Genomic DNA, 72,089 nt, shown 5'->3' with positions numbered 1-72,089 from the left:
TTCCTATCACTCAGAGAGAGAATTATCGGAGGTAGTTCGAGCACCTTCAACAGGGTTCTATAACTGTCACTCAGTACGAGACTAGATTTGTTGACTTGGCCCGTCATGATCTTCTTATACTTCCTACCGAGAGAGAGAGGGTGGGGAGCTTTATTGAGGGACTTGCTTAGCCTATTAGATTGCAGATGGCTAAGGAGACAGGGAGTGAGATTTCTTTCCATGATGCAGCCAATGTGGCCAGACGAGTTGAGATGGTTCTAGCTTAGGGGAGTGGTCAGGAGTTTGACAAGAGGTCGTGTCACTCCGATGGATTTAGTGGGGCCTCATTTGGAGGTCGAGGTACTTTTGGTAGGGGCCATCCTCCCAGGCCATTTAATTCAGCACTTCAGACATCCCATGGAGCTTCAGGGAGTCGAGATCCTTATGTACTTCCTTCAGGGCAGCCAGTTTATAGTGCACCACCAGCTCCTATCAGAGCACCTCCTCTCCATAGTTATTATCGCGGTCAGTCGGCCCGTCAGGGTTAGTCTCAGTTTCCACAACTGCAGTATCAGGATGGGTGTTTCAAGTGTAGTGAGTATGGGCATATCCGGAGGACCTGTCCGAGATTAGTGGGTGTTCAATCATAGCAGCAGGGTTCTCGTGCCATGATTCCAGCACAGCCCGCTCAGCCAGCTAGAGGTAGGGGTCAGGGAGCCATAGGTAGAGGCTAGGCCGCTAGAGGTAGAGGCCAGGCCGCTAGAGATGGAGGCCAGCCAGCAAGAGGTCGTCCCAGGGATATGGTTCAGAGTGGTGGAGCCTAGCCCCCATGTTATGCTTTCCCAGCCAGGCCTGAGGCTTAGTCATCTGATGTTGTTATCACAAGTACAGTTTCAGTTTGTAGTAGAGATGCTTCAGTTCTATTTGATCCAGGGTCTACATACTCCTATGTGTCATCTTATTTTGCTTCATATTTGGTTGTGCCTCGTAATTCTTTGACTGCTCCCATATATATGTCCACACCGGTGGGGGATTCTATTATTGTAGATTGTGTCTATTGTTCATGTGTGGTTATTATTGGGGGTCTTAAGACTAGCGTAGATCTCCTACTTCTCGATATGGTTGATTTCGATGTTATTTTGGGGATGGATTGGTTGTCACCTTATCATGCTATATTGGACTGTCACGCCAAAATAGTGACCTTAGCCTTGCCGGGGTTGCCTTGATTAGAGTGGAGAGGGACTCCTGGTCATTCTACCAGCAGGGTTATCTCTTATATGAAGGCTCGGCGTATGGTCGAGAAGGGGTGTTTGGCTTATTTGGCTTATGTTCGTGATTCTAGTGCGGAGGTTCCTTCCATGGATTCTGTACCTGTTGTTCGGGAGTTTCCAAAGGTGTTTCCTATAGACCTGTCGGGGATACCACCCGACAAGGATATTGACTTCTGTATTGATTTGGTTCCGGGCACTCAGCCTATTTTTATTCCACTATACCGTATGGCCCCGCCAGAGTTGAAAGAATTGAAGGAGCAGTTTCAAGATTTGCTTGATAAGGGTTTTATTAGACCAAGTATCTCGCCTTGGGGTGCGCCAGTGTTGTTTGCAAAGAAGAAGGATGGATCGATAAGGCTGTGCATAGACTATCAGCACTTGAACAAAGTCACCATCAAGAACAAGTATCCATTGCCGAGGATTGATTACTTATTTGATCAGCTTCAGGGTGCCCAGGTATTTTCAAAGATCGATTTGGGGTCTGGCTACCATAATTTGAGGATTAGGGCATCCGATGTCTCTAAGACAATTTTCGGACTTAGTATGGGCATTATAAGTTTCTAGTGATGTCATTCGGGTTGACAAATGCCCCAGCAACATTTATGAATTTGATGAACCAGGTGTTCAAGCCTTACCTGAATTCCTTTGTGATTGTGTTTATTGATGATATCTTGATCTACTCCCGCAGTCAAGAGGAGCATGAACATCATCTTCGGATCGTTCTTCAGACTCTGAGAGACAGCCAGTTATATGCTAAGTTTTCGAAATGCGAGTTTTGTTTGAGTTCAGTTTCTTTCTTGGGTCATGTTGTATCAGCAGAGGGTATTCAAGTGGATCCTAAGAAGATTGAGGCTGTTTAGAATTGGCCTAAACCTACTTCAGCCACAGAGATCCGTAGTTTCTTGGGTTTGGCGGGTTGTTACCATCGGTTTATGGAGGAGTTTTCATCTATAGTAGCCCCGTTACCCAAGTTGCTCAGAAGAGTGCCCCGTTCAGATAGTCAGACGAGTGTGAGGCAAGTTTTCAGAAGCTCAAGACAGCTTTGACTACGGCACCAGTGTTGGTGTTTCCCACAGGTTCACGACCCTATACAATATATTGTGACACATCTCGTATTGCACTTGGTACGGTATTGATGCAAGATGGCAAGGTTATTGCATATGCTTCACGGTAGCTAAAGATTCACGAGAAGATTTATCCAGTTCACGACTTGGAGCTAGTAGCCATTGTTCACGCGTTGAAGATTTGGAGGCACTATCTGTATGGTGTATCGTGTGAGGTATTCACGGATCATAAGAGATTACAGTTTTTGTTCAAACAGAAGGAGCTCAATTTGAGACAGAGGAGGTGGTTGGATATATTGAAAGACTATGATATCACCATCTTGTATCATCCCGAGAAGGACAATATGGTGTCCGATGCTTTGAGTAGGAAGTCAGCTAGTATGGGCAGTCTTGCATAAATTCCGGTCAGTGAGAGACCGCTTGCGTTAGATGTTCAGACCTTAGCCAATTAGTTCGTGAGGTTGGATGTTTCTGAGCCCAGTCGTGTTTTAGTTTGCACAGTCACTCGGTCTTCCTTGTTTGAGCGCATCAGGGAGTGGCAATATGATGACCCTCATTTTCTTGTCCTTAGGGACATAGTGCAGCACGGTGATGCCAAGTAGGTTATGGTTGGTGATGATGGAGTTTTGAGGATGCAGGGTCGTGTTTGTGTGCCTAATGTGGATAGACTTAGTGAGTTGATTCTAGAGGAGGCCCACAGTTCCTGGTATTCTATTTATCCGGGCGCCGCTAAGATGTATTAGGACTTGCGGTAGCATTATTGATGAAGGAGGATGAAGAAGGATATTGTTGGATATGTAGCTCGATGTCTAAATTGTCATCAAGTAAAGTACGAGCATTAGAGACCTGGTGGTTTACTTCAGAAGATAGAGATTCCTAAGTGGAAATGGGAGCGTATCACTATGGATTTCATTGTTGGACTCCCACGGACTCAGAGGAAGTTCGATGAAGTTTGGGTTATTGTGGATAGACTGACCAAGTCAGTGCATTTCATCCCTGTGGCAGCTTCCTATTCTTCGGAGCGGTTGGCAGAGATTTATATCCGTGAGATCGTTTGTCTTTATGGTATGTTGTGTCTATCATTTCTGATCAAGGTACGCAGTTTACCTCGCACTTCTGGAGGGCAGTACAACGTGAGTTGGGTATGCGAGTCGAGTTGAGCACAACATTTCATCCTCACACGGACGGGGCAGTCCGAGCGTACTATTCAAATCTTGGAGGATATGCTTTACGCATGTGTTATTGACTTTGGAGCTTCTTGGGATCAGTTCTTGCAGTTAGCGGAGTCTGCCTACAACAACAGTTATCAGTCAAACATCCAGATGGCTCCCTATGAGGCATTATATGGTAGACAATATCGATCAATAGTTGGGTGGTTTGAGCCGGGAGAGGCTCGGTTATTGGGTACAAATTTAGTACAGGATGCCTTGGATAAGGTTAAGATCATTCAGGATAGACTTCGTACAGCTCAGTCTAGGAAGAAGAGTTATGCCGACCGTACGGTTCGTGATATAGCATTCATGGTTGGAGAGAGAGTGTTGCTTAAGGTATCGCCCATGAAGGGCATAATGAGGTTTAGAAAGAAGGGCAAGTTAAGCCTTAGGTATATCGGGCCTTTCAAGATCCTTGAGCGAGTGGGAGAGATGGCCTATAGACTTGCATTGCTACCAGGTTTATCAGCGGTACATTAAGTGTTTCCTGTGTCCATGCTTCGGAAGTATCACGTCGATCCATCCCACGTGTTAGATTTTAGCACTGTCTAGTTGGACAAGGATTTGACTTACAAGGAAGAGCCGGTAATCATTTTAGACTGGTAGGTTCGTCAGTTGAGATCGAAGAGTTATCCTTCGGTTTGAGTGTAGTGGAGAGGTCAGCCTGTTAAGGCAGCTACCTGAGATTCCGAGTCCGATATGCGGAGTAGATATCCCCACCTTTTCACCAGCTCAGGTACTTTTCTTTGTTCGTTCGAGGATGCATGATTGTTTTAGAGTGGAGTATGTGATGACCCAAAAGGTCATCTTATGTTTTAGAACTCGATTTCGTGTTCTGAGGCCTTAAAATCTCATTATATCTCTTCTCGATTTGCGTGCACAGTTCGGCTGTGTTTTCGATAAGCTTTTATGTGGAAATTGATGAAATAATAATTTTTGGCCTAAAAATTGATTTTGATTGACTTCGGTCAATGTTTTTAGAAGACCGGACCCTTGTTTTGACGGTCTCGGTGAGTCCGTAGTAAAATATGAGACCTGGCCATATGCCCGGACTCGAATTCCGATGTCCCTAGCCCGAGAAATGAATTTTTGATGAAAATTGAAAGACTAAAATTATAATGGTTTAAAGAATTTTGGAAATGTTTGATATATTGTGGTTCCGGAGCCCGGTACAGGTCCATTATGATATTTATATCTTATCTGTGAAAGTTGGTGAGAAACGGGACTGATTTGACGTGATTCAGATCTTTGGTTGAGAAAATAGAAGTTTTAAAACTTTTTTGAAAATTTCAGGCAGTTTAGTGCTAAATTCGTAGTTCTATGTGTTATTTTGGCGATTTAATCGCGCGAGTAAGTCCGTATAATATTTTTAGACTTGTGTGCATGTTTGGTTTGGAGCCCCGAGGGCTCGGGTGAGTTTCGGATAGGCTTCGGGGTGTTTTAGACTTAAGAAATGCTGGTTTTCTGCAGCTTCAGCAGTTGCTGGTTTCCTTTTTCAAGTTCGCGAAACTTCTCATGTGAACGCGAAGTGTAATCTGGGCTGGGGATGGGTTTGTTCGTCGCGAACGCAGAGCACTGGGGGGCTGCTCTTCACAAACGCGACAGGCATCACGCGAACGCGTACAGTAAAATGGAGATGGGTTGGGAATCATTAAGTTGTTCTACGCAAACGCGATCCTAAGCTCGCGAACGCGAAGGTCAGGGGGGACAAACCATCGCAAACACGTGCAACTTTTCATGAATGCGAAAACCTTTCTGGCCGTTGTGCACCGCGATCGCGACAGGTCTCTCGCGAACGCAATGAGATCTGTCCAGTATTTTAAAACAGACTTCAAAAACGGGACTTCTTCCCAAACTTAATATTTCATCACTAGAACTCAACCTTGGGCGATTTTTGAAGAGGGAATTCAACTCCAAATCATGTTTGCACTCTTTGACTCATTTCCTTCAATTTCCATCAACACCCATTAGATTTCTAGTCCTAAATCTTGTTCTTAAGGGTAGAAAATTAGGAATTTTTGGAGAATTGGGGATTTTGCAAATTTGGAAATTTAGACCTCGATTTGGGGTCGGATTCCGAAACTAATAACATATTTGGGCTCGGGGGTGAATGGGTGGATGAGTTTTGGTTCGAACCTCGAGTTTTGACCAAGCGAGCCCCGGGTCGGTTTTTGACTTTTTGGGGGAAATGTTGAGAAACTTTTAATTATGTATTGGAATTGATTTCTGTAGCGATAATTGATGTTATTAAGTTAATTATTAATAGATATGAGTGGTTCGGAGGTGGAAGCTAGAGGAAAAGCGGTAATTGAGCAGTGAGTGGCCTGTGGATCGAGGTAAGTGTTTGGTCTAACTTCAACTCGAGGGATTAGGGATCCCCGACTTAATTGCTATGTGAAAATCCTTGTGTGTGGCGTACAAGTGATGTGACGAGTACCTATGCGCCGCCAATTTATCTGCTTTGACTGTTCCCTTCCTGTTCTTAATATATTGTTCCCTGCCTTAACTGCCACCTGTTTAATTGATATTTTCATGTTTAGTTGCTACTTGACGGACATTGTTTTCATTGTTAAAAGTATTGGATATTACATGGTTTCATCAATTCATATTAGTGGTTTGGGCTGGCTATCAGTGTTTAGTGGTATATTTCTTATTGATTTCGCTGAGTAGTGTAATTCGAGTGAAGTTTCATAATTTTACCACGTTTTGTTTGTTTTATTTGAAGTTAAATACCATGAGGAGTTTTGAGCCCAATTGTAAAATTTATGTTCTTATTGTGTGATCGGTACTGATATGGTGGGATCGGGTTGCGCGCCACAACAAGAGGAATAAGAGTGATATATTGAGGAGTAATAAAGGTGGATTGTTATGATACGGTGGGACCGGGTTGCATGCCACAACAAGAGAAATAAGGGTGGATTGATACGGAGTAATAAGGGTGAATGTTCATATTGTTACTAATTATACGGTGGGATCAGGATGCGCGCTACATCAATTTATTGTTTATGTATCCTTCTTCTGTTGTGAAGTTATTTGTAGTTTTGTATCTCACTTAAGGATTGGTTATAGCTGAGTACTGATAAGATATTTGAGTTCCGTATTCATTTCATGGCAAGTTACTGTTTCATTCTATTCCGTACTTCTTTTTCACTTTATTATATACTGTATGCATGTTATATTGTAATTGCTCCACCGTAGCCTTGTCACTACTTCGTCAAGGTTAGGCTCGGCACTTACTAGTATATGGGGTCGGTTGTACTGATACTGCACTCAACACTTTCTGTGCAGATTTCAGAGCAGGCATTTGCTGATTGAGAGATTGGTTGTAGGTTTACAGTTGGAGATCCAAGGTAGTCCTGTTGGCGTTCGCAGGCCCTGGCGTCCCCTTCTACATTTCTACATTTTTGTTTTTCTTTCCTTTCAAACAGATGTAATTTCTTTCAGACCGATATTTGCAGTAATTCATAGTATGTTCGTGGATTGTGACACCAGATTCTAGATAGTAACAGTTATGGTATTTTTAATAGTATATAGACAAAAGGTTATCTATGTATTTTCGCATTTACTTCTACTTGATTTAGCTTATTAATTTTTAATCTATGAAATGGGAAGGAAAATAGTTAATAAAATTCTAATATTGGCTTGCCTAGCGAGTGTGGTATTAGGCAATTACGATCCCGTTGGTGGGAATTCTGGGTCGTGACACAAGTAATATATATCAAGGACCAAAATAGTGGAACATCTGTACATTAAAGAGTATTCTCATCATTTTCCCTAGTGTTGACTTCAAATTTCATTTTTTTTTTGGTTTCCTACCCGGTGTTCGGTACCCGCATTGGAGCCCGACTATATCCGGATTCGCGCCGCGTAGGGCCTCATTCAGGAGGAACGCTCCCTACCAAGAATTTTTCCATATTCAGGGCTCGAACTCGAGACCTCTGGTTAAGGGAGGAGCAGTCTCATCCACTGCACCACAGAAACAAAGGTAAGATTATAAATTTCCCTTTTTAAAAGTATTTTTCTAAACAAAGGAAAAAGTACAAAAAGAGGGCCATCTAATTAAGAAGAAATTACTCTACATTGGCAGATTATCAGCTAATTAAACATGTTTGACAGAGAAAAATAGATAGAAAATTAGAGATAAACTGGTGGTGAAGAGACATAATACAAACTTAATAAAGAATTGACAGTGTAATTTAAGAAAGAATCAACATAATACAAACTCAAAAACGGATTATATAGTATATACTATCTAGTTTATTTTTTGTGCACCGATAATGTGCAAAATATATGATTTATTTAATTATTTTTGTTATTACTACAATTTTAAACCTTCCAAACATAATTTTAATTTTCAATTTTAACTCAAAATACTCGTTTTTCAACTTCGGCTAAATAATCTCCAAATTAGCTATGTAAATAATTTGAAGTACACATTCTTTTCTGTTCTATATCGCTTTTTTTGCCAGATTCTTAAATCACATAAAGATATATGTGAGTCCTATCAAATACTCCTTTTAAGGTTGTGTACGGGTAAAATGGGGGGGGGGGGGGTTAAACTTACTCCCAATTTTTCGATGAAGAAATAAGAGACAACGTGGTTCGACCATAGCTCGAGTAAGGCCAAGGGTGCCCATAGATCAGAGTCCGGGAGGACGTATCAAGAATCGGGCATGGCCAAACATGGGAGGAATCGAGCCCAAGCAAAGCAAATAATCGGGATTAAAGGAAGATGGTTAGAGACGACGAACGAGGAGCCGAAATATCCGCCATCAATCGAATATTACGGCGCAGATCACGCCCCATATCAACTGCAGATCATTTTTTACTAGAAGAAAGAGATTTTTACCTTATTTAGACTTGTACTAGGATTGAAACTACCCTACTATATAGGGGTGTCAATGGATATTCGAAAACCGACTAAACCGACCGTACCGCACCGAACCGATTTTTAGGTTTCTTTTTAAGAAACCGTAAGTTTTTATATAAATCTATAACCGCACCAATAATTAGGGTAGGTTTTTATTTTATAAAAATGAACCAAAAAAATACCGAACTGTACCGAATAAATTTTACATGTAGAAAATATATTTATTTAGTAAGTTTAAAAATAATAATGCATTAAATTTTCTTTGAGCCTTGGAATTATGAAAACTATTACAAGCCAATAAGTAATTAAACTCAAAATACTAATTCCTAAAACCTATTATACTACTTCTACTTAAACTAAGTTATTTCAAGTATCTTTATTAGCAAGACACAAAGTATTCTAGCGATTATGAGTAGCAAACTACAATATATTGAATATGTTTCCTTTCATATAATTTAGATTTATCTTTTTGAATATTTAATCTTCTATAGACTTTATTCTTGAGTCCCAGCTTAGTATATCTTTCAACTCATGTGATTAATATTTTTTTCCTTTGTTTGATTTCTTTTACGCTGTTGTAGAATAGTTGATAGATCTATACTCTAGCCATCTTTTTTTTTAATTCATCACCCTTTAAACAGTAAAAATCTCTAGAGAGTTTTGCTAAGTCCTATAAAAGAACGTATGTTATTGCAATTCTACTTCTACTGGTGAATTTTACATGATATTAAAAAAATACCGAAAATTAACCGAACCGTACCGATACCGAAGAGAAACTGACATGATTGGGACTGTTTCGAAAAGTCTAATTTTGGTTATACATAATAGAATAACCAAAAAAAATTAATATGGTACAAATTTTATAAAATAACCGGCCGAACCGAACCATTGATACCCCTACTACTATATAAATGGGAGAACTTTTTCATTTTTAAGACCATTGTTAGCATGCACATCAAAGCAATAAGTTTATTTTTGTCTTCTAATTATTGTTGGAAGTGTTCTTCAACTGCTCATTTCCTTAGTTGCAATCGAGTTCATCTCGAGGGCTCGATCGAAACCGGTTTCAGCGTTCAAACTTAAAGTCGGGCTTAATTGTTTCATCATATTTGATTTGATTGCCTTGTTTTCCCTTAATTTAATTATTTATTGTTCTTAAATTATTCGTGTCAAATTAAATCATGTATTCTTTAAACCGCGTACAAATTTAATTGTAACTCATTTTAAGGGTAAACAAAAACCTTTATTAAGGTTTGAGTTTAGCCACCAATAACATCAAATCGCGTCTATACATTAACCTGGAAAATAAAGTGATAATCTGTTATAACTAGTTAATTTGTATTGATAGTGTAATTCTGTTTTTAATATTGTCAATATATATAACTTACACTATATTATACTAATAAAATACTTTTACTTCGGGTGATAATTTAAACTAAAGAAATTGCAACCATAATTATCTACGAGGGGAAAGGCATGCAACTAACTTTTATTAAAAGAAGAAAAATAAAGACCGAAAGGTTTAGGTAGAGTAGTCTTTGTCATGAGATGTTAATACGTCCTCATTTAACTGAAAAAGATGTCCCTGGTAATTAAAAAAGCAAACACGTTGATTAAGTAACTTTTTTCTTTAAAATTCTTATATTTTTCTACTATACTAATTAATTGCTTGAATGTATTAATGGCTCCCTGCTCGACTGCATATATAGTTAATGTATTTGGTTTTAGATTCTTCTAATTGATGTGTGATCTCCAACTAATTCATTTAAAATTATATTAATTGTCTTTTGAATTTAATTTCAAATCTTTACAATTATATACTATTCAGTCGGCCACGAGAAGTTGAAAATTTGAAATCATGATTCGTGCTACGTTTCTTCTTTCCTGTTCATAGGTAAATATTATCTCTATTTTATAAAATTTCTCGATATCCGACTTGTTTGACCAAAAAAGTGTAAAACCGAGAAGTTTTATTTTGTGTCTCATACAACTGACACTAGTTGTATGAGGCTCATTTTTGTCTCACAAATTTGTGGACCCCAATCTTACACTTCTGGGTCCACAGAAATCTGGATCCACAAAACTGTGAGACAAAAAAGTTGTCTCATACAACTAGTGTAAGTTGTTTGAGACACAAAATAAAATTTTCCGGTTGATATGCATCATAATCATGGGAGCAAGGAAGGGTAAGAGAGGTCGCTGTTGAAGATGAAGAGATCCCTCTTGTTTTCTCTATTGTCCCCCTCTATCTCCCAGAATCTGCCCCCTCTACTTTCTGGGCTTTCCCCGAAGATGAAGAGATCCCTCTTGTTTTCTCTATTGTCCCCCTCTATCTCCCAGAATCTGCCCCCTCTACTTTCTGGGCTTTCCCCCCATATATATATATATATATATATATATATATATATATATATATATATATATATATATATATATATATATTTCCTTTCCCCTTTATCCAATGGTCTTTGACCGGCGTACTTTCTTATGACTGTACCTTTCGTCGTTCATCGAACACAACGTTTGTCCTGTGATGTACGTTTTCCGATGACTTGACCCCGGCAACGGCCGAGGTGCTTTTTGCTATCCCGCCCCGTGGGCATGATTACAGCTTGATCGGCCCCTTATCGTTCCTCTTAAGGACGACCATTCTAGTCAGATTTTGACCTATACACTGCTTCGTACTACTTTCATGTTTGAGCTTAATTCTCACGAGTTGTTTTCTGGTTAAAATTGGTATTTATACGATAAAATGACATATATATATATATATATATATATATATATATATATATATATATATATATCTTTATTTGTTGCAAAAAATATCTGTCTTGCCCCTCACTACTGAAAAACAACAAATTTGCGACCGAATAATTCTGACCGATTTAATTCAGTCGCAATTTTCGACTGATTCGGTCGGAAACTTTATTAAAAATATATGTTAATTTTTTTTTAATATTTGGCTTCAAATTGCGACTAATTCAGTCGCTCAATTACGCAGAAAATACCGCGAAAATATTTTTTATGGTTTCTGACTCAATCAGTCGCAAAAATTAGAATTTAAAAAAAAAATGTTTCGACCGATTTGGTCGGAATCTGCAATAAAAATGAGGTATGACTGGTCAACGGGATTTGTGACAGAATCAGTCACAATTTGAAAACTCAAATTTTAAATTTGCGACCGATTCAGTCGCAAATTTATTTTTAATACAACCCTAACCCGTTTTTTTTCTTCTTTCTTCTATAGTTTTTTTCCCTCTCCTCCCCTCTCCTTTTCTGCCCCCACCCGCTATGTTTCTTGATTTTCTCCTCTAATCGAACTATAAAAGGTATGATTTTCCTCTCTCTCACTCTCACTCTCCTTCTCCTGCCCCCTTTCCCCCGTCCAGCCCCTCCCCCCCCCCCCCCCAATATTGACCTACCCAAAGATTTCTATATGGCAAAAAAATTGGTTTTCAAGTTGGGTCCTTCATTAGAGAGGATTCATTACTGTGAGAATGGTTGCATGTTATTCTATAAGGATGATGCATCTGTAGAGAATTGCAAATTTTGTAACAAACCCCGTTACAAGGATGCCACAAATGATAAAAAGAAGAAGATCCCACGCCTCATTTCCCAGCTTCTTCCCCGCGTGATCCTGCTATTCAGTTTGGTGGTTCACCACTTATTGCATCCCCGAGCCATCATAGTAGTCAGAATGGTGGTTCATCTTTTGTGCCTCATACATCGACCACTCAATTATCATTTCCATCATCATCCATTCCAAGTATATCTAACTTGGATATTGGAGGCTCTCACGCAGTTGCATCCCCATCTACCAGTACTTCTACAGTTGTTGGTACTGTGAGACGGTGTACTGGAGGGACTGTATAGTACGATCATCTTCATCGGCTGATTATCCTTTCCCATGGCGACGAGTGAGTTTTCCTTCAATTTCCTTTTAAAATATTTCAATAAAAGATTGCATATAATGAATTTAATGACATTTTTATACGTTAAATTAAATGCATGTTTTTGTCATCCTTTCAGGCCGCACATATGGTGATGGAATCTATGAAACCATTTTTTCATGAGCTGTAGAATTCCTGGAGACATATACCATACCGGATCAGAATGAATATGTGGCAATAATTTAAGATAAGAATAAATTAATTTTTATTAATACTTATCCTCATTCGTCTAATATTATTTATTCAATTTTGCAGGTTAGGTGCGTATGGCAGCCTGCACTTGAAAATATGGTGAATGAGAACTTCGAGAAGAAAGCATAGAGGCATATAACAGATACACATCATGTTGCCACGAGAGGTGGCACCAGGCCTGAATGGATACATGTAGATGTCTGGAATCAGCTCTTGGAGAAGTGGAACACCCTTGAGTGGAAGAAGAAGAGTGAACAAATAAAGTTAAACAGAGCTTCGACTAAAGGTGGAGCGTTGCATACTAGAGGTTCTATTAGTTTTGCAGCCCATCGTTTGAGAATGGTAATTTCATTACAAAATATTCTTAGTTTTATAAGTATAAAAATTGAACACACACACACACACATACACACATACACACACACACACACACACACACACACAAAAACACACACATACACACATACATATATGTGTTACTTCTTAATTTTCAGGAAAAGGAACGTGGGGTAGATGTGACTTATACTGAGGTCTTTGCGGAGACTCACAAGAAGAAGAAGAAGAAGAAGAAGAAGAAGAAGAAGAAGAAGAAGAAGAAGAAGAAGAAGAAGAACGACGACACAAGAGAAAGATGGGTCGAACCGTGTGCTTCAGAGATATTTGTATGATACCAATTCCAACACTATATTATTTTTTCCTCTTGGTTTATTTTATTTATATAACGTGCATTAATTTTATTTTACGACAAGTATCATATTGATCTTGATGCATTGCGACAAACTCAACCTGAAGGAACTCAGCTGGTCCCTGAGGATATGACTGCAATTTGGACACAGGCGGCTGGTGGCATGAATAAAGGTATAAATATTATATAATTATCTATTTTGGTATTAATTTGAAAATTGCGTATTTATTTTGGCATTATTCACTGGGGCATCAGTTTCCCAAGAAGACATGGAAGCTATGTGTCAAAAAGTGGATCAAATATCGCATGAATTTCAAGCAACTCAGGCTTTGATCCAAAAATTATTAAAAAAAAAAACAAGAAAGGCAGCCAAGCTGCAATGGAATCTGAGGAGGAGACTGAGTCTGACTAGGCTATTTGAATGTTTTGGAGTTGAAGTTAGAGACATGTTTAATTTATGTTGTTTGATAGTTGGTAGTTTGATTAGTTGGTTAAATTGTTATAAATATTACTGTTCGTTTTGTAGTAAATATTGGATTTGGATTGTTATACTAGGTGTTTGGTTGGTTGTTAGGTGTTTGGTTGGATGTTTTATTTGGCAGGTGGTGTAATTAAAAATATAGCAGAATTCTACTAAAAATTGCCCATATTTGCCACTGAATCAGTCGCAAATTTCACCAGAAATTACTTAGATTTGCGACTAATTCAGTCGCAAATTGAGAATTCCTAAAAAAATTTAATTAATTAATACTCAATATGTACGACTATTTCAGGCAGAATAATTAATTAAAAATTAATTTTATTATTTAATTTCCCGAATGAATCAGTCGAAACTGATGATAGGCTATAATTGCATATTTTAGTCACTTATTACGCTCTAATTTACTGCACTTCAATTGAGTTTGAGCTTTAATTGCTAGTGTTTTGTACTAAATATGTATTTTATGCTTTGTAGGAGTGATTCCGATCTATGTAGGCATTATGGAATGAATTCAAGTGATTTGGAGCTTTGAAGTCTGAGTAAAAACCCAAGACATTAAGCCGGGATCGTGTTCGGAGGTCGTATACCAAGTCCGGATGTTAAAAGAGGACGAAATAAGTTCACTTTGAGAAAATTACACTGCCGCGCGCATGGGCCACCGCAAGGCGCGGCGCAGTAGTGTAAAATGCTGCCTAATGCGAAAAGTTGAGGCTGCTGATAATTTTCATTAGCGCAGCGCATGGTGCGGCGCGACTGTACAAAATTTATAGAGCCAGAATCCTATTTCGCGCAGGAGAAGGTGTTTTCGTCTGGGCCCGACCCTACTTGGTATATATACATGGAAAAACGTTATTTTGGAGGGGGAACAGACTTTTGACACATCTTAGACCTAGGGGACACACTTTAGACGTGGAGGAAGACAAACCACGCTTGGAGGAGGCTTCTAACTAGTTTTTCTTCTCTTCTCTTCCTTTAATTTCATAGTTTATTAGTTCTAGAGTTTTGAGTGCTACATGAACGTTGTAGTTTCAAGCTTAGATTGTTCTTATTATTTTATCATATTGGTTTATTTATTCAATCTTGCGCTTAATTATTTAATTGATTGATCACCAATTGAATACTATCTACGAATCTAGGATTGAACTCGGGAGAGGGAATTCTAGATTGTATATAAGATTGAGTAGAGCAAGATCTTAACTCTTAGGGAGGGCGAATTTGCAGTTAGAATAGGAATATACCTAATCGCCTTGCTTGGTTACTATATAGGAATTATTAATGTGTTCTTGTTAATTCTAATTCCATAGGAATATAGGCGTTAGATTAGCTTGAATATGCGAGTTGTACTTCGGGAGAAGGCTACGAGCAATATTAACCCTGTCAACCAATAAACCAGATAAATTAATTAGACGATTTAAGTGGAAAACTCAACAGGATTGTTAGCTAACCCATAGCTCTAGAATATTCACCCACATTGAATTCGTCGTTAAGCTTGTCGTTGTTTTCTTTGATCTCTTAATTTGTTACTTTAGATTAATTTTAGTTAAACATTCATACTTTAGAATTCGCTTGAATAGATTAATTGTTTGAGTTTAATTTAGTTGATAGTTAATAACAAGTCCCTGTGGGTACGATATCTGGACTTACAATCCTATATTACTTGTCGACCACGTATACTTGCGTGTGCGTTTGGGAGCAACAGAAACTTTTAATTTGTCTTTATTTTTTTAACGGAAAAGACCTAAAAATGCCACTCAACTTTCAGAAATGGTCTATCCATGCCATCCGTTAAAAAAAAGAATTTTTATCTCCTATAGTAAAGGTTAACACCTTATTTATTTTAAATAAATATCATTTTAAAAAATTATATTCTATAGATACCTTTTAAGGTTTATAGCAAAATATTTAATTTAGGTTACCTCCTAGCCCTAAGCCACTAAATACGCTAATCAGTTACACTATTTTCTTTCTCTCTCTACTTTGATACATCTCATTCTCTTCCCCCACCCCATTAAAATTTCAAATCTCTTCCTCCGATCAACTTTCACCAATGATCGCAAAGAAAAGTCCCCGATCTTGAGTCTGTAATAATTACAAGCATCTTGAACTTTCACCAATGGCCACAAAGCATCTGATTCTCACCAACAATTTTTATGCCAATAAAATTGATTTTCTCCTCCCTCCCTTTCTTTGTCCCTTGTTTCCTTGATTTGTAGATATATTAATTATCAGTCAACACTGATTCTTGTTCAGAGCCCCCATCTCATTATAATAGATGCACTGATTCTTGAAGATTGCTATGTTCAAGATTCTCACCAACAACAACAGCCGCGACATTAAACTGATTCTTGAACAGCAGCCGCCGACATATAATCCGGTTGGTTTATTCTTGAACAAAGACGATGGAGTTTGGGGCTGAGCAACATGATTTTCTGTTAATATATTTCAATGTATTTTCATGTATTTCATTGTATTCATTTTCTTTTTTTATTGTAATTCAATGTATCTCGTTGTATTCCATGTAGTTCATTGTATTCACTATTTTTTTTCTCATTGTATTTTAATGTATCCCGCTGTATTCTATGTATTTCATTGCATTCACTGTCTCGCTATATGCCATGAATGTATTCATAAGTTTTTTTTATTAATATAATTTATGTATTTAGATGTATTATATAATTTCTCTGATGATTGCTATGTTTTTGGGGTATTTTTCGGTTGAGAATCTTTTTTATAACTGAAAATACAAAATTTGTGTGTTATAATTGAGTTTGTTGAGTTATATTAGGAGTCTATTATGTTAATTGATTCACTTTCCGTTTTAAAAATAGTGTAATCCCCTATTTCACGCCGTGAATACAGTCGAATACAATAATCTGTCCAGCTGTAATCCCATGTTTCACTCCATGAATATAATCGAATACACTCGAATACAACAATTGATTAGCTGGATTTCTCTGATTCACGCCTATTTTTGATAATGTATTCATGAATACAATAGCTTAAATACATCAAATACATCTTATAACCACATAAAAGGTATCTATAATCCGTAATATAGCAAATGACATCTATAGATGTCTAATTACTAATAAAAGATAGTGCTTTATGAAAAATTTCCTTAAAAAAATGCTCATTTCATGCCATTGTCGTTACACATTTGGCCCATCCATGCCATTATTGACTAAAGGCTCAATTTTTTTTAATATTTATAACACCCACTTTTCCACGTGTCCTGTTGTTATTGGTCCGAATTGACACATGCCCCACTTAATTTTAACCTTGGTTAGGTCCACCTACCCAAACCCGACCCGGTTAAAACATACCCAAATCAATAACCCAATCCAAACTCTTCATACCAAATCCCCTTCTCTCTGGTCGTCTTCCCCACTTAGTTAAAGGTGCTGGCAAAGAAGTAATTCGGAGAAGAAAGAAAAGAAGTTTCTGCCGCCATTATCGTCCTTAAACCAAGATGGAAAGCCAAATTTCTTCATGCGTGCGGTGAGAAAAGATGGAAGGTTAGAGTTGACAGAGGTGAACATTGGTCGGCCTGAAACTCTCCTTGCTTTTGGCCAAGATGGACGGCTGAGATTACATCTCATTCATGATGAAGAAGAAGAAACAGAAGAGGAAAACGAAGATTTCCCCCTGGACGATAAAGAAGAGGTGATTGAAACAATTCAAGAAAATGATGAAGAAATACTTGAACAAGAAGAAGAAGACGACAAGGTTGCAGAGTGGAAGTTTCTGGTGACAAGCGGTGGCAGTGGAGATGGTGTTCGAAGATGTTACGGTGGTCATCACCATCATCGTCATAACAACCACCACCAAGATTTACATCTTGGGGAAGACGATTGGAGAGAAGGGGATTTTGTATGAAGGGTTTGGGTTGGGTTAATGATTCTGGTAAGTTTTAATCGGGTATATTTGGGTAGATGGACCTAAAGGTTAAAATTAAGTGGGGCATGGGTTAACTCGGACCAATAACAACATGACACATGGAAATGTGGGTGTTATAAATATTAAAAAAATAAAAATTGAGTCGTTAGTCAATAATGGCATGGATGGGCCAAATGTGTAACGGCAGTGGCATGCAATGAGCATTTTTTTAACAGATGGCATGGATAAACCATTTCTGAAAGTTGAGTGGCATTTTTAGGCCTTTTCCGTTTTTTTAATTCTGGTCATTGACTGAAGCAGTCGCAAATTTAGCGACCAATTCGGTAAATGTCCCTATATTTTTCAGTTTGCGACTGTATCCGTTGCAAATTTTCGACTGATTCTGTCGCAAATATATTACGAGCACGTGTATTCCGGCTGACACTTTTCAATCGGAAATTCGTCGAAAAATACGATTTCCGACTAATTTCCGATTGATTTGACGATTGCAAATTTGCTATTTTTAGTAGTGAATTTGGCCCCTATTATTATCAAACCCGTGGTGCTATTTGATATTGCCTTGTGAGAAGTACATGAGTTGTTTAAACTAAGAAAATCAACGAGATGAAATTCATTTTCTCCAATCCAATATGTATCTTAAGAAAAACTTACTTAAGCCAATTGAATATATAATTCGCTTTCTATGACCTCAGTTATATAAAATAGAGAATGAATCAACCCTTATATCTTCCTGTAACTCTTGATAGCACCCTTTGTTATTGAAATCTTACCGTTAATATTTTTCTAAAGTACAAGTTGGAGGAAATAAGTCGGTAGCAACTTGTGCCGAAACTTTTTTTAGTTTGAACGGATCACATGTTTCTCACGAATCCATTCTACCATCCCATGCTACAATAAAATGGAGACATAAAGTGCTCTAATTTGGTAAATATAGAGGGACCAAAACTCATCAGATTCATATTTAAAGGACTATTTTAGACTAACAACAAACACAAGGGACTAGTTTAATTTCGCCATCTTCTCGATCTCATAAACTTCAAAAATTGGCTAAAAACATAAGGAACTCCACAAACAAAACCTCTTATTGGAAGATGTCCAGCCACTTCAACAAGGGCCACCAATGGATTCATTGTGAAGTAACATATAAACCTAAATAGTCGTCCACCTAACAATTTAAACTAAATATAATTGGTGGATGCATAATATGTATATAATTCATAAATAATTTGTGTATAATCAATATATAATTTATGTATACCAGCTAAAAAAATAAGCACTGAATCCGATCGGCTATTTATATAAAGATCCCAACTAACAATGTCAATATGACAGGCTCATTAATGGAATTCTCTTTATCCTTGTCTAAACATTTAGTCTTTCTTGGCCCAATCATTTAACTAAACATTAATTCACAATGGACCCAAGTAGACTGGATTGACAAAGCTTAGTATATAGAAATTTTTACATCCTATAGCAAAGGTTAAACACCTTATTTATTTTAAATAAATACCATTTTTAAAAAAATTATATTCTATAGATACCTTTTAAGGTTTATAGCAAAATATTTAATTTTGATTACCTCTTAGCCCTAAGCCACTAAATACGCTATTCAGTCACACTATTTTCTTTTTCTCTCTACTTTGATACATCCCATTCTCTTCCCCATCCCATTAAAATTTCCGCTCTCCTCTTCCTTCTAACGGCATCTTCTCAACTGAAAAAATCCAACAACTTAAGTGCAACGGTGTGTGGAATCCATCCACTAAAATGTTCCGGAAATTTCCGGTTTGTCACGTTAACCCTCCACAGAATCATGGACTAAGAGAGGTTGCAGGGTTGAGCCAAATTTGTGGTGGTTTTGGGTATGATACTTCTGCTAATGATTATAAGGTCGTTAAAATAGCCCAATTTTATCACTTCTCTGGTAGTTCCTTAGTTACTGTTACAATGGTTTATAGTTTGAAGTTGGGTTTGTGGAAGAAGAAGGTTCAGGATTGTCCATACTGGTTGGTTAAGGAAGACAACGACACGTTTGCAAGTTGAGAGGTTGTTCATTATCGATTTCAGAAAGCAGTTTCCAAAGATCTTTGAGCAAATTCCGATATGTCTACTGAAGAAGAAGTCGTCCGACGCCGTACGACACTCGCCGACTATCGGAAGAAGCTCTATTTGGCTACAAGGTGGAAATTAGGGTTTGTTCTTGAGCAAAGACGACGGAGTTTGGGGCTGAGCAACTTGATTATATGTTAATATATTTCAATGTATTTTGAACGTATCACGTTGTTTTCATGTATTTCATTGTATTCATTGTCTTCTTTTTTTTCATTATAATTCAATGTATCTTGTTGTATTCCGTGTATTTTATTGTATTCACTGTCTTTTTTTTCATTGTTTTCCAATGTATCCCGTTGTATTCTATGTATTTTATTGTATTCATTGTCTCGCTATATCCCATGAATGTATTCATATATGTTTTAATTAATATAATTTATGTATTCAGATGTATTATATAATTTCTCTGAAGATTGCTATGTTTTGGGGGTATTTTTCAGTTGAAAATCTTTTTTATAACCGGAAATACAAATTTTGTGTGTTATAATTGAGTTTGTTGAGTTATATTAGGAGTCTATTATGTTAATTGATACACTTTCCGTTTAAAAACAGTGTAATCCCCTGTTTCACGCCGTGAATACAGTCGAATAAAGTAATCTATCCAGCTATAATCCCATATTTCACGCGATGAATACAGTCGAATACACTCGAATACAACAACTGATTAGCTGGACTTCCCTTATCCACGCCTATTTTTGCTAATGTATTCATGAATACAATAGCTTAAATACATCAAATACATCTTATAACCATAAAAAGGTATCTATAATTCGTAATATAGCAAATGGTATCTATAGATGACTAATTACTACTAAAAGATAGTGCTTTATGAAAATTTCCCTCGTATATAGTCCAAATCCACAGGAGCAAAAACCATGGCACAGAATTTGCATTGGGGAAAAACCTCATATAAAGATCATTTTTATAATTATATTGTTACGTAGGTAAACTTAGTGAAATTCAATGACTATATATGAATAGCATAAGTGAACTTGGTCTTCAAAGCATGGCTAGAAACTCATTGTTGCAAAATGAGCCACATGCTTTTAAATAAAGACACTCCAATCTGTTTTATAAAATTTCTGTCTATCTCTCTTGATAACTTATCCAAGATGCTTCTGAGAAGTTCTAGGTAAGTTAGAGGTGCAAAATTCCCCTTCTACACTTGAAATTTAGAAAAGTAAAATGAATGACTTAAAATAAAACACGTTTAAGCTCTTTCAGACTCCTCCACAATTTCCTTAGTGTTTATTTATTGACTATTGACAAGAAGGACATTCTTGTGTAGCGGATGCAGGCAATGGCGGATCCAGAATTTTCATAAAGGGGTGTCATAATATAAATAATTAGATATATCAAAAAATGAAGGGAAATCAACGTATAGTAAATATACATAAAATAAAATAAAAATATCTAGCAAAATAGTGTAATTTTCCGGCAAAGGGGTGTCGCTTGACACCTCTTGCTTCAATGTGGCTCCGCCACTGGATGCAAGATTCAAGAAAAGGACGTATAATCAAACCTTTCAATGATATTTTTATGACTGTTATAGAAATACAGTGTTACACAAGACATATAATGTGACACAAAATAAAAATTGGTTCCGAGAAAAAATTTGGTTTTCGTCATGATCTAAAATCCGTTAAAGGTCGTGATGGCGTCGAACATCACTATCACGCAAGCCAACACTAAATAATTAATTAAATTCTCATTTTAATATTTTTAAAATCATAAATTTCCTTCAATTTAACTAGTAAAAGATAAACTTTACAGAATAAATAATAACATTTTCCATTTCAATACTGAATATCCCATAATCATCCCAGAACCAGGTGTCACAAGTGCATGAGCATTTACTAGAAAATAAAATAAAATTCAGCAACTGTCCGGAATACAAATTTGGACATGAAAGAAATTGTAAATACTCAAAAGGAGACTATGCTGGCTGCAGGTCGTAATATAGAATGCAGCCCACCTAAGTCCCCATGTCGACCATGCCGTTGTGCCCACTAGGCCACTAGCTTGTACAACAAAATGTACAACAAGTGTAGTATGAGAATGAAAACAATGCGTACCCAGTAAGTATCCAGTCTAATCTCGAAGAAGTAGTGATGAGAGGTCGACTCCGATACTTACTATGGCCAACAATAATATACCGATAATATGATTAATCGCGGATTTTATAAGACGACTGTAAACTCAATAACATGAAGCAGGTAAACAATTCTTTTGTTAATAGGAGATTTCCAAATTTATTTTCATCTTTTAACAATTTGTATCTCCGTCCAATGAGGTCACATCAATTATGAATAATTCTAAAACAATCAATTAAGTCATGCGCAAATCATGCCGAGATCGTATGGTTCAATCCAACATAATATTTAAATTGTGCACTACCGAGGGTCGAACGGCACGGACCATAGATGCATCTATTTGATTTGCTAAGGCATTCGGCTTGTTCCACAAAAGGAAAACATAATCAAACAGTCAATCAAGAATTCATCAAGGAGCAATTATCAGAGGAAATGGAAATCCTCTTTTAACGGTCAAGAAAATGAAGTTTAACCTTGATAGTAGCCTATATTATGCGATGTAGATGCTATTTATGCTCTAAATTAACCATACTTTATTGATGTTTTAAGTGTTAAATGATAACAAAATGCTCTAATTGAGGTTTTTATGCTCTGCAGGTGCTACTCCGAGTTAGAGAAGGATATAGAATATTTTGGGGTCAAATATGTAGATACAAGACCAATCGAGAAAAGCCCAGATGAAAACGAGCACGAAAAGGCGAAGAAAACCGGGCAACAGTCCACCGCGATCGCGACCGCGAACGTGGTAGGGCCGCAGTTGGAAGAAGGTGAAAGAAAGCGAAAAACAGAAAGTCTAAGATGACCGCGGTTGGCCCACGACCGCGGTCGACCTGGAGAAGGCCAAGAAAGTTTAAGGCTAAAGTGTAAAGCATGGAAAACTTATCCTAACCCTATATAAACTCAACAAACTAGCCCAAGTGAAGGTTAAGCTTGTTTCTAGATTCAATTGGAGGCAAGAACAAGTGTGACAAGATCAAGACACCATTAGAGTTTTTCATTCTTCTACGTGTTATCATTATTTTGTGAATTATGAATGATTTTATGGTTTTATCTTGTTTTATCATGAGTAGCTAAACATTTAATCTAGGATTGATGGAACCAATTGTTGGATGAAAACTTGATTAGGATTTGATATAATTAAGCCGTTTCTTATTCTATAATTGTTCAACTATGTGTTTTCCTGTGATTAATTTAAAGGGCCCTTGATTAATCGTGTCTAGTTACCTTATGTTACTTGAGAAAGAACACTAGGTTAGATTGTTGTTGAACAACACCACTTTCGTGTAACTTAAGAAATTAATTACTTGAATTTAATAGCGGGGTTAGAGATAATCAAGCTTTGATAGGATAATTCTGAGTTGCATAAATTGTCAACTAGAGCAGTTCGAGAGAATGCTTCTAGTAAATTATCATAATTGATCGAGAGATAATTGCGGTAACCCAGAACTCATATTCTTATAGAGTATTACGACGAGATTATTGCGAACGTATCAGGAATTAATCCGACAATTGGGGAAATCAATAACCCTAGACCATTTTACCTTTGAATTCAACTCTATTCTTGATTATTGCTAGTTTTATTATTGTTTCTCATTAGTTAACTCAATTCTACTCATTATCTATTAAAAATCTTGCATCCGGGGATTGTTTGGGCTATTCATTAGCAGTGGTAAAAGTTGTAGTAAATAGGTTAGTTCTCTGTGGGATTCGACTCTGGACTGAACCTGATTATATATTTGCAGTGACCTCTTAGTCCTTTTTATAAGGCGTAGTTAGGCATGATCAAATTTTGGCGCCGTTACCGGGGAACTAACGGTGTTATTTATTGCAACTTTGAAGAATTGCTAGGATCATTAGTTTAGATCAATTTTCTGTGGTGTTAAAAATATTTCCATTGAATTTCTCACGGTTGAACTCTTCTGTAACTCAGGTGCATGCCTAGAAGCTTTTCGAGAACTGGTGAACTCTTTGAAGGACTCTCAGATCCCGAGAAGGCATTTCGGACATTGAACCGGGCTAACAGGAAGAGTAAACAAAACGAACAAATTTAAATTGAAATGGGTGATGTAAACAACGTCAACGGGAACAACAGGAATGTTCAAGATGACCCAAACGTCAGAGTGGTAGCACCTCTTATGGCAGAAGCTTCTCTTTATGATTGGGCGCAACCAACTGCTGATAACTTGGCCACAACAATTGCAGTTCCTCCCATATAAGCGGAGACATTTCAGATTACAACAACATATTGCACCTGTTGTATAATAAAGGGTTGTTCTCTGGGTCATACATCGAAGACCCACAACAACATCTGAAGAACTTCTTATCAATATGTGTCACTCAGAGACAACCGAATGTGACTCCCGAGGTAATCAAATTATTATTGTTCCCATTACTAGGGAGGCTCAAACTTGGCTGAATTCGCTCCCTATAAACTCAATTGCTACTTGGGAGGAATTGGTCAAGCAGTTCTTAAACAAGTTGTATCAACCCAACAAAACTGCGAGGCAGAATGATGAGATATTGCAATTCAAGCAGAAACCAACTGAGACTTTGCAAGAGACCTAGGAGAGGTTTAAGGGCATGTTGGTAAAGTTCCCTCACCATGGCATTCCGGATCAGATGCTGGGATAGAGATTCTATATGGGTTTGGCTGACAGTCTGAATGCCAATGTAGATGCTTCTGCCGGGGGTGCATTCTTGAGCAAAACTTTCACAGAGTGCAAGATTCTTCTTAACAAGATGTCTCAAAATTCAGGCTGGATGACGAGAGACACAACACTCACTTCAAATAGTGCATTATGTTGCTCTTGACCTAAACAATACACATGCAGAAAATATAGCCATTCTTATGACCTAGATGAGCTTGCTAACAAAGAAAATAGATGAGATGGGTACGAAACAGGTGCACATTGTGTATACCAAAAATGGAGGCTTGTGCACTCCTTGCATTAACCAGCCATATGTGTGCTCCTGGAGTGGAAAGAATGACAACCAAAGATTCTAACATTACAGCTACTGAGAATAGAAAAAGGAATTGTAAAAAATTGAATAAGAAGGAAAAATGAAATAAGCTTTGTCATTTCTCTGATAGTTACACTAACGAGGCAAGGATAAATACTATGATAGCTACAGTTGTGACTAAATTCCCATCCAATGAGAAACCAACAGCTATTGTACCACCCCCTAACTACACTAAAATAAAGGACAAACACGTGTCACCTCCAGGCTATGACCTTACTTAAAGATTCTATTACAAATACTAAACTTAAAGGACTTAAAAGCAATTACACAACTTTCCTTAAATGAAAATTCCACCACATAGTCATCATTCTTGATTATCCCTCTCTTTGAATGACTTGGATGACCTCGTTACGCAACATCCCATTCCCCTTCGAGAACCTTGATACTCAAGGTTGAAATCCAAGGAATTGGGAAACAAGAAAGGTGTAATCCTCCCATGTTGCATCTTCTGGAGCCAAATTAGCCCATTGCACTAAAACTTGGGTTACAACACGATTTCCTTTCTTGAACATTCTCCAATCTAAGATAGCCACTGGTTCTACAATAATCTAGCCTTCAGGAGTGCTAAAAAGAGGTTCTTTAGCAGAAATTTCCTTCGTACCCAACTTCTTCTTCAGTTGCGACACATGAAACGTCGGGTGAATACGCGATTCAGCTGGCAATTGGAGCTTGTAGGCCACTGGGATGATCTTTTTAATTACTGGGTAGGGACCAAAATACTTGGAGGTCAACTTCAGATTCTTCCTCAAAGTTACTGAAGTTTAACGATATGGCTGCACCTTGATAAATACTGACTTCCCCACTTCAAAAGTCCGTTTGCTTCTCTTGCTATCCGCATACTGTTTTATTCGAGTCTGAGCATTGACTAAGTTGTCCTTCAATTGTCTGTTTACCACCTACTTTCTTTCAGCAATTGATCCACAGATTCAACCTTGGATTGTGTAATCAGTTCGAAGCTGGGCAATGGTGGATCATACCCGTAAAGAGCCTTAAAAGGGGTCATATTGATGGCTGTATGAAAATTGGTATTATACCTAAACTCAGCCAGTGCTAATCATTTTCCCCATTCCCCTGATCTTTGCCTAGTTATACATCTAAGATAAGACTCTAGATACCGATTCAATCTTTCCGTTTGTCCGTCTGTTTGGGGATGGTAGGTCGATCTTAATTTCAACTAGACTTGCATGTTCTTAAAAAGTTCTTGCCAAAACAAACTGAAAAAAATTGGATCTCGATCAAAGACAATTGAACAAGGAGCCCCATGTAGTTTAAAAACCTGATCAAGGAATATCTGGGAAATTTGGACAGCAGTGTAATGATGACTTAATGCAATAAAGTGAGCGTATTTGGTAAACCTGTCAACTACCACCAAGATGACCTCTTTTCCTTGTGATTTGAGTAATTCTTCTATGAAATCCGTGGAAATATGCTCCCAAGCTTTTTCGGGAATTGGTAATGGTTGTAGTAACCCAGGATAAGCCATGCTTTCATCTTTATTTCTTTGGCAAATTTTACATTCTTGTACGAAAGATGTTACATCCTTGATCTTCCTTGGCCAATAGAATAGAGCTTTAAGCCTTTGGTATGTTGCATGAATCCCCGAATGTCCATCCAAGTAGAATAATGCATATCCTGGATTAGTTTTAGCCTAAGGCCCAACTGATTTCCAATCCACAATTTCCCTTGAAACCTTAGCAAACCAGATTACAATGATACATTAGTCACTGCTTCTGAGTCAATACTCAATTGTGGGATTATGTTTTGGGCTTCTTTATCCCCTGTATAGCTGTTTATTACCTCTTGCACCTATTTGGGTTGGATCACAGTGAGACCCAAACATGAAACTTCTTTTTCTTGATTAACTCTTGAAATTTCCTCTTCCCTTCGAGACAATGCATCAGCTACAATGTTCTCTTTTCCCCGCCGATAACGTATTTCATAACTGAGGTTCATCAGTTTTGTTACTCCTTTATGTTGTAAATAGGTGGTGATACGTTGATCTCTGAGGAATTTAAGACTAAAGTGGTCTGTTCGAATGATGAAGTGATTGGTTAGAGGTAATGCCTCCATTTTTCAACAGCCAGTAGAAGGGCAATCAATTCCTTCTCATAGGTGGATAACCCAAAATGCTTTTGACTTAAAGCTTGACTCATATATGCAATGGGACTGTTATTTTTGGGAAAGCATAGCCCCAACTCCCCACCCACTAGCATCGACTTCAACCACAAAGGGTAACTTGAAATCTGGTAAGGCCAAGACAGGTGCTCGACTCATGGTTTCTTTCAGAGCATCAAAGACTATTGTTGCTTCTATACTCCATATAAAACCTCCCTTTTTGAGTAATGATGTTAAGGGCTTACAAATAATTGCATAGCTTTGGATAAATCGACGGTAATATCCAGTAAGCCCAAGGAATCCACGCAGACTCTTAATAGAACTTGGCTTGGGCCAATTTACCATGGCCTCAACTTTATCCCTATTAGTGCTTACCCCATCACCGATGATCACATGGCCCAAGTACTCCACTTGTTCTTGAGCAAAGCTACATTTAGAACGCTTGGCATATAACCGATGCTCAGTCAGTAATTTGAAAACCAATTTCAAATGCTCTAAGTGTTCCAATAATGAAGCACTATAAACCAATATATCATAAAAAACTAATACAAACTTCCTTAAATGGGGGCCAAAAATCTGATGCATTAGGGCTTGAAATGTTGTCGGAGCATTTGTTAATCCGAACGGCATCACCGTAAATTCCCACAATCCATGTTGAGTTTTGAAAGCCATTTTATGTTCATGGCTGTCACACCTCCTTTTTCCGCACCCGATGGGGCGCAAGGGGAGTTTTTTCCAATTAAAGGACAATCGAAACGGGATTCATTTATTTATTTCAGAGTCGCCACTTGGGAGATTTAGGGTGTCCCAAGTCACCAATTTTAATCCCGAATCGAGGAAAATAATGACTCTATATTATAGTCTGCGTACCAGAAATCCGGATAAGGAATTCTGTTAACCCGGGAGAAGGTGTTAGGCATTCCCGAGTTCCGTGGTTCTAGCACGGTCGCTCAACTGTTATATTCGGCTTGATTATCTGATTTTATACAAGTGTGAACTTATGTGCAAAATTTAACTTTTAACCGCTTTTATCATTTATTTTAAGGAATGTGAACATCGCTTAAAACATGTCTTTGGACTGCGTCACATGAAATGCACCCGCAATCCGGAACATATTTTATTTGACGTTTTGGGATTTGGATTTGGGTCGCATGAAATGCACACCCCAAGTTTTAAGAGAGTAAATTATTAAACACGCGCCTAAAGCAACTAACGCATTGTTATTTTGGGAAAGGCCATAAAATTTGCTAAACGGCATGTCCCGGATTCTAAGTATTTTTAATATATATACATTTAGAGGGCCCCGCAGCTTCTACATTTTTTGTGTGTCGAGGCTCGTCTCGTTTATTATTAAAAAGGAATTACAACGTCATGGAAATGCATCTCGGGCCACGCCATAATCAATATACCCGTGATTAGAGACACATTTCGATTCCGTTGAGATTTAGATTTGGGCCACATAAATATGCACCCGAGTTTAGGAAAATTAAATTATTAAAAAGCGCGCCTAAAGCAACTAGCGCATTATTATTTTGGGTATGGCCGTGAAATTTGCTAAAACGGCCCGTCCCGGAATCTAAGTATTTAATATATACATTTAGAGGGCCCCGCAGCTTGTATTTTTTTTATTTTTGGTGAGGCTCGTCTCATTTTTATTTATTTATTTGTTTTTCTTTTTTTTAGAAACAGGACAAGACTAAAATAACTACGTTTTTAGCTACTTCGCGAGATCATGGGTTATAAATTGAACTCATTTGATGAAGCGAGTATTTTTCTGCGGAATTAAAATTGCTACTAAAATTTTAACATTACTACCACATGTATCAACGATTATTAAGATAAACTAAAATAATTAACACCTTTCAGAATGTGTACGAACGCCTATTGTGACAAATATCAATAATCTAAACATGAAGAAACAAAATACTGAACAAACACTTGAAGTAACGAAACAAAGGAAAAGACATTCACGGCCACATTTCAATACCATACGAATTTAAACAGGAAATAGCAGTTCACAAACATCATAGGTATATGTCTCGCGTGCATACTATCCGCATGAACTAGGACTGTATTTCAACGAACACATATACATATTACTAACATTAGATATGAAGGACACGGACAGAGATGACCTACTTGATATTATCGTCCGATGCGTTGGACCTGCGACGAAACTTCGGACAACGACCTCGACGTACCGGACTTCGACGAACCAAAGACGACCTCAACGACCTTAACCCGGACAGAACTTCTGGGCCACTTTTTCGAATGTTTTCGGTTAAGTTTCAGCTGGCGTGTGCGTGTGTTTTTTTTTTTTGGTCAGTCGTGGCAAGAAGGGAGGGGTCGTTTGGGCAGTGACGACGGACTGTTTGGCGGAGCTGGAGCTAAGGCGTGGCTGGAAGGGGGTTGCGACTGGTTTCCGTGAGGGGGCTGTTTAGGCAGTGGTTGACGGGGAGGGCTCCTAAGTTTTTTGCTAGGGTTTTGTGGTGAGGAAGAAGGCGATGGGGGGGAGCTGGTAGCGACGTGGAGATGAGACGATAAGGCTGGACGATGCAGACGGTGTAGTAGTACGACTGGTTTTGGAAGAGTGACGACGAGCAATGGCGGGTGCGTGAGGGCTGCCGGTGGTTTTGGACGCGAGGGTTTTGGGGTCTGTTTGGTGCGACAGTGGGGGTGCCGGCGTTAATGGAGGTGGGAGTTTGGTGATGTTGGTGATGGAGTTGTTGAGGGAGCTGGGGAAGGTGACGGGGTGGTCCTTTGGTGGTGGTTTGGGCCGTGGTTGACGATGGCTGTTGGGTTCCGACGTGAGGGAGTGGAGGTTATAGCATCGTGGGTGTTCGTCAAGCTGGTGGAGGAGGGTGGTTTGGGTAGTGTAGATGGCGTGGAGGTTGGGGTCCCTGGTTTTTTCATGGAGCAGTAGGGTTTTTCATTGCTTCTCCTTTCAAAGAGAAAGAAGATGATGCACAGTAACCCCTTTTCAAAAAAATTCCAAAGTCCCCTTGTCAAATCTGTTTGTCCGTGTTTTGTAATGTTTTGCCAAGAAAAATGAGCCCCACGCGTGGTGGGGTTCAAGGTTTATGTCCCCCACGCGTGGTGGTGTTCCCCATGTGTCCTGGACACGGTTTATTATGGGTTATGTGCGAAATTAGGCCTAAAACCGGGTAGTTTGAACCCGAATATTATTCTTTTGCCCGGACCCGAGAAATAGGAACACGTTGCTTAACTAGTCCTATGAAATCAAAATAACTACCAAAAATAAGACTAGTATTTAAACAAAACTATATCTTTTTAAAAAAAAAATATTTTTCAAGATTTAAAATAGCTACAAAATATTAATAACTATTTTTTTGTAATTTTCGTTTTTAATAAAGACAAAAATATGAAGTAATATATATTTTTTGTATTTTTCAAAATTATAATGACTGCAAACATTAATAGAACTATATATTTTGTAATTTTCGATTTTATATAAAGTACCAAAATAAAGTACAATTTTTGTATTTTTCCCACGTTTATGAGAAATGCATAAACTAAAATTTATATATGTATTTTTTGTGATTTTTTCTTTTTGCAACGAAATAAAGTAAAAATAGTTAAAATGGCTATATTAGACCCAATTTCACATATTCACGCTAAAAATGTGAAAATTCTCGGGGAGGGTCAAAAATCACGTGCTTACAGCTGCCCTCTTTGACTGGAAACACGAAGAGTTTTCCGACAAAGAACGACTAGACGTGTTTTTGACCCGACCATTACTTGGACGGACTACACTTAAGGAAAGGGAGGGAATGTGACCGAGCCCTGGTATCTGAGCTGCCTACATATCCTTGGTTTTACAGGAATCAGGCCACGTGTAGTTCGGATATGAGAGAGATGGTAGAGGGTACCGAGGTGGAGAGCCGATCGAGGTGCCGTTCCGTTGAGGTTCCGGTCTGCGGTCCTGTCATTACAACAAAAATGAAAACTGAAAAAGACTAACTAAGCCTATCAGCTACTAGTTACAAGGATTCCTATCTCTTAAGTCTTCTGAAACTTGGTCTTGAGTCTTGAATGGTGCTTCATACAGACTTTGGATTTGAACCTTGATACTTGCTAGTTGTAGGCGCTAGTTCTTGAGCAGATCACATTTGTTCTCCACATCTGTGCTTCAGATTCATTCATTTTTTCTTTTTCTTTTTTTTTTCTTTTTGTTGTGTCCAGCTTTTGTCGACCATCTCAGATGTTGACTCGCATTCTTGGGGCGAGATTCTTGTTGCTTCCCTCTTGGATTGAGTGTTGGGGATTTTTGTTGTGGCTTTCTGTCTTCCAATGGGTTACGGCTTGACTTTGAACGATGTCCCGCTGTTCTACAGGTGGACCCCTAACTTCTTCAATCTTTGACATACAACAACCTCCGCTCTACAGTCAGTCTCCTGACAAACAAAACATCAACACAAATGAAATTTCCTAACCCAGTTTGCACTAGGAAGGTTTGTGAGTCGTTAGCAAAATCGTAGCCCACTGATACTACTGATGCAGTACTGAGAGTGAACTAAACACTAGACTAGGATGTATTCCCTTGTTATACAGGTGGGCGCCTAACTTCAACACTTGAAATGAAAAAGACTAAAATGTATTCCTCTCGTTATACAGGTGGGCGCCTGGTTTTAGGAAAATGACTCCTTTTTTTCAAACGTTTTTTTTTTTTTTTCTTTTCCCCTTTTTTTTTTGGTATCTTAGGAGAAAGATTCATCAGACTAAGATTTTGATCCTAGGAGAAGGTTCATCAGACTAGGTTTTTCTTTTTGGTATCTTAGGAGAAAGATTCATCAGACTAAGATTTTGATCCTAGGAGAAGGTTCGTCAGACTAGGTCTCTATCTTAGGAGAAAAATTCGTCAGACTAAGATTTGGATCCTAGGAGAAGGTTCATCAGACTAGGTCTTTTCTTTTTGGTATCTTAGGAGAAAGATTCATCAGACTAAGATTTTGATCCTAGGAGAAGGTTCGTCAGACTAGGTCTCTATCTTAGGAGAAAAATTCGTCAGACTAAGATTTTGATCCTAGGAGAAGGTTCATCAGACTAGGTCTTTTCTTTTTGGTATCTTAGGAGAAAGATTCATCATACTAAGATTTTGATCCTAGGAGAAGGTTCGTCAGACTAGGTCTCTATCTTAGGAGAAAAATTCGTCAGACTAAGATTTTGATCCTAGGAGAAGGTTCATCAGACTAGGTCTCTATCTTAGGAGAAAAATTCGTCAGACTAAGATTTGGATCCTAGGAGAAGGTTCATCAGACTAGGTCTTTTCTTTTTGGTATCTTAGGAGAAAGATTCATCAGACTAAGATTTTGATCCTAGGAGAAGGTTCGTCAGACTAGGTCTCTATCTTAGGAGAAAAATTCGTCAGACTAAGATTTTGATCCTAGGAGAAGGTTCATCAGACTAGGTCATTTTTTTTTAAAACAACTTAGGAGGAAATGCATCTCCTATGGGTAAAACTTAACTTTGAGGAAGTGCATCTCCTGTGGGTACAATAAACTTAGGAAGTGCGTCTCCCATGGGTACAATAAACTTAGGAAGTGCGTCTCCTATTGGGGATAACTATTTTTAGGAAGTGCATCTCCTACTGGGTGAAACTATTCTTAGGAAGTGCGTCTCCTATTGGTGACGCTGAACTTAGGAAGTGCGTCTCCTATTGGTGAAGCTGAACTTAGGAAGTGCGTCTCTTACTGGTAAAACTTATCTTAGGAAGTGCGTATCCTATTGGCAAAACTTATCTTAGGAAGGAAATGTATGCCTCTGTTATCTGGGCGGGCTCCCAATTTCAACACCTAAAAGTAAAAAGACTAAATGTATGCCTCTGTTATTATGGGCGGGCTCCCAACTTCAAAACTTGAAAAAAAACTGAAACCAACATATCCTATTTGAGGGCGGATGAACCCAACATATCCTATTTGAGGGCGGATGAACCCGACATATCCTATTTGAGGGCGGATGAACCCATTTGAGGGCGGATGAACCCGACATATCCTATTTGAGGGCGGATGAACCCGACATATCCTATTTGAGGGCGGATGAACCCGACATATCCTATTTGAGGGCGGATGAACCCGACGTATCCTATTTGAGGGCGGATGACCCGACATATCCTATTAGAGGGCGGATGAACCCGACATATCCTATTTGAGGGCGGATGAACCCAACATATCCTATTTGAGGGCGGATGAACCCAACATATCCTATTTGAGGGCGAATGAACCCGACATATCCTATTTGAGGGCGGATGAACCCGACATATCCTTAAGACTTGAAAATGTCTTATCTGGAAAACTTGGTGGGGATTATTTACTTACCTGTTGGGGGGGGGGTAAAATGTTATCAGCTGGGGGTACCTGACTTCCAGAAAATTTTCTAAATGGAAGGAAAATTTTCTGCCCCAGTTTGATAATATCCCTTGTGGCATGCAGTTCTGGCATCAATGCCATTTCCGTTACCTGCGTCAAATCAAACAAAATTTTGTTAGTTTAAAACGCGGTGGTTGGTTGTGATACTCCTACTAGGATGGCTTTCCCCTTCTCCTTCCTTTCTCTGTGCTCCACAACTTGTTGGGGATGATATTGTGTGCTGGGGATAATCCCTTCCTGCTGGGGATATCCCTCTTCTTTTGTGGCATAGCTCGGAAACTGGCATTTTCCCGACCTTTTAGTCTAGTATGGATTTCGACAAATCATGCACACTGCTTTCCTTGCTTTGTTCATGGGCCTTGGCCTTGAGGTTTATAACTTTTGGTAAAGGCAATGGTATCCCTCTTGACACTTGTCAATCTTTTTGTCAACTCCCTTTTGGGGATATCTTTTGACACTGGCCTCGCGCTTGTTCCTTGACGACTATACCATTTGGATGCACTAGTCAGATCTCATCTGGCATAATTGGAAAGCTGATGGCATATTTTGAAGTCAATTCACACTTGTTCTGACCAGACAGACTCTATTGGGGATTTTTCTATGAAAGGAAAAAGATAAAAAGGAACAGAATAAAAAGACCAAGGGAAATACTCTTTAACAAAAGAAACTATAAATAAAACCTATCAAATGCAGATACCGACTCTAATGGCCATGACATGCGCATGTGGCCTATCCTTTACCGTCAATCATCTTTCAAGATCTTCAATTGGCGATTCCCCATCGGATTCTTAATCTTATTCGACTTGTAGTGCCCGAAGGGTTTTCACTATCAAGTCTCTCTCATTTTTGTTCTTCTCTCAGCTTTCATCGCCTTATGGTGCCTGTGAAGGTTTTTACCGATAAGACTATCTCATTTGTATCAACTTCCAGCTTGGGGATTTGGAGTGCTGCCGGTATGACTCTTTCTGTTGGAGATTAGAGTCCTTTCTGCTGTGGAACAGAGTGTTATGTTCGCTGGTAAGACTCTTCATTTGTCTGACTTGGCATCTTTTTAAGACTGATCAGAAGGTCTTTCTTTGGACCGTAATGTGGGTTTTGGGTAGGCTAGAAAGAAAGGGTATAAAAGGCTCAAAAATACATTAATTCTGGGTTATTAGTTACAACCTTCGAAATTAGATTTATTTACAACAAACGCAACCTTTGCCCCAGTTTCTTGCTTGGGGATATTTTAATTGATTTTTTTTTTCATATTTCAAAACTATGACCGAGCCGTGAAGCGCCTACGTATCCTCTTAGAGGAATCAGGTCAAACGTAGTTCCCAATTCCTCTTTTTTCTTGTGACTTTCTTTTCACTCATTCTTATCTTTGTTTTCTTTTTCTTTTGCCTTTTTCTTTTCTCATTTCTCCTTTCTTTTGTCGTTTTTTTTTTCTTTTATTCTTCTTTTCCGTTTTGTTGTTTTCTTTTCTTTATTTTCTCTTACCTGCCATGCTTGCGTATTCTAATCGCTGCTACTAATTCCGAACGAGGGGTATGAAAGAAAATAAATAAGGCTCAAAAGGGGTAACGAAGGATAAAGTGTTTGGGTAGCAGAACAAAATGCCTTCGTCATTCCAGTCTTCAAAACATGCCAAGTGCAGACAACACAATTTAAACTTGTAGTCTCTTCTGATGGTGCTGGACTTGACAATTATGTTAAACGTTTTATTTTTCCTTTGTCATTTCTAAAGCACCGTCGGGCGACACTCTCATTATCATGACCGACCCTCATGCCAATTTGGCGAATCTTGCTTTGAACAGTTTCCTTTGTGCTTAACTTGCCCCAGTTCCACATGACTCGGGCTCTGAATAATCTCAAACCGTTCTTATTTCCTTTAAATGGTCTGATCACCTTTTCGGGGTTTTATGATTAACTTTAAATGCTAGGCCCAAACTGTGCACGCATGTCATGTCACTAGAATCGGCGTTGAATAAAAATGATAAAATGACTAAACAGAAAGATGACTGGGAATAATCCAAGACTGAATTTTTTGCATTGGACTGAACAAATGGTTTCAAAAACAAAGCAAACTGGAATAAAATCCTAAACAACTTGGACAAAACTTAAACAAACCGCTATGACAAAACGGAAAGATAAGCGGAAAGATATTGACACAAAACAAATCCGAATTACAATCCTAATAATCCGAACAACGGAAATGACAACAAAATAGACCATCAAAGATCCTCTCCGGTTGACCCAAAATGGAGTGTCTTCCAACTGCAAAGCATGACATTTTAGCCATTGAGCTCTATATCAACATTGCCAAGACCATCCCCAACTTCAGTATTATCAACATCAATCAACAAGTTCTCAAGATGATTCGCCTGCTCCCTGTCACTGTCGTCGATCACAATTGCCCCTTCCTGAATCATTCTTTCGATTTCCTTTTTCAAAGAACGACAGTATTCAATGTTATGTCCTTGGACATTAGAGTGGTACATGCATCGTTCAGCAGGATTGAACCCTTTTGTATATGGATCTGGAGTATAGCCAAGGAGTGGCTCAATCAGTTCTGAAAGCTTTAGCTTTTCAAACAAACTTGTGTAGGACTCCCCAATTGGCGTGAAATTGTTTCCTTGCCTTTGTTTTCCCCCATGCCCCTGTTTTCTAGGGTCGTTGGGTGCTTGGAAACGATGTGAAGGCAAGAATGCATTACGTGGTGTTGGCTCTCGCCAGCGGGGGTGACCTGATGGTTGACCCTGCGACCGGACCTTGTTTGGAGGATAATATTGAGGCGGATTATATGGAGCTCGGGGGCAGGCTTGGGCATGATAGGCTGAAAAGAGTGGCTCTGATGGTGGGTAGTAGGGTTGTGGAAGGTTGTATGGAGTGCGTGGATAATTTGGATGACTGGGTTTGGGCTGGTAGTGAGATGAAGGACCTCTGAATTTGGACCTAGTACCTGCTTCGACTGATGCGACCTCGCGCGCACCTCCCGTGCCGCTCTGAATAGCCTGGGTCGTTGCCTTGAGCGCTGAGTAATTTAGGATCTTGTTAGACCTTAGGCCCTCCTCTATCATGACCCCTATCTTTACCACTTCATTGAAGGATTTCCCAACCGTTGTCACCAAGTGACCAAAGTAGGTTGGATCCAATGTTTGCAAGAAGTAGTCCACCATTTCTCCCTCTCTCATGGGAGGATCAACTCTGGCCGCTTGCTCTCTCCAGCGGAACCCAAACTCACGAAAACTTTCCCCAGGCTTCTTTCCAGTCCTCAGCAATGTGAGACGGTCAGGGACTATCTCGAGATTGTATTGAAAATGACCTGCGAAAGCCTGCGCCAGATCATCCCAAGTATACCATCTGCTGGAATCCTGCCTGGTATACCATTCTAGTGCCGATCCACTCAGACTTTGGCCGAAATAAGCTATCAGCAACTCATCTTTGCCACCTGCCCCTCTCATTCTGCTACAGAATCCCCGCAAATGCGCCATGGGATCACCGTGCCCTTCATATAAATCAAATTTAGGCATCTTGAACCCGGCCGGGAGTTGGACGTCCGAGAAAGGGCATAGATCCTTGTAGGCCACACTGACCTGGTTGCCCAAACCGTGCAGGCTCCTGAAGGACTGCTCCAGGCTTTTGAACTTTCTCAACACCTCATCCTGTTCAGGGGCTTTAACCGGTTTTTCGATCTCTGTCGGTACCTCCAAGTGTGGATTGTAAGCATGTGGTTCGGGGGCATGGAATGCAGGCTCAGGGGGATAGTATTGCGTATCGTGAGCCTGAAACAATAGCTCACTGGTCGTTCTGTACAAGGGGGCTGATGTGGGTCCCACAAAAGTGGGAATATCGGGTGTGGGGAGAGGTTGATGGGGTGGTGGAGCCTGGGAATCATGAGGGCTTCTTTCTTGATGGTAACGGGGATTTGGGAGGCTTGTTGAAGGGCCGGAGTGAGGGTATTCCGGCATGTGCCCCAATGGCTCAGGGCTCTTTTGTGCTTTGGCTAGAGCTAGCTGCATTGCATTCATATCTAGTCCCATCCTTTCTATCTTTCCCATCGCTTCCTTTAACAACTGGCTCATCGGCCTTTCTTCCTCGGTACTATTCTCTGAAGTAGTCACGTTTGCTGTTATCGGTCCTTTGGATCTAGTTTGGTAAGGGTGTGTTGCCAGAATTCTTTAACAACTAACTGTTTGAGATTCGGAAAACAACAAACTTGTTAGCGTTTAGAGTGTAACAGATTTGATAACAACACATTGAGGATGCAATGCCCCTAGGCAGTTAACAGTTTCTAACATGCTTTGCTTCAAACAACATGCGTCATCCCGGCTTGCTTATTTGCCCCTTTGAAGTACTTTGGGAACCCCTGTATTTTATTCTATTCGTATTTTCTTTTTCTTTATTACTGGCAGTCGAATCTTATGGAGATTGCCTACGTATCATGACCCCGCATGAATCAGACCTTGCGTAGTTCGGACCAATAAAAGATAAACAATAATGAACATTTTTTCTTTTCACTTTTCATATTAAAACAAACTGGGTTTCAAAGGTTTAAAGATGACCTACCAACTTAAAAATCAAACAACCCGCCTATTTTAATCAAAAGGTTTACAAACTTCAAAAACAAATGGCCAACTTCCTTCTTCCATTTGCTAATTTTAACTAAATGGTTGTTTTTGCAAACGTGGCCCTTTCCAACTCTCACATGAATTTTGAGGCCGGGGAGGATTATTTTGACACTTTACAAACTTGTCCATTCTTTTACGAAAATAACCTTTCGACAACTGAAAGATACTCTAAGGCTATTTCGGCAAGAACGGTTTAAGACGCGGCCGAAGTTGACTCGGCTTATTATGACAAAATTCAAACGGTATTCACCTGACCGTTGACTCTTTGTTTTTTTTTCAAATTATGATAAAAACCTTGTATTGCAAACACGGTCTTTCGACATCTCGGGGACGAAGCTTTTTAAGGCTATGTGGGTCAACTGGACCAACAATCCTAATCATGACCCAAAGGTGGTTGTTATGCAAAGTCAGCCTTCCGGCGTCCCTTTCGGGAACATTCGGCTATGTCTTGATAAGACAGCGTCACCCGACTTCTTTATGAAATTTGACATATATATTTTTGCTATATTTTTTTTGTAAAAGGGGAAGTTGGACATCACCCGACTTATTTATGAATAAAAACTTGACATGTTTTTTTTTTGTTTTTCATTATTATTTGTTTTTGGCTTTTTAGCAAAAAGGGGGGTTGGACCCGATGAGGGTTGCCTACGTATCTCACATCCGGTGAGAATCAAACCCGCGTAGTTCGGGCAAAAGAACTACTTTAAAAGAAGAAAGGAAGCATTTTTTTTGATTGATTTTCTTTTTAAAAGAAACACTTCTAAGATATATTTTTTGAATTTTCATTTGCTCTTTTTTTTCTTTATTCTAAAGAAGAAGAAGAAAATATTTTTCGGAATTTTGCTTTTAATAAAAGAAATGCTTCTCAAAATGTTTTTTTTTTGAATTTTGAATCTTCTTTTCAATTTTGAAAAAAGAATCAAAATATTTTCGGATTTGTTTTTTTTTTTATATTATATTATTTTTTGAAAACAATTAGAAAGACTTCCTAAAGAAGCCAGTAATGGAGAAAATATTTTTGGATTATTTTAATTAAATAACACATATTTTAAAAACAAGACTTTTTTTTCGTTTTTATGGCAAGACAAACTATTTTCTTTTCTATTAATGTTTTTTTTTAAAAAGAAAAAAGAAAAAAATAAGACAAAACAATGATTATTTTTTCTACTTTTCCTTTGCTTTAATAAAACAAACTAATAAGACATATATATTTTTTTATTTTATATCCTCAAAATTTCGGCAGAGTTTCGACACTACTTGGACATTTATTTTTTTTCTAACAATAAGTAGTTATATTTCTACACTGTTATTTTCTCCTCTTTTCCACTATTTTCTAATTTGTGGATGATGATGAAAACATACACAATCTTTTCTTCGAATTTTCAATGTTTTTTTATTTTTTTTATTTTTTATATATATACATATATATTTTATTTTTTATATTCTTTATGTTTTCAAAAATGTGGCATGGGGGACATAGGGAATTTCAAGACTTCTTGGATTCCGCAAATGTTCCCTATGTACTTTTCCCAAAATGAAGCGTGGGGGACATAGAGAATTCCAAGACTTCTTGGATTCCAAAAATGTTCCCTAGGTGCTTTTCCCAAAAATGAAGCGTGAGGGACATAGGGAATTCCAAGGCTCCTTGGATTCCACAAATGTTCCCCATGCTTTGATTAAAATAACACCATGCTGGAAATTACCAAATGACTCATTCTCCCTTGACTAAATACAACATGTAGCACATAGGATGCCAAAAGCTGGTCTATTATTTTCAGGTTGCTTGTCCTAGACGGACCCAACCCCTGTGCTGAGTCCCCTAAGTCAAATGCACATGATGCAAATAAACGTTCTTACTAGGGATCCGGCATGTGGCTTTGTTATACTAGGTTTAGACCTGGGTGTTTGTTCTAGACCTGGCTTACCCGAGCAGACAGCTCGAGCCGAAGGGGGGCAGCGTACCGGGAATACAGAAGCTTCACCGGCTTAGCAACTTGTCCAACCTCGTTCTAAATTGGGATTTGACACTATACAGAAAAGAAGTCGTACGAAGTACACCCTTCTTCATGATTTAGAAGACTCAGAAAGGATATGGGTTTCGGCACAGTTTATATACAGTTCAAATAAAATCAAAGCGGTAAAAGTAGCATTTAACACATTAGGCTCAAACATGTAAAAATCAGATAATAGATAAAGCCAAATAATAACAATTATTTTAAGCTCGAATTCTTAACCCTGAACCAGTGGTTCTGGGTCTAATCCCCAGCAGAGTCGCCAGAGCTGTCACACCTCCTTTTTCCGCACCCGATGGGGCGCAAGGGGAGTTTTTTCCAATTAAAGGACAATCGAAACGGGATTCATTTATTTATTTCAGAGTCGCCACTTGGGAGATTTAGGGTGTCCCAAGTCACCAATTTTAATCCCGAATCGAGGAAAATAATGACTCTATATTATAGTCTGCGTACCAGAAATCCGGATAAGGAATTCTGTTAACCCGGGAGAAGGTGTTAGGCATTCCCGAGTTCCGTGGTTCTAGCACGGTCGCTCAACTATTATATTCGGCTTGATTATCTGATTTTATACAAGTGTGAACTTATGTGCAAAATTTAACTTTTAACCCCTTTTATCATTTATTTTAAGGAATGTGAACATCGCTTAAAACATGTCTTTGGACTGCGTCACATGAAATGCACCCGCAATCCGGAACATATTTTATTTGACGTTTTGGGATTTGGATTTGGGTCGCATGAAATGCACACCCCAAGTTTTAAGAGAGTAAATTATTAAACACGCGCCTAAAGCAACTAACGCATTGTTATTTTGGGAAAGGCCGTAAAATTTGCTAAACGGCATGTCCCGGATTCTAAGTATTTTTAATATATATACATTTAGAGGGCCCCGCAGCTTCTACATTTTTTGTTTGTCGAGCTCGTCTCGTTTATTATTAAAAAGGAATTACAACGTCATGGAAATGCATCTCGGGCCACGCCATAATCAATATACCCGTGATTAGAGACACATTTCGATTCCGTTGAGATTTAGATTTGGGCCACATAAATGTGCACCCGAGTTTAGGAAAATTAAATTATTAAAAAGCGCGCCTAAAGCAACTAGCGCATTATTATTTTGGGTATGGCCGTGAAATTTTCTAAAACGGCCCGTCCCGGAATCTAAGTATTTAATATATACATTTAGAGGGCCCCGCAGCTTGTATTTTTTTTATTTTTGGTGAGGCTCGTCTCATTTTTATTTATTTATTTGTTTTTCTTTTTTTTAGAAACAGGACAAGACTAAAATAACTACGTTTTTAGCTACTTCGCGAGATCATGGGTTATAAATTGAACTCATTTGATGAAGCGAGTATTTTTCTGCGGAATTAAAATTGCTACTAAAATTTTAACATTACTACCACATGTATCAACGATTATTAAGATAAACTAAAATAATTAACACCTTTCAGAATGTGTACGAACGCCTATTGTGACAAATATCAATAATCTAAACATGAAGAAACAAAATACTGAACAAACACTTGAAGTAACGAAACAAAGGAAAAGACATTCACGGCCACATTTCAATACCATACGAATTTAAACAGGAAATAGCACTTTTTCGAATGTTTTCGGTTAAGTTTCAGCTGGCGTGTGTGTGTGTGTTTTTTTTTTTTGGTCAGTCGTGGCAAGGAGGGAGGGGTCGTTTGGGCAGTGACGACGGACTGTTTGGCGGAGCTGGAGCTAAGGCGTGGCTGGAAGGGGGTTGCGACTGGTTTCCGTGAGGGGGCTGTTTAGGCAGTGGTTGACGGGGAGGGCTCCTAAGTTTTTTGCTAGGGTTTTGTGGTGAGGAAGAAGGCGATGGGGGGGAGCTGGTAGCGACGTGGAGATGAGACGATAAGGCTGGACGATGCAGACGGTGTAGTAGTACGACTGGTTTTGGAAGAGTGACGACGAGCAATGGCGGGTGCGTGGGGGCTGCCGGTGGTTTTGGACGCGAGGGTTTTGGGGTCTGTTTGGTGCGACAGTGGGGGTGCCGGCGTTAATGGAGGTGGGCGTTTGGTGTTGTTGGTGATGGAGTTGTTGAGGGAGCTGGGGGAAGGTGACGGGGTGGTCCTTTGGTGGTGGTTTGGGCCGTGGTTGACGATGGCTGCTGGGTTCCGACGTGAGGAAGTGGAGGTTATGGCGTCGTGGGTGTTCGTCAAGCTGGTGGAGGAGGGTGGTTTGGGTAGTGTAGATGGCGTGGAGGTTGGGGTCCCTGGTTTTTTCATGGAGCAGTAGGGTTTTTCATTGCTTCTCCTTTCAAAGAGAAAGAAGATGATGCACAGTAACCCCATTTCAAAAAAATTCCAAAGTCCCCTTGTCAAATCTGTTTGTCCGTGTTTTGTAATGTTTGCCAAGAAAAATGAGCCCCACGCGTGGTGGGGTTCAAGGTTTATGTCCCCCACGCGTGGTGGGGTTCCCCATGTGTCCTGGACACAGTTTATTATGGGTTAGGTCCGAAATTAGGCCTAAAACCGGGTAGTTTGAACCCGAATATTATTCTTTTGCCCGGACCCGAGAAATAGGAACACGTTGCTTAACTAGTCCTATGTAAGCAAAATAACTACAAAAAATAAGACTAGTATTTAAACAAAACTATATCTTTTTTTAAATATTTTTCAAGATTTAAAATAGCTACAAAATATTAATAAAACTATTTTTTTTGTAATTTTCGTTTTTAATAAAGACAAAAATATGAAGTAATATATATTTTTTGTATTTTTCAAAATTATAATGACTGCAAACATTAATAGAACTATATATTTTGTAATTTTCGATTTTATATAAAGTACCAAAATAAAGTACAATTTTTGTATTTTTCCCACGTTTATGAGAAATGCATAAACTAAAATTTATATATGTATTTTTTGTGATTTTTTCTTTTTGCAACGAAATAAAGTAAAAATAGTTAAAATGGCTATATTAGACCCAATTTCACATATTCACGCTAAAAATGTGAAAATTCTCGGGGAGGGTCAAAAATCACGTGCTTACAATGGCCTGCCTTCATTCGGATTTGATGGTATCCAGATCTTAAATCGAATTTCGAAAAATAATGAGCACCATGGAGTTCATCTAGTAGATCTTCCACTACCGGAATCAGATATTTATTCTTTATGGTAATGTCATTAAGATTCCGGTAATCAACACATAACCACCATGTCGAATCCTTTTTCTTGACAAGGATGACTGGTGAAGCAAAAGGAGATGTACTGGTGGTTACTGTCTTAGCATCTCTTGAATAATTCTTTCGATGACATCTTTTTTGCTCGTGACAGTACCTATAGGGTCATTGATTGACTGGTGCTACTCCTGGAACCAATTCAATAGCATGATCGCAAGACTTAGCTTGGAGTAAGGTGGTGGGTTTATCAAACACTTTAGCAAATGCACCTAAAAACATTTCCACCACAGCTGGTACTATTTGTCTGTTGCACTCGATTGATTCCATTCGAAATATTTGTGCCACCCAATTGCAACCACATCTATTCAATAACCCATAAATCCTTTTAGAATCCACTTGGGCCATTGAATGCGAATCAGGAAATCCCACCAGTGTCACCATCTTACTTCCTTTGAAGAAGGATACACTATGTGGTCTAGTGTTTATAACCCTAGGAGCTACCCAAGTCTATCCAATCGATTCCTAAGACTATATCACACCCTCCAACCTTCATTAATCTCAAGTCAAATTGGAACACTTCACCATGCATTTGCCAAAGCACATTAGGACAAAAAATACTACTCCATATTATCCCTCCATTAGCTACTCGAACTTTCATGGGCCGAATCATTTATTGCATGTTCAATCGCAATTTTTCAGCCAATTGAGGGTCTAAGAAGCTATGAGTTGCCCCTGAGTCAATCAAAATTATCAGTGGTTCATTATTTAAGATTCCTGGAATTTTAATTGTCTTGGGACCTCTTCCTGGGCCATCCAGAATATTGACGAAGGTTTCCTCCACTTCCAAACCCACCATCATATTAACTGTAGCATCTTCCACATTTTCCTCCACTTCTTGTTCCTCTGTTACTCCAGAGCCTTCACCTGCTTCAAAATGGTTTCCCCTTCACTTCCTTCAATTGAGTTAAAGGCTTTGTGCTTACATTGATGCCCTGGAAAGTACTTATTATGGCATTTGTAACACAACTTATCTTCCCTTAACATTTCCATGGTTGGATTGTTCGGTAAGACCACTGAATTTCTGGTCACAATAGGCGGCAAACTCTTGATGTTTTGAGCCGAAGTTGTTTTTGGACTGGGAGGAAAGGTGATTCTCGGTTGTGTAGAGGACATTTTCGGAGGCTAAATATTTTTATGAATGGAGACTAATGTTTTTTCATGGAGTTTAGCTATTTCCAGTGCATCAATAATTGTTTGAGGATTGAATGCCCTCACCATGGACTGTAAATCTACCTTTAATCCTCCAACAAAGCAATACACAAAGTAAGCTTCATTAAATGTTGGATTAATGAGCAACAAGTAGAAACGCAAGTCCTCAAACTTGTTAAAATAGCTATCCACATCCGTCCGTTGTTGAAGTCTATTAAAATCAATAACAACATCCATGGGTCTGATGTTTCCATATCTACAAAACATATCCAAGAAAAAGGTCTCCCATGTGACAGTACCACCATGTTCCATCATATAAACATCGAACCAAGTATCCATTTTCTCATTAATGTGCATAGGCACATAGTTCATCTTGTCACTTGAAGGCACTTGGTATAATTCAAAGTATTTCTCACGACGTAATATACATCCTCTAGGGTTATTACAATCAAACTCTGGAAATATTAATTTGGCTTTTGGGCCTCTAAATGAGCCCAAAGTATTGATTGGTGTCAGAAAGTTTGATTGGATGTTGGGTTGCATAATGGGCTGAATACTGGGCTGTGTAAAAGAGCTGTTCATAATGGCTTGGTAAGAAAGAGGAGGTAAAACTGTGTGGCTCACTGGTATCTGTGTAGTGGTCGGGTTACTCTACACGACATAAGTGGGTAAGCTTATGCTGGAAACAGAGTGTGGCAAAGCAATAAGTATAGATGGAAAATTGGTTGTCATTGTGGGATAGGTAAGTGATAAAGGAGCCATTGGATATAGAGATGGACCAGTGTTATAAGGTAATGAAGCAAGATGCGAAGAAATGGATAAGGTAGTTGTATTACTGCTAGGATTGAAGGGAGCTGCAGAAAGAGACATACCCCTACTTGTTTGTGGAAAAATTGGTGTCACCGGAGAACTAATGGATCTGCTCATAACACCCACTGAAGAATCACCCCTTTCTAATGAAGAACCTCCAATAACCAATGCAGCCACCGATCTCCCCGAAGCTGCCAAATCAATCCTTCATTCTGACTCAAAATGGCTCAGCAACATATCAAGCCCACGATTGCTTTCTTCCTGCCTTTGCATGGCCTCAGTATTCAAACGAGCTTGACTTTTTTCAAACATTTCCATTCTTTTCTCGACTCGCCAATATATGTTTGAGGTTGTTCATCAATTCTGCGCCAACCATCATTGGGAGCTTTTTCTTTTTGTGATTCGACCATTGTTACCATAGTTTGCCGGAAAAGCCTGGCTCTACATACCACTTGTAACGTTACAACTACTGAGAATAGAAAAAGGAATTGTAAAAAATTGAACAAGAAGGAAAAATTAAATAAGCTTTGTCATTTTTCTAATAGTTACACAGACGAGGCAAGGATAAATACTATGATAGCTACAGCTGTGACTAAATTCCCTTCCAATGAGAAACCAACAGCTATTGTACCACCCCCTAACTACACTAAAATAAAGGACAAACACATGTCACCTCCAGGCTATGACCTTACTTAAAGATTCTATTACAAATACTAAACTTAAAGGACTTAAAAGCAATTATAGAACGTTTCTTAAATGACAATTCCACCACACAGTCATCAGTCTTGATTATCCCTCTCTTTGAATGACTTGGATGACCTCGTTACACAACAGAGATTCATAGAAGATATGAATTATGTCAATAATTTTGGAGGTCGGAGGCAAGGTGGACAGCAATAGGGACCAATAGCAAACCAGCAGTACAGACCAAACCAACAATAGCACAATCCCAATCCAGGAGGAGCACGACCACAAGGCCAAATCATACCTTATCAAGGCAACATGGCTATAATCAGCAACACCATCAACAGTTGACCTACCAACCACCTTGGCAGCAGGATAGTAACATGATCAAAATCAGGGGTATGTTTCGACAACTCATTGGGACAAATGGAAAGATGCAAGAGAAGTTAGTTGCACATGACTCGGCAATCAAAGGCATTGAAACTCAATTGGGACAACTATCTATGTCCTTAAACAATCGTCCATAAGGAACATTGCCTACAGATACAAACGTTAATCCAAAGGAGAAGAACCTGAATCAGCTCATGGCAGTGTGTCTCAAAAATGAGAGAGATTTAGATAGGGAGCAAGAAGTTGCTCAATCCAAGAGAGAGACAATGCCAACTACTCAAGCTGCCCCAGTTACATTAGAGACTGATGAGTCGGCAGATCTCACCGAGATTGCAATCGAGCAAGTACAGGTTGACAAGGGTAAGGAGAAGGAAGGTGAACAACTCCCAGAACAGGTAGTAGAAAAAGCTCCCAGCAAAGAAAAGGCGCAAAGCAGTGGGCAGAGGTTGATTCCTGCACCATTCCCTCAGAGGTTGGCAAAGCAAAAGAAAGATGATAAATACAGGAAATTCATGGAAATGCTCAGTCAAATTCAATTGAATATTCCACTGATGGATGCTTTGAGGGAAATGCCAGGGTTTGCAAAAATGATGAAGGACCTGATGTCGAGAAAATTTGACTTCCAGAACCTATCCACTGTAACTCTGATGCAGACCTACAACGCGGTTGTGACAAGACCTATGGCTCAAAAGGTGTCTAATCCATGTAGTTTCACTATCCCATGCACTATTGGGAGCCAGTATAAACTTAATGCCCTTGGATATCTATATAAAATTGGGCATTGGTAGAGCTAGACCGACCTCAATGTTGTTGCAGCCGGCTGATCACACAATAAAGAGACCGATCGGAATTCTTGATGATGTGCTTGTTCAAGTGGGGAAATTTGTATTCGTTGTAGACTTCATCATTCTTGACTGTCAAGTGGATGAAGAGATACCAATCATTTTGGGCAGGCCGTTTTTAGCCACTAGGAGAGCATTGATTAATTGTGAGACTGGGGAATTGAAAATGTGGTTGAACAATGAAGAAATCATATTCAATGTTTAACAATCTATGAGGAGAACCAGCGAACTTGCAAATTGCTCACTAATGGAGGCCGTAGATGTGATATTACAAGAGGAGGATGAGACTATTAATGATAGGGATCCGTTAGAAGGTTGCTTGATAAATCTGGAACATGTGGATGGTGAGGAGTTGGCAGAGTGGGTCATGGCTCTCGAAGGTCAAGGGTTCTGGACAAGGGAACCCCAGTTCAAGCCCTTACACTTAGATGAAAGAACAACACCACCTGCGAAACCATCAATAGAGGAGCCGCCACAGTTGGACCTGAAACCGCTTCCAGCTCACCTCAGGTATGCTTTCTTAGGGCCTAATTCTTCTTTACTATTATTATATCATCTGGTTTGCTAGCTGTGCAGGTAAAGAAACTCCTACAGGTGTTACAGGAATGTCAAACTGCCATTGGTTGGACCATGGCAGACATAAAGGGTATCAGCTCAGCTTTTTGTATGCACAATATTCTCTTGAAAGAAGGGCACAAACCTTCCATAGAACATCAACGAAGAATGAACTTGAATATGAAAGAGGTGGTGAAGAAGTAAGTAATCAAATGGTTAGATGCGGGTATCATCTTCCCCATCTCTGATAGCAATTGGGTTAGTCCTGTCCGATGTGTATCGAAGAAGGGAGGAATGACGGTAATCCAAAATGAGAAGAATGAGTTAATCCCAACTCGTACAGTCATGGGATGGCGAATTTTCATGGACTATCAGAAATTGAACACAACCACCTGAAAGGACTATTTCCCCTTGACCTTCATTGACAAGATGTTGGACAGGTTAGCTGGACAGTCCCACTTCTGTTTCTTGGACGGATACTCGGGGTATAACCAGATCTCAATAGCCTCAGAAGACAAAGAGAAAATGTCCTTCACTTGTTTGTATGACATCTTTGCCTTTCGGAGAATGCCCTTTGGGCTTTGCAATGCACCGGCTACATTCCAGTGGTGTATGTCAGCCATTTTCACTAACATAGTTGAGGATATTATGGAGGTGTTTATGGATGATTTATATGTGATGGGGGATTCATTCGAAGATTGTCTTCACAACCTAAGAAGAGTGCTCAAAAGATATGTGGAGACAAATCTAGTGTTGAATTGGGAGAAGTGTCATTTTATGGTACAAGAAGGAATAGTGTTGGGGCATCGAGTGTCCAAAAAGGGAATTGAAGTTGACCAAGCCAAGGTTGATGTGATTGAGAAGCTGCCACCACCCACTTCCGTAAAGGCAGTGAGAAGTTTCCTGGGGCATGCAGGGTTCTATAGGCGGTTCATTAAGGAATTTTCCAAGATTGTTAACCCCTTATGTAAGCTGCTTGAAAAAGACCAGCCCTTTGTATTTTCTGATGATTGCAGGTTGGCCTTTAAGGATCTGAAACAGAGACTGGTGACCGCACCCATCATTGTTGCACCCAACTGGGAACAACCGTTCGAGCTCATGTGTGATGCCAGTGATTATGATATAGAGCAGTCTTAGGGCAACAAAAAGACAAGATGATGCACCCGATTTACTATGCAAGCAGGACGCTCAGTAGTGCACAACTTAATTACATTGTCACAAAAAAGGAAATGCTCGCTGTAGTGTTTGCCTTCGACAAATTCAGGTCGTACTTAATTGGCTCAAAAGTTACTGTTTATACTGACCGTGCAACAATTAGGTACTTGATAGCAAAGAAGGAGTCAAAGCCACGCTTGATTCTCTGGGTTCTATTGCTACAAGAATTTGATCTAGAAATCCGTGACCGAAAGGGGACGGACAATCAAGTGGCAGCCCACCTCTCGAGGTTGAAAGAGCAAAAAAGAGAATAGAGGTTGAAGATATCACAGAGATATTCCCGGATGAACAGTTACTTGCTATGACAATGGAGAAGACGCCATGGTATGCTGATATTGCTAATTATTTAGCAAGCGGTATTGTACCCTATGAACTCTCTTCAATTCAAAAGAAAAAGTTCTTTTGCGATTGTCGGTATTATTATTAGGATAAACCTCTACTGTTCAAAATATGTGTAGGTAACATGATCCGGAGGTGTATCCCTGAGAAAGATCAATATTTTATTTTGCAGGCTTGCCATGCTTCACCATATGGTGGACACTTTGGAGGAATTCGGACAACAGCTAAGGTGTTGGAATCGGGTTTGTACTGGTAACTCTATTCAAGGAGACCATGCTTGGGCCAAAAGCTGCGATGAATTCCAAAGGACATGCAATATTTATCGTCATCACGAGATGCCAATGACTACAATTCAAGAGGTGGAGGTCTTTGACATGTGGGGAATCGACTTTATAGGGCCGTTCATCAGCTCGTATGGTAACAAATACATATTAGTAGCGATTGACTATGTCTCCAAGTGGGTCGAAGCGGTGGCTCTCCCCACCAATGATGCAAAAGGGGTGACAAGTTTCCTAAAGAAAAACATCTTCACACGTTTTGGCACCCCGAGAGCTATAATCAGTGATGGTGGAACCCATTTTTGTAATAGAGCATTCGCACGCCTATTGGAAAAGTATGGAGTTCACCACAAAGTAGCCTCACCTTATCACCCACAGTCAAGCGGGCAAGTTGAAGTGTCAAATAGGGAGATTAAAAGTCTCCTTACAAAAACAGTGAATGCAACAAGGTCTTATTGGGCAAAGAAGTTGGATGATGCATTGTGGGCATACCGCACAGCATTCAAAGCTCCAATTGGTATATCACCGTACAAGTTGGCATTTGGAAAGGCATGCCACCTTCCGGTAGAGTTCGAAAATAAAGCACTTTGGGCATTATGGTAGTTGAATTTGGATATGGAGACCGTAGGCACCAGTAGAATCACTGGGCTACATGAGCTCGAGGAATTCAGGTTCCAGGCATTTGAGAGTTCTAGACTATACAAGAAATGGATGAAACTAATGATAAGCACATCTTGGATTGAAACTTCAAACCCGGAGATCTATTGTTGTTATACAACTCAAGATTGAGATTGTTGCTGGGTAAGTTGAAGTCCCAATGGTCAGGACCCTTTAGAGTGGTGCAAATGTTCTTAAGTGGAGCTGTGGAGAATGAATCAGAAGATGGGAAAAATAAGTTCACGGTGAATGGGCAAAGGCTAAAACATTACCTTGGCATGGCCGATGAAAAAGGGGATAGATTGGTAATAACTTTGGAAGATCTCCAATACGCGAATGGGGAGTGATAATCAAAACATGTATCATGCCGTGACGTTAAATCAGGCACTGCGTGGGAGGCAACCCATGTTTTCTTTTGTTTCTCTTTTTGTTTTGATGTTGTACTTGATGTGTATGATACTAACCCTTTTATTAGTGTACAGGGCAAGATTCGTGCATATTGGGAGAAGTTGAGGTCAAGAACCAACTCCGGAAAGGTAAAACATTTCAGAAGCCTATGACCGCGACCGCGGCCCAGGCGCGGCATTTTAGACATATTATGTTTCTGGGCCACCACGACCACGGCCCGGGCGTAGTGAATCACGACTATTCTATTTTATTTTTCTTTTTTCACCGCAACCGCGGTCGGAACACGGGCCGGGCGCGGTGAATTATGACTATTCTGCCCACCCAGGTAAGTTCTAATTAATTTTGTTATTTTTTGTTTATTTTTTTTCTCTTTCTTCTTTTTCTCTTCTAAACCTAACCCCCCACTTCCTCCACTCTTCATTCTTACTCTAAATCCCTAACCCCACACCCATTCTTCTTCACATTTCTCTCCCACACACACACATTTCCGACTCCCTCCTCCCCAACCTCTATTACACTCCAACTCTACAAGAACCAGGTATGTCATGATTTCCTTCTCTCTTGTTCTCCCCTTCTCTTTTACAATTTTAATGTTTGAGTTGTTGTAGTATCTATAGTTAAATTTTTGATTTTCTTTTCTTCTTTTTAGTGGGTAATGTGTAGAATGTAGTAGAGAAGGGCATGATGTTGTTGTGTGAAGTTAATTGTGGTGGGGTGGAGTTGTGAAGTGATTGTGATTGATTTGGGGGGAGAGTTTTTACTTCTATGGGATAAGTGTGTTAAATCATAGTTCCATGCATACCAGGTGCTTGTGAAATTGCCCTAATTGAGTTGTAATGGCTAATGTGACCATAGTGGTGGTGAAGTCTGAGAAGGGTTCACACAACTCAAACCCTCACTAATAGTAGCCCTTGTTTTGTCAGGTACAATGCATCAATCAAGGAAAAGACGTGCCATAGGTTCCTCCGCTAGTGGGCCAGGAGGTTCATCTAGAGCTCGAGCTCAGGCTAGTTCGAGCCAGTTTGACGGCACTCGGTTTGTCTCCAAAACGGCTTAAGATAGGTTTAATGCAAAGACATCCAAGAAGCTGGTGCCTGAAGTACACATTGACAGGCATGCCTTGCGAGTTGAATGCCCAAGTATCTATGAAGAATTGAGGAGGCGTCAGCTTAACATCTTCTTTAATGAACTGGAAGAGGGCAATGTACTGATGGTAAGGGAATTTTATGCGAATTGCCCGTACCATATTGATAGGGTTGTCACGGTACGAAATACCCCGGTGGATGCGTCTCTTGAGGCCATCGCTGAGTGTATAGGTTGCCGGTCTTCACTAGAGAGACGGATTATTACCAAGATTATCAACGCCTACCCTTCTTGTGGCAACCAATTGTTGAAACAATCTGTGTGGTGGCCAGTATCCAATATGTATAAAGCCGAGAATGACCCTGAACTCCCAATCTCTCACTTGGGAAGCTAAGTATTGGATAACAATCATCAACAACTGTTTGCTGCAATCCAGCAACACTACAGATGTTAATGGGCCAAAAGCAGCGGCGATTTATCATTTTGTAACCCACCATGATTTTGATGTGGCCCGGCTCATTCAGGATGAAATGTTCATTCGCTCCCTGGAAATACTCAAAGGGTTCTACTTCCCTTTCCTTGTCACCAAGTTGTGTCGTGCTTCACGAGTTCCTGAAAATCTCATAGTAGATGGGAGGTTGCCATTAAAAGCCTCATTCAAGGCTAGCAAAATCACAGTTGGGAAAGAGCAGGTTGTGACAGATGATGATGATGCCGATGATGATGAAAAGGGAGCTATGCATGCTGCCGCCCCACCGAGGCAGATTGCTGATAAGGGGGGCCCATCACAGGCTCGCCGGAGTACCTGGATGACTACCTTGGAACAGGATATGGCTAGCCTACACACTTCGGTCAATGACCTGAGTGCTAGAGTTGACACTTTGGCTACTCAAAATGCTAGGTGAGAGAAAAAGATCATGGGCTGGCTCCGGGCGCTAGGACGAGCATGTCACCTCGATCTTGGCACCATTTCCGATCAGGACTGAGCACTAGGTAAGTCCCCTTACCTTACTCTACTTTAATTTTCTTGACATGGGGACATGCCAAATCTTTAAGTGTTGGGCGGGGGACGGTTGCTGTTGTTGTACAATCATATAAATTTGTTTGGTGTTTTTGGTTCCTGTAAATTAACTTCGACTTGGCCTGAAGACGGACACCTCTCGACGGGTCTCTTGAGGGACTTAAGTCGAATAAAAAAAATTCTTCTGTTAGGTAGTGTATCAACTCCCCCTTGGTTTTTCTTTAAACCACGGTTCTTTTCCAAGGGTTTCCATTTGAACCAGGTGGAGTTAGTTTTTCTTTTGTTAGTTTAGGAATTTTTGGGTGAGGAAAGAATAGAAATAGGATCCTTAACTCCATGGTACCTTGAGTAGAGATTGCTTTAGTGTGACACTTAGGCTCATTAGTTGACTCTAGCAATAAAGCCTTAAATTGTGTATTCTTGAGTTGGCTTAAGCACCTTGAGCAGAGTGTCTGATAGTCCTAACTGAATTGAGTCATGTGCCATGTGTGAGTGAGGCTTTGTGTATTCTATGCTAACACTCAATGCCTAGAACTTTCCATGTGTGTGTAAAAAGCGTAATGGTAGTCTTAATTGGTTTGGAAAGTGATATAGGTGTTTCCTTGTTGAACCTATCTATATATGTTTTCAACTACCTGATTGTATATATTCTAGTTAATCCCTTTGAGTGTGTAATTCTATTTCTTTGGCAACCACAGTACAAGCCTTACCCAAGTTTTGAATTGTCTATTTTTTAACCCTATCACCTCTTAAAAGCACTTGAATTGTAATGAATATGGAAAAGTTAAAGTGTGGCGTGGTTGGTTGGGCTTTTGAGTGGAACTAAGAAGACAGTGATATAAAAAAAAGACTGAGCTGAACAATTTTTAAAAGAATAAGTCTCAAAATAGTGGTGGCTCTTAAAAGAGAAAGTGTGCTTAAAGAAGTAGGGGGTTTAAATCATTGATGTAAAGGTGGAATGAAGGTTTGACAAAGGTATGGGCTTAAAAGAGAAAAATGTATTGAAGTGCTTAGGGAGGTGTAGTCACTATACCCATATGTATCCTACCTATCCCGCAACCAATATTACAATCTAATAAAGTCCTACTTGATTCTAGACCAAATGGGCTCGATTAGTCGAGTATTACACTATGGGCAAGCCTATGGTGCGTTGTTTGTGGCATAAGAATTTATTTCTGAGGGTGAGTGAAATATTACATATTTGAACTCCTCGGTGTGAGAATTATAATGACCATGACACAAGTCTCTTTTGTGGTGAGTAGGCACATGATTTATGAAGGAAAGGTAAGTCTGGATCTCTAACTGAGAGTATGAAAGCCGGTTAGGGACATTACATGGCTAGAGAGAGAGAGTCCACTCTTGAGGTTAGGATGTTACGATATGGTAGTCTACCTATGTGAAGTATTCTTGATATAAGGAGTTGGGAAGTGAGCCAGTATGATTGTCCATAGAGTGTGGTTTTGTTGCTAGAGGACTAGCAATGGTTTAAGTGTGGGGTGTTAATAGTAGCCTATATTATGTGATGTAGATGTTATTTATGCTCTAAATTAACTATACTTTATTGATATTTTAAGTGCTAAATGATAACAAAATGCTCTAATTGAGGTTTTTATGCTCTGCAGGAGCTACTCCGAGTTAGGAGGAGGATATAAAGTGTTTTGGGGTCAAATATGTAGATACAAAACCAATTGAGAAGAGACCGGATGAAAACGAGCAAGAAAAGATGAAGAAAAACTGGGCAACAGTTCACCGTGACCGCGGTAGGGCCGCGGCTGGAATGCGGTGAAAGAAAGGCAAAAAACAGAAAGTCTAAAATGGCCGCGGTCGGACCGCTGTTGGCCGCGACCGCGGTCGATCTGGAGAAGGCCAAGAAAGTTTAAGGGTTAAAGTGTAAAGCATGGAAAACTTATCCTAACCCTATATAAACTCAACAAACTCGCCCAAGTGAAGGTTAAGCTTGTTTTTAGACTCAATTGGAGGCAAGAACAATTGTGAAAAGATCAAGACACCATTAGAGTTTTTCATTCTTCTTGGTGTTATCATTATTTTGTGAATTATGAATGATTTTATGGTTTTATCTTACTTTACCAGGAGTAGCTAAACATTTAATCTAGGGTGGATGGAACCAATTGTTGGATGAAATCTGGATTACGTTTTGATATAATTAAGCCGTTTTTTATTCTAAAATTGTTCAACTATGTGTTTTTCTGTGATTAATTGAAAGGGTCCTTGATTAATCGTGTCTAGTTACCTTGTGTTGCTGGATAAAGAACACTAGGTTAGATTGTTGTTGAACAACACCACTTTCGGGTAAGTTAAGAAATTAATTACTTGAACTTAAAAGCGGGGTTAGAGATAACGAAGCTTTGATGGGATAATTCTGAGTTGCATAAATTGTCAACTAGAGCAGTTCGAGAGAATGATGCTAGTAAATTATCGTAATTGATCGAGAGATAATTGCGCTAACCCAAAACTCATATTACGGCGAGATTATAGCAAACGTGTCAGGAATTAATCCGAGAATTGGGGAAATCAATAACCCTAGATCATTTTACCTTTGAATTCAACTCTATTCTTGATTATTGCTAGTTTTATTATTGTTTCTCATTAGTTAACTCAATTCTACTCATTATCGTTTAAAAATCTTGCATCGGGGGATTATTTGGGCTATTCATTAACAGTGTTAAAAGTTGTAGTAAATAGGTTAGTTCCCTGTGGGATTCGACTCCATACTGAACCGGATTATATATTTGCAGCGACCGCTTAGTCCTTTTTATAAGGCGTAGTTGGGCGTGATCAAACCTTTTAAAAATTCATTTACCAAGTTCGATATGATTTAAGCAATTTAAATTGATAAGGTTACAAATATCCAAGTATAGCATGATTTTGGGTCCTAGACTACCCGGACTTAAGCATAATAGTAGCTATGCACGGACTCTCGTCACCTCGTGCGTACGTAGCCCCCTACAAATAAAAGCACATATTGAATTATTTTACCAATGGGGTTAATTCCCTCTTACAAGGTTAGAAAGGAGACTTACCTCGCTCTGAAGCCCTTCCGACGACTCAAACCGATGCCCAACGCTCCAAAACTAGTCAAATAATATGCAATTCAATAAAAGTACACTCTAATATTCACGACAATTCGGTTTTAAAAAAAAATTCTCAACTCCGCTCGAAAAGTTGATAAAATCACCCCGGGGCCCACATGCCCGGATTTCAAAAAAATTCGAAGATAAACTTTACTCATAGCCTCACGAACTGAAATATATAATTTATTTCCAATTCCATGCTCAAATTCGTGGCCAAAATCCAAAAATACCAAATTCTAAGTTTTCTACCAAAACCCCACAATTTCTACTAGTTTCCATGAAATCTTTATACAACCCATGTATTTAACTTATAATAAGTGAGAATCACTTACCTTGTGTTGCTTGAAGAAAATCCCTCCTTTAAGCTCTCCAAAATCGCCTCCTCCAAGTGAGAAATGGAAGAAAATTGAGCCAAGTCCCGTTTATAAATATGGAAAAATTTCACATAAAAACAGCTTGACTCCCTACTTTTCAATTTTATAGCCCATATTTTAATTTACAGCTAACTAGCCCAAAAATAATAGGCTAATACTCAACATTCAACTTCAATAGGTTCTAGAAATTACTATTTAATTTTTAAAAAAGATTGCTCAAGCTTTTGAGTTAATTTTCGAATAAGTAACTGGTGACTCAAATATTAGTTCAACAAACCAAATCTATTTGGATGGTGAAAATTAGATTTTTAACAAGCTTAAATATGTGAGTTTAAATTTCGAATTTGATTGTGAGAAATTTAAATTGAGTATTATTTAGACTTGTTAGAAATAATATTTTGAAGTCATTTAATGGAGATTTGGACCGTTTTGAACAAGAATTGCAACTGAAAATCGTGGAAGAAGTTCGTCTACAGATACTTGTATAAATGTGTATAAAAGCATATAATAGTATATAAGATGTGTTTATACACTCATATACACTATTATACAAGATTATACATAATTATACAAAAAACTGACTTCGTCTTCTTCCTTGCGTCTTTTTTGAAATTTAACTCAAATCTTGCTCAAATCTACTCCAAATCACTTCAAATTTAAATCTTGAACTCCTTTTGATATTTTCAATGGATTAGAACAACACCCAATCCAAACAATTAACAAACTCAAAAAATTCTATTTTCAAAATCAATGCTTTGAATGGCCTTCAATGGTGGACTTTTACTCTTTAATTTTCTTACATTACAACCAGGTGATACAGAGGGAGAAGTAGTAATGGCGGACGACCCCTTGAAGCATATGTAGAAGATGTGAGAAGAAGAGAGAGTGAAAGCAATGGTTGTGAGAACACAAATTTAACTTCATAGCTTTTAGAAGCAATAGTTATAAGAACACAGATTTTGAATTTTGTTAGTGCTTTTAAAATATATACAATAAGGGCTAGGTCGGATAAAACTTAAAAATGTAGGCCATTTTTTTATGGTGTGAAGTCATGTGTATTTTCTTGTAATTCTTTCTATAAAAATCCTCCTCTGCCCAGCGTTCCTCGCACCTGCAGTCACTTGACCGCTTCTGCGGTTCCGCAGGTGCGGCAAATGATCTGCTTCTGCGGAGATGCCCACAGCTGCCCGCTCCGCTTCTGCGCCTTCTCTTCCGCAGGCGCGGTCTCGCTTCTTCGGCGAGATGACCACATCTGCGGTCTCAACACTTCCCCACCAAAAATCGTATTTGCGCATTTTTTGGCCGCTTCTTCGGTTCCGCACCAGCGGCCCAAACCTTGCAGGTGCGGTTACACTAGAAGGCAGCTGCTTCAGCCCTTCTTCCAAGTCCAAACTCGATCTGTTTAGCATTTGGATTCCACCCGAGGTCCTCGGGACCCCAATCAATTATACCAACACGTCCCAAAATACATTACGAACTTAGTCGATCCTTCAAATCACATCAAACAATGCTAAAACCATGAATCACACTCCAATTCAAGCTTAATGAACTTTAGAACTTCAAACTTCTACATTCGATGCTGAAACCTATCAAATCACGTCCGATTGACCTCAAATTTTGCACACAAGTCACATTCGTCATTACGGACCTACTCCAACTTTCGGAATAGGAATCCGACCCCAATATCAAGAAGTTCACTCCCGGTCAAACTTCTCAAAAAACCTTCAAACTTCTAACTTTCGCCAAATGACTCCAAAATGACCTGCGGACCTCTAAATCCATTTTCGGATGCGCTCCCAATACGAGAATCACCATACGGAGCTATTCCAGACTCGGAATCCCAAACGGATATCGATAACATTGAAATTCACTTCAACCCAAATTTATGAAATTCTTCCAAAATGCTAACTTCCATAATAGGCACCGAAACGCTCCCGGGTCATCAAATACCTGATCCGGACATACTCCCAAGTCCAAAATCATCGTACGAATCTGTTGAAACCTTCAAATCCTGATTCTGAGGTCGTTTACTCAAAAATCCAACCTTTAGCTTCCGAAATGAGAATTTTCTCTCCAAATTAACTCCGAACTTCCCAAAATTCAATTCTGACCACGCGTACAAGTTATAATACCTGAGGTGAAGCTACTCATGACCTAAAGCCGTCGAACGATGCGCTATAGCTCAAAACGATCGGTCGGATCGTTACAGTTTTATAGTGAATAGTTGTTATATCGGGATGTTGTCAGTGACGGAGGTGTGAATTTTAGTGAAGGGGGTTCATGTCACACCTCCTTTTGCGCGCCCCGCCCCGAAGGGTTAAATGCGCGGGTGGAGTTTTTCCAATTTAAGTGACAATATTCGAAATGGGATTATTTAATTCAGAGTCGCCACTTGGGAAAGGTTTGGCTTTTGGTGTCCCAAGTCACCGGTTTATCTTGAATCCCAAATCGAGGAAATTTTCGACTTTTCCAAATGAAGTCTGCGAACCAGAAATTCTAAGTAAGGAATTCTGTTGACCCGAGGGAAGGTGTTAGGCACCCTCGAATCCCGTGGTTCTAGCACGGTCGCTTAAATTGTTATAATGGCTAAATAACTGATTTAAATACATGTTGTGATTTATATGCTTCTTATTAGATTTATACCGCTTTTATTATTATCATTTATTTTTATAGAATTGCAATGTCGTGAAAATGCATGTCGAACCACGTCACAATCAATGCACCCGTGATCGTCGACACATTCGGACTTCGTTGAGATTCGGATTTGGGTCACATCAATGTGCACCCGAATTTAAGAATATGATTTAATTAAGTCGTGCCTGAAAAGTCTAGCGCGTTATTATTTTTTGAGAAGGCCATGAGATTCACTAAATGGCCTAGCCCGAATTCTAAATATTATGATTAGTTGTTGAGGGCCCCGCAATTTGCATTTTTTATTAGGCGAGGCTCGTTTCATTATTTTTAGAAGGGTATCCTACAGTGACTACATTTCTATTATTTTATTTCCAGAGATAGAAGAAAGAAAAATGTATGATAATTGAAATATATACTTTGGCCTAAACCAAACTCCTATCAGTTTCTGATTAATTACTTTTAAAGTAAAAGACGTCATGCCTTACGAAAATGCCCTGGTCGAACAAAAGATCACATATGAGATAGATGAAATGCAATACTTAATCCGAACATTTCTTAATTTGAACTTAACTGAACTTATTTGGACTAGATTAAAGGATTTAGTTACTGGATATTGTTACTAATGGGACTTTGGGCGTGACCCTATGTACTGCCTAACGGAACCAAAAAAAAGATTAAATGAAACATAAACAGCATTGTATAAGATTGGAGTATACATACCCCGTATTAAAAAACAACTACCAAACTAAAACACAAAGGGGCTAAACCCAGTCAAGTACCAGTACATGCTTTCAAACTATTGAATTATGAACTAATCAAAATTTTTACAGACCCGTTAGTGTACCATGAATATCACAACAAATACTTGAACTTCTTCAACCCTTTTCATTTCATGCTTTCGAATTGTTTCAGTTACATCAATACGGGATTCGAAATGTGTACCTGGAAGGCTGAAATGCAAAGAAGAAGAGGAGAATAACAGGGAAAATCAGCAGCAACAGGAATCAGAGTAACAGCAGCAGCAACAAATGAAACAATTGGGGTAGAATCTAGATCCCAGCTAGACCAAATCTCAGAATAGACCAACAAACGAACAACAGACCCAGTTGGATTTAGAAGGAACCAGTGTTGGACAACATATCAAGACCAGTGAAATCAAAACAGCAACTAAGAATGCAATTTCTAGTTTTTGTCTGTCTGTGCTATCAAACAGAGTTCTTTCCCAACTTTTCTGTTTGTGTGTGTATATCTATCTCTCAATGTGTATTCCAGCTCTCTCTTTCAAAGAATTCCTCACAGTCTATCTATTTTCCTTTTCCCTTCTCCTTCTGTCCTCCTTTTGTGTGTGTGTGTGTGTATTTCTATCTCTCAATCCTGTATCTCCTAGTCTATCTGATGTCCTCTATGTCTGTCTGTTTGTTTTTCCTTTTCAGCTCTTAAGGTTCAATCCCCCTCTAATTATGTATGTCCATCCCCTTATAAACCTCAAAAACTATCTCTTTTAACAGCCTGTTTTTCAGAACAACCCAGTACCCCTCCCATGTGCCTTCCATTTTCAATTCCAACTTTAGCTAATTAAGTATTAAACCCCATCAACATTCCCTGGCAGATTTCACTTTTAAAAGGTTTAAATACTTCTTTAAACTAAAGCCAAGTATGGGCAGTGGAATGTATCTGACAGCATATGCTGTCAAATTATTTTTAACTTAACAAAGGCCTTTATGAAGGCCACAGGCTGTGCACAAAGCACATGAGGTGCATTAATGCACATGCTGTGCACGAATGCACATGCCTTCCAATTCAAAATTTAAACCAAACAAATCTTTTTACATTACTGATCAATTCAAACAACTATAAGTAAACAAAAACTGGTTCTTAATTGACTCAACAAATGCTTAGCAGAAGTAAATCAATTTGTTATTGTTCGGACAGTTGAAATTAATTGACGACACATGTCGACTCGACTATATTAGCATTAACATACACAATCGTAACCAAAAATCCGACATTTAACAGTATCGACCCATAATTCGAATTATACTGACTGAGCAAAGTGGTACTCGAGGAACCAATTGCTCAGTCAACATTTGAAGCTCAATTATTGTACAACAAATACATATGTCTTATCAGAATAAGAGGGGGGATCTTAGACAAACAAACAGAAGTTCAGGCACAGCGGTTGAAGCACAGTTGATAGAAGTCAAGGACAGGAAACGAACAGACCCTTACAACAATCAAACGAACCAAAACAAATAAAGAAAAGAAAGAACTCACCTTAAACCTTGAAAATCAGGACCTTAAACTCGGACCTGGCCAGGCCTTTCTTAAGGCTGAACGGACTTTAATCGAAGTGTTTCTCAAATGAGAAACACTTTGATTAAAGTCCATTAGACCTTAACCTCTTTGGTTTGAACTGGTTTGAACCAGTGACGAGGGACCTTGTGGTTTCAAAACTCAGATCTAATATTCGTGCTTCCCTGGTTATATTCGGACCAAACCAAGTATGGTTTGGTCACGAGGGGGGTCTGGGGAGTGTCTGGTACGAGTTTACGGTAGATCGGTGTAGATTAGGTTCCGACTCGAATCTTCAAATGAAGATTCGAGAAGGTGGGATAGGATTCGAGGTGTGTGGTTGGTAGATTTAGGTTCAGGATGGCATGGGGGTTCTATGGTGTTCAGGTGGAGGTCACCGGCGTTCAGGCCGCCGGGTTTCTGGTGAAGGTGTGCAGGGGCGGCTAGGGTTTGAAGGGGATGGGTTTGGTGAAGACGAAGGCAGGGGTGTTGGCTAGGGGGGTAGGGTATGGTAAAGGGTTTATATAGTTAGTGGGTGGGTGAACCTCGACCGTTAGATCAATCTAGATCTACGGTCCGGATCTGGAGGCTTGAATGGAACGGTGTCGTCTTGAGGGTTTGAGTTTGGTCTGGGTGAAACGGGTCGGGTTTGTTGATGGGTTATGGGGAATTGATCTTGGCCGTTGATCACTCTGAGATCAACGGCCCAGATCAGGCACGACTCAAACGACGTCGTTTGGACGTCCCGGGCATCAGGTGGCCTGGACCGGGCAGGCCTGGGTCTTGGGCTGTTTGTTTGGGCCAATTTTGTTAAAATTGGCCCAAGTCCGGAAGTCCTTTCTTTTTTTCTTTTTTTATTTATTATTTTTTTTTATTTATTTCCTTTTTCTTATTTATCTTAAAACAAAACTAAGCCAAAAAATCAAATTAAAATTAAATACACACTCAATACAATTATTTGCACACACACTAAAATATTTCAAAACAGGTACAGTCAAACCAAATAAAATCACGGACGAAAATGCCTATTCATGATTTCCTATTTAACGACCGGATTACGGTTTGAATTATGCAGGACACATATATTTTTTTGAATTTTATTTTACTAAAGTAAATAAATAAAAATGGGCCGAAGTCACAAATAGATCAACTAGGTGCCGCACAGAAATCCGAAATTGTACAGCAGGGCCAATTATTATTTTTTATTTCTTTTTGGAGCGATTGTCGTGCGAAACAAAAATCACGTGCTCACAGCTGCCCCTCTTTGTTCGGAAACACGAAGGGTTTTCGTGCAAAGACAAAGTGAGCGTGTATGAGCGATTTTTGCCTATAGACCACTCCGTATGAAGCATTTTTTTTTTGAAAGATCTGACCGAATCTTGCTTCAAAGATTTCCTACATATCCTGGGCTAAACAGGAATCAGGTCAATGTAGTTCGGGAAGTTTTGGTAGCTGGGACTACCATGGGATTGCAATGCTTGCTGCTACTGCTGCTGCTGTTGTCACTGCTACGTTACTGACCGCCTTATTACAACCAAATGGAAATTGGAAACTGAGCTAACTACTTATGTGTATGTCAACTGCTAGTTACAAGATTCCTATCTATGATTCTTTTACGACTTGATCTTGGGTCTTAGCTGATTCTGCTTGTAGACTCCGATCTGAATCTTGATGCTTGCGAGTTGTGGTGACCTGTTTAATCTCTGGGATATTGAGTGAGGCGCGATTGGCAGGTTTCAAGACCTCAATTAAATGCTGGAGTCAATCCGCCTTCCATTTACTCCGAATCTTGGGACATCTCTTTTTCTTCTTTGATTCTGAGTTGAGACTCATTTCGTGGGTCATTTCGATCCGTGTGGCTCGAGGTTAGACCTGCGGGGAAGAAAAAAAAAACAAACAAACGAACGAAATTTTCTGCCCCAGTTTCACCAGGAAAATTTCGTTAATTATTCACCAGGAAGTTCATAAAATTGATGAAAGAGGATATGCATGCTCAGTTCAGGGTTGGAGCCCTAACACCGGCTAGCTGGGGAGAGGTTCGGTTTGGGGTTTAAAACCCTAACGCCGAACAAAAGAAGAATTCAGTTTAGGGTTTAAAACCCTAATGCTGATTGCACGGAAAAGCTCAGTTTAGGGTTTAAACCCTAATGCTGGCTGAAAGGAAAAGTTCAGTTTAGGGTTTAAAACCCTAATGTTGATTACATGGAAAAGAGTTCTCGGGTTATGCCGAAAAGATTCATCGAGTCATGCTGGGAGGATTCATCGGGTTATGCCGGAAAATTCATCGGGTTATGCCGGGAAGATTTATCGGATTATGCCGAAAAGATTCATCGGGTTATGCCGAAAAGATTCATCGGGTTATACCGGGAGATTCATCGGGTTATGCCGGGGAAATTCATCGGGCTATGCCGGGAAGGTTCGTCGGGTTATGCCGGGAGGATTTATCGGGTTATGCCGAGGGGATTCATCGGGTTATGCCGGGAGGATTCATCGGATTATGCCGGGAAGATTCATCGGGTTATGCCGGGAGGATTTATCGGGTTATGCCGAGGGGATTCATCGGGTTATGCCGGGAGGATTCATCGGATTATGCCGGGAAGATTCATCGGGTTATGCCGGGAGGATTCATCGGGTTATGCCGGAAAATTCATCAGGTTATGCCGGGAAGATTTATCGGGTTATGCCGAAAAGTTTATCGGGTTATGCCGAGAAGATTCATCGGGTTATGCCAGGAGGATTTATCGGGTTATGCCGAGGGGATTCATCGGATTATGCCGGGAAGATTCATCGGGTTATGCCGGGAGGATTCATCGGGTTATACCGGGATAGTTGAGGAACGAGGTCCTATGCTACCATGATTTGTTTTCCTTTTGAGATGTTCATTTTTATTCCTTGTCTTCTTTCCTTCCTTTGGTTCTCCCCTTTCTCTATTTTATTTATCAGAAATGCACGAAAGAATTATGGGGAAACTTACCATTGGTCGTTTTCCGCTGCAAGGCTGTTTCAATGCTTGTGTGCTCCATTTCTTTTGGGCAACACCAGTTTCATGCATGGCTGCTTTGGGTCGTACCTGTCTCAATTTCCTACACAAAGAAAACATTGTCAGTTTGGAAATGGCGGTTGGTTTTGGGGGCCTCGATCGTTCCAATTGCTTTGTCTTAGCCTATTTCTTGTTGACAAACTCTGCCATTGATTAGATTTACATGTGAAACCCTTTGGACTACTCAGACTTGCGTTTCCAAATTTTGTGATGATTTGCCTTATAAGGCTTTAGTTTTTCCGTCCTGTTCTGCTTGGTGATTTTGGTGGGGATTTTATTAAGGAGACTCGGTGGGGATTTGTGCAAGAGAAACTCCGTGTGGATTTGTCCAATGTGAATTCTGTGAGGATTTTTTTTTTGTATACACTTGCTGGGGATGTGCTGGGGTGGACTTCTTTGGGGAATTGTACAAGGGGAGACTCCATGGGGGATTTGTAACAAGGGATACCCTGTGGGAATTTGTCGGTTTTGGAAGCAAATCAACTACCATGGCCAGTCGGGATGGGACTGACGCGCCACTGAGGTCGTACATTTATTTGACTCTTGCCAAACGGAGCCCTGTAAAACCGGCCCTGCCACCTTTCTTGGCGGTTATTACGGAATGAAGAGTTAGATCAAAGAAAACTATGTAAAGGAGAACATATGAGTTTAAAGAGAAAAGCCCCTTTCGGGGGAAAGAAGGACTTATCTGGAGTGTATGTCAGTTTCAAACTGACATGACATGCCTTTTGGACTGGATGCCCGACCTCCGAGAACTTGCATTTCCTCATGAATCAAAACAGATCTATATTTTCAAAGCCTGGGAATCTTGCCAGGATTTTCTGAGGTGGAATCATCTTTTTGGCCGACAACGCCCTTTGCGGGTTTTCGCTAATCGACCTCTCTCATTTCTCTTCTTACCGTCGCCTGCTAGTACTCTTTGCGAGTTTTTACTAAACAAGCTCTCTCATTTTCAATTTCTCTTCTCGCATCGCCTCACGGTGCCCAAAGGTTTTCACCGACAAGACTCTCTCATTTTATTCTCCTCATTTTGTTGTATCAGACCCAAATAATTCCATCTTCCCATTTTGAAACGCTTTGCTGATTGATCAGAAGGACTTGGACAACGGCTTGGGGTAAAAAGAATGTGGATTGAACTACAACTTTGGAACCTTTTGGGTGGGATTATTGCCGAATTATTATAACTTCTGCCCCAGTTTTACTTTCGAGGGAATTCCTGGATTTTTGTTTTGGTGTGACTGAACCCCAAGGAGAGGTTGCCTACGTATCCTTTCGGAATCAAGTCAAACGTAGTTCAGGTCGTTTTTTCTTGGATTTTATAACTTCTTATTTGATTCCTGGATTTTATAAATTCTTATTTTTCCAATTCTTTCTTTCTTTTTATTTCTTTTTTTTTATCATTTTTTTTTCAATAATATTTTCAGGTTCCAAAGAGGGTAATCCAAGAAAGGTAACCAGCTCAAATGGGTTTGCAAAGGGTTAATAGTGTTTGGGTAGCGAGAATGAAAGCCTTCGTCATCTCAAACTGTGCAAAGATATCGCCATGAGTGTTTTAGACATATCACCGCACCTGCTTTCCAAGCAAGGCTGACGTCTTTTCTTTCGACGTCGCCCAGATACAAATGCTCCATTTGGTAACGTTTTTCAATGACGTATGGACCCTTCTTTCTTGGTACAATTGCTCGTGACAAACCGCAGTTATTAAGGTTATCATTCTGTACGGGTCTAAGCCCATTTACTGCTCTCAAACTCAGCTTTTGTGACGGACATTTTCCAAACCATGAACCATTTTTCTTTAGTTGTTTATATCTCAAATTTTGACTCATTATTTGAAATCTGATCGGAGTTCTCGTGATCCGGCCATGAAGTCCGCAAACATGTCATGTTATTTAAAGCTGCATTCATCAGAATTGAAGAGAACACAAAAGAAAACATAGAAGAAGAAAGTGAGTAATCAAGCATGATTTCATTTCTTGGCATTTTGGGGAAGATAAAGAAAAGGTTGACATTCAGGAAATTAAAAACACGAAAAATGAAGAAAACATCTGAGTCACCCTCTGGGGTAATTCGTAATGCAGAGAAGGTGGCAAGGCAAGTTCATTAGGACTTCCGTTTGATCAAGAATGGCGTAGCCTTCTAGTTTTGAAACTAGGTGCTTGGTCCCATGTACGATACTTCAACGGTGCTAGTGCCCTCTCCCGGCTGGACCATGTGTATTTCGCATAGCTTTTCCCTTGTCGCCTCACATATTCCCTTGCTCTCGTCGAGCGGGGACACCTTATCATCTCCTTCTTTGTTGCATTTTGGTTCCTGTGGTATGCGTCCGACAAACACTGGCTCGTTCGGCCGAGGTTGTTTGATCGTCCCCCATACCATGGAGGCCTGCTTGAATACATCACTTATTCCTTTTTCTGGCTCCGGAGTTACCCTGGGTCCTTTTTCTGTATCAGCAATAGCGATTATGGCTTTAAGTGCCGGATCAACTTCCTCGTCTTCACCAATCATCCCAACTATCGGCCCGTTGTTGTGGGCGGGCAACGGATTATTGGTCACATTTGGGATATCCTCATCTCTCAACACAATCTTCCCTTGGTCTAACAAATTCTCCACAGCTTGTTTCAATGTCCAACAGTCGTTGGTGTCGTGCCCTTCTACCCCTAAATGGTATGCACATCTGACACCCCGCCGATATGATGGTGATCCCGGGTTCTGCCCGTTCGGTGGTATGGGCTGCAACAAATTCATTTGGACAAGCTTAGGGAATAGGGTGGAATAGGGTTCGCCGATTGGTGTGTAGTTGGGTCTCCTGGGTGGTTTCCGAGGACGGAAATTATTTTGAGGAGGTCGAGGATTGTAGTGGTTTCGGTGAGGAGGCTGATTCCTAGGATGTGGGGCCTGCCCCCGATTGACTGGTTGTGTCCGCTGGATATAAGGCTGGGTGCTCATGACCATGTAGGGCTGAGGAGCGTAGGTCGCATTTTGGTGGGGGAAATACTGTTGCGAGGTTCTTTCCGAAGAACAAATCCCGGGATTATGATATTCTCCCACCTCTGCCACTGTCATGGACGTTTCCTCTTTTTTCTTCCCTCTTGCCATTCCTCCAGACCCGCTTTGGATGGCTTGGGAGGTTGCCCTTATGGCTGCCTGACTCAAAATTCTTCCCATTTTCAGACCGTTCTCCACCATCTCTCCAATCTTAATCGCTTCTGCGAAAGGCTTTCCCATTGCTGACATCATGTTTTGGAAATAGTCGGACTCTTGAGCATGGAGAAAAGTAGTGACCATCTCTATCTCGTCCATGGAAGGTTTTACCCTTGACGCTTGCTCACGCCATTTGATGGCGTATTCTCTGAAACTTTCCGAGGGTTTCTTCTTTAAGTTTGACAAAGCATTTCTGTCTGGCGCGATGTCGATATTATATTGAAACTGCCCTACGAAGTCTCTGGCAAGATCATCCCATATATGCCAGCGAGATATGTCCTGGTCCATATACCATTCCGAAGCGATTCCCACCAAACTTTCTCCAAAATATGCCATTAGCAGCTCTTCTTTTCCGCCGGCTCCCCGCAATTGATTGCAGTATTTTTTAAGATGTGCAATGGGGTCACCGTGCCCATCGTATTTCTCGAACTTGGGGGTCTTGAAACCCGTTGGCAGGTGCACGTGAGGGAACATGCACAGGTCGGCGTAAGAGACGCTCTTTTGTCCGCTCAATCCTTGCATATTCTTCAGACATTGTTCAAGGCTTCTCATTCTCTTGGCAATCTCATTTTATTCTACAACTTTGGGGTTCTGATCCTGCCCTGGTGCGAGCTCGTACTGAGGCGGTAGTGGATTAGTACTGGTAGCGAACCTAGTTGGTTCCATTGAGAACGATGGTGCGTGGAATGTAAAAGAAGAGGAGTCAAAGCTTGGCTTGTATATGGCAGGCTGTGCCGTAGCCGGGCAAGGCGATGCAGTAAAGATGTTCATGCTTGCATCAGTGGCCGACATTCGGGGATGAGGCTCAGAAGGTGATCCGGCAGAGAAGGCGGAGGTGGCTGGGTAACCAAATGGGGTAGCAGGGTAATTTATGGGGACATTAGAAGTCCCACTTGACCTGGAGAATAATTCAGGGAATCCGGGGATGACACTTGGCGGCTCTTTCCCATTGTTCCAGTCATCCAGCATTTCCAACATGCGGAGCCGTAGGATTCTATTTTCCTCCGCAGTTGCGGACTCAGGTGTGAGGACGGCTGAGATCGAGCTTTCCTCGGAAACAGAGATTATTTGCAATGGAATTTCTGAAGACATTTCTACGCTGCCTTTTGACCTGGTGAAGTAAGTGTGAGTACTACTTCTGGCCCTAACAACAGGTAGCTGAACACTTCTCCTTGACCTCGTGAAGTATGAGTGCGAGGCCAGACTTTCACCAAACCAACCGTCTTTCCAAAAACCCTGGATATACTCATCGACAAGCGCACGGTTAATTTGCAGCAAACAACAGATAGTTAATCTCACGTTGGGCATGATGCACCTATACAGTTAAGTGGACTACTATATGTTTGCTACGAGAGCATGCGTCATTCCGGCATTTTTCCTCTTATTAGTTCTTCTCCCTTTTTATTATTATTATTTTTTTTGTTTTTCTTTTATTTGCAGTAAAAGAAATGCGACCGGATCCGATGAGGATTGCCTACGTATCACGATGCCTACGTGAATCAGATCATTACGTAGTTCGAAACTAACAAAAATAAAGAAACAAGTGCTCATCTAGCATAGGGCTCAAAAGATTTGGCTATTCTTTGTTTATTTACTTATTCAAGAATTTTTTTTTATTTTTTTTTGAAAGAAATACTTTAAAAGAATAAAGAAAATTTTGTTTATTTTGATTTTTGTTTTATTTTTAAAAGAAAGATCTCTACAATTTATTTGCTTTTGGCTTGAATTCTGGAAATTTATTAAGAAAAGGAAATATGTTTGGTTGATTTTTTTTTTGTTTTACCTTTTCTTCGGAAGTTTATTATGATGTTGCCCCTCAAATTTTGAAAGAGGGACTTTTAAGAAAAATGATGTGAAATTCTGAGTTTTATTTATTTACAAAATCACTTCTAAAGAAAAATCCTAATATTTCGAAATTCAAATTTTCAAATATATATATTTTTTCATTTATTTTTTTTTTATTTATTTTTTTTTAAAAAAAACATTTTACAAAAGAGAGACTAAAAGCAAAGAGTATTTTTTTGAATTTTTATTGCTGGTATTTAATTCTTATTACATTATTTCATATGAAAGACCTCAGAAAGAAAGAGACTATTTTTATTTGAGTTTAAGAAAACTTCTATATTATTTTTCTTTTCTTTTTAAAGGGAAATATATATATATTTTTTTTTTATTTTGAAAATTGGGGCCGGAACCGATGAGGTTTGCCTACGTATCTCACATCCGGTGAGAATCAGACCCGCGTAGTTCGGTATATCATGAATAGAGAAAACCTAGAAATCAAGAATAAGTATTATTATTTTGAAAAAAGATAAAGGCTAAAGAAAAAATATTTTTTTTTTTTGCAATATTTGGACCATTAGTCTGAATTTATAAAATGGGTACTACAAAAGAAACAATACACTTTTTGAATTATGGATTTTCCATTTTTTTTACTTTTAAAATAAATACTTTTTCTTTTTTTTTGATTTTGAAAGTGATAAAAGAAATTTTTTTTTTATTTTTTTTAATAACTCTCAATAAAAGACAGTTTTTTTTAGAAAAAATTCCGGCGAGGTTTTGACACTACTTGGACATTGGTTTTATTTTCCAAAAATAAGTAATTATCTCCCCTACGCTGCTATTTTCCCCTTTTTAGGAACCGGTCGACATGCGGAACCGAAGCAAATAAATGCACAACACAAATAGGATGCACCAGGGTGGTCTTTTTCGTTTCAGGCTGCCTGTCCTAGACGGACCCAACACCTGTGTTGAGTCCCCTAAGTCAAATGCAACATGATGCAGATAAGCGTTCCTACTAGGGATCCGGCATGAAGTCAAGTTATTCTAGGTTCGTAACCTGGGTATTTGTTCTAGACTGTGCACCCGAGCGGACAACTCGAGTCGAGGAGGGGGCTACGTATCGGGGACCCGCGAGATCGTCCGGCTTTGTAACTTGTCCGTCCTCTTTCTTATTTTAGGTATTGACATTAACAGAATAGGGAGTCCCGACCAGCGAGCTTCTCCCCGGAAGTAAGAAGAGAAAGGTTTCGGCACAGTTTATATACAGTTCAGATAATATCAAAGCGGTAAAAGACAACATTTAGCACGTTACGCAAAAACATGTAATAAAGATCAGATAATAAAGTCAAATATAACAATTATTCTAAGCTCGAATTCTTGAACCCTGAACCAGCGGTTCTGGGTTTTGTCCCCAGCGGAGTCGCCAGAGCTGTCACACCTCCTTTTGCGCGCCCCGCCCCGAAGGGTTAAATGCGCGGGTGGAGTTTTTCCAATTTAAGTGACAATATTCGAAATGGGATTATTTAATTCAGAGTCGCCACTTGGGAAAGGTTTGGCTTTTGGTGTCCCCAGTCACCGGTTTATCTTGAATCCCAAATCGAGGAAATTTTCGACTTTTCCAAATGAAGTCTGCGAACCAGAAATTCTAAGTAAGGAATTCTGTTGACCCGAGGGAAGGTGTTAGGCACCCTCGAATCCCGTGGTTCTAGCACGGTCGCTTAAATTGTTATAATGGCTAAATAACTGATTTAAATACATGTTGTGATTTATATGCTTCTTATTAGATTTATACCGCTTTTATTATTATCATTTATTTTTATAGAATTGCAACGTCGTGAAAATGCATGTCGAACCACGTCACAATCAATGCACCCGTGATCGTCGACACATTCGGACTTCGTTGAGATTCGGATTTGGGTCACATCAATGTGCACCCGAATTTAAGAATATGATTTAATTAAGTCGTGCCTGAAAAGTCTAGCGCGTTATTATTTTTTGAGACGGCCATGGGATTCACTAAATGGCCTAGCCCGAATTCTAAATATTATGATTAGTTGTTGAGGGCCCCGCAATTTGCATTTTTTATTAGGCGAGGCTCGTCTCATTATTTTTAGAAGGGTATCCTACAGTGACTACATTTCTATTATTTTATTTCCAGAGATAGAAGAAAGAAAAATGTATGATAATTGAAATATATACTTTGGCCTAAACCAAACTCCTATCAGTTTCTGATTAATTACTTTTAAAGTGAAAGACGTCATGCCTTACGAAAATGCCCTGGTCGAACAAAAGATCACATATGAGATAGATGAAATGCAATACTTAATCCGAACATTTCTTAATTTGAACTTAACTGAACTTATTTGGACTAGATTAAAGGATTTAGTTACTGGATATTCTTACTAATGGGACTTTGAGCGTGACCCTATGTACTGCCTAACGGAACCAAAAAAAAAAGATTAAATGAAACATAAACAGCATTGTATAAGATTGGAGTATACATACCCCGTATTAAAAAACAACTACCAAACTAAAACACAAAGGGGCTAAACCCAGTCAAGTACCAGTACATGCTTTCAAACTATTGAATTATGAACTAATCAAAATTTTTTACAGACCCGTTAGTGTACCATGAATATCACAACAAATACTTGAACTTCTTCAACCCTTTTCATTTCATGCTTTCGAATTGTTTCAGTTACATCAATACGGGATTCGAAATGTGTACCTGGAAGGCTGAAATGCAAAGAAGAAGAGGAGAATAACAGGGAAAATCAGCAGCAACAGGAATCAGAGTAACAGCAGCAGCAACAAATGAAACAATTGGGGTAGAATCTAGATCCCAGCTAGACCAAATCTCAGAATAGACAAACAAACGAACAACAGACCCAGTTGGATTTAGAAGGAATCAGTGTTGGACAACATATCAAGACCAGTGAAATCAAAACAGCAACAAAGAATGCAATTTCTAGTTTTTGTCTGTCTGTGCTATCAAACAAAGTTCTTTCCCAACTTTTCTGTGTGTGTGTGTATATCTATCTCTCAATGTGTATTCCAGCTCTCTCTTTCAAAGAATTCCTCAC

General features: G+C 39.4%; 1 protein-coding gene across 1 annotated transcript; it reads right to left on the bottom strand.

The window, feature by feature from the left end:
* Positions 1-26,998: 26,998 nt before the first annotated feature.
* On the bottom strand, positions 26,999-27,616 carry LOC142166128 (putative mitochondrial protein AtMg00860). Its single transcript, XM_075224550.1, has one exon. The coding sequence runs from the start codon at positions 27,614-27,616 to the stop codon at positions 26,999-27,001; it is 618 nt and encodes a 205-aa protein (XP_075080651.1).
* Positions 27,617-72,089: the final 44,473 nt, after the last annotated feature.

Source organism: Nicotiana tabacum, chromosome 11, assembly GCF_000715075.1.
Source record: "Nicotiana tabacum cultivar K326 chromosome 11, ASM71507v2, whole genome shotgun sequence".
Classification (NCBI taxonomy): domain Eukaryota; kingdom Viridiplantae; phylum Streptophyta; class Magnoliopsida; order Solanales; family Solanaceae; genus Nicotiana; species Nicotiana tabacum.
Note: the sequence above shows the minus strand (reverse complement) of the source record. Positions and strands in the feature narration are given on the sequence as shown.

Bases quoted from the DNA above. Each gene is read 5' to 3' on its own strand.
- LOC142166128 (XM_075224550.1), bottom strand. From the start codon at position 27,616: ATGGCTTTCAAAACTCAACATGGATTGTGGGAATTTACGGTGATGCCG.